General features: G+C 36.8%; 1 protein-coding gene across 1 annotated transcript; it reads right to left on the bottom strand.

The window, feature by feature from the left end:
• Positions 1-20,436: 20,436 nt before the first annotated feature.
• Positions 20,437-64,808, bottom strand: ube2e3 (ubiquitin-conjugating enzyme E2E 3 (UBC4/5 homolog, yeast)). The gene is made up of 6 exons (XM_039683651.2): positions 64,670-64,808; positions 62,944-63,150; positions 61,897-61,947; positions 27,382-27,514; positions 22,265-22,412; positions 20,437-20,979 (listed from the first exon to the last, which is right to left on the bottom strand). The coding sequence occupies exons 2-6, from the start codon at positions 63,141-63,143 to the stop codon at positions 20,882-20,884; spliced, it is 630 nt and encodes a 209-aa protein (XP_039539585.1). The 5' UTR covers positions 63,144-63,150; positions 64,670-64,808; the 3' UTR covers positions 20,437-20,881.
• Positions 64,809-72,089: the final 7,281 nt, after the last annotated feature.

Raw genomic sequence — 72,089 nt, 5'->3', positions numbered from 1 at the left:
CATTTGTATTTGTATTTTATTAAAAGCCTACTTTTTTGTCCTCTTCATAAAAGCCTCTCTGAGGGGTGTTACCCCAATCCCACTGAGTCTGTTTTCCCTTCTGTTCATGCTATTGTGTGCAAAACGCCTGTGGAAACAGGGCCACCGGAGCATTATTTATGGGGCTGTTGAAATATTCAATACCTCAGAGGCTGCGGTCTGTACAAACATACCGAAATCAAATTGTGTTTTTACATCTGAGGAACAGAAATATTACATTCAAAGCATCTGACTGCAAGCATACAAAGAAATCAATAAGTGCAATATAGCACATATCATCAACACGAGTATTGCACTTATTCATTTTGTTTATATATTTAGATAATATATTTATGTTATGTATACTTTTATTTTAAAGTCATAATAAAAAAAAAGAATTATATATATATATATATATATATATATATATATATATATATATATATATATATATATATATATATATATATATAGTACGTATTGGGACACCCCTCCAAATGATTGAATTCAGGTGTCATTCCCAAGAATGGGTCACTCTCTGGAGCTCAGTGGATTCAAGCGTGGGACCGTGATAGGTTGCCACCTGTGCAATAAGTCCATTTGTGAAATTTCCTCAATATTCCACGGTCAAATGTTGGTGGGAATTGGGAACAACAGCAACTCAGCCACAAAGAGGTCGGCCACTTAAAATCACAGAGCGGGGTTAGCGGAGGCTGAGGCGCACAGTGCACAGAAGTCACCAACTTTCTGCAGAGACAATAGCAGAACTTTAAAAAATAATCCTGTAAAAAAACGGTAAAATCCTGGCAGCTGTGGTTTCCAGCATCATACCGTATTTTTACTCACTCACTCACCCTCATGTCATTCCTACACTGTAAAAAAAAATAAAATAAAAAACTGTAAAAAAAAAACGGTAAACTACTGGCAGCTGTGGTTGCCAACATCATACTGTAAAAAAACGGTGTGTTACTGTTTTTGAAATTGTCAGCTAAATACTGTATTGTCAGCTACAGTATACAACTTTAATTTAACAGCTATATGCTCTAACACAAAAACAGTAACACACCGTATAGTAACGGTATGATGCTGGCAACCACAGCTGCCAGTAGTTTACAGTTTTATTTACAGGATTTTTTTCACAGTGAGCGTAGAAAGCTTCATGGAATGGGTTTCCATGGCCGAGCAGCTGCATCCAAGCCTTACATCACCAAGTGCAATGCAAAGCATCGGATGCAGTGTTGTAAAGCACAACGGCACTGGACCAGAGTAGTGGAGACGTGTTCTCTGGTGTGATGAGTCACACTTCTCTGTCTGGCAATCCGATGGACAAGTCTGGATTTGGCGGTTGCCAGGAGAACTGTACTTTTCTGACTGCATTGTGCCAAGTGTAAAGTTTGTGGAGGGGGGGTTATGGTGAGGGGTTGTTTTTCAGGGCATGGGCTTGTCCCCTCAGTTACAGTGAAAGGAACTCTTAAGGAGTGAGCCAGGCCTTCTTGTCCAACATCAATGTCTGACGTCACAAATGATCTTTTAGAAGTATGGTCAAAAATACCCATACTCCTAAAACACACTATGTGGAAAGCCTTCCCAGAAGAGTTGAAGCTGTTATAGAAGGGAAGGGTGGGCCAACTCAATATTAAACCCTACAGATTAAGAATGGGATGTCATTAAAGTTCATGTAAAGGCAGATGTCCCAAAACTTTTGGCAATATAGTGTATATGAAGAGTTCAGATGCAAAAGCCTCTAAATGCCATTTGAAATTTTCTTCTTTAATGATGATTTTTATCAAACTTGTATATTTAAGTTCAGCAATTTCACTTTATATAACAATTAATTGGTAATTATCATTGCCATTTAAGTGAAATTACTGAACTTAAATATACAAGTTTGATAAAAATCATCATTTAAGAAGAAAATTTCAATTGGCATTTAGAGGCTTTTGCATCTGAACTCTTCATATATATATATATATATATATATATATATATATATATATATATATATATATATATATATATATATTTATAGGTCATATTGTAAGTAAAAAAAATCATAAATTGGTGAAAAATTAAAAATCTGAAACAGGCTATGAAGTGACAGAAACAGAGAGAGAGAGTAGAAGTCTGAGACATCTGTGTCCAGTTCTCACACAACTGGACGGCTGGTACATGAAGCCTGTCTTCAAATGGCAGCAGTAAAGGGAGTGAGCACGTGTTCAAGTGAGAGTTGAAGGATATGGGCCGTGCTCACTCAGGGTCAGCAAGCTTTTGTGAACCTCGTCTCAAATGGCACTTCCTGTTTGATGAAGAATGCAGGGATATAGGACATGCCTGTTTGGACGACTTCAGAAATACCATACAAGACTCGTTCGCAAAAAAACAAGTTATGTCAACCAAAGCTACTCTATGTTAAATATGCGTGTTTACACATACTCACGCAGCATTAGGGAGGATGATGAACCCTCACAAGATAAGGGTGCAGGGATCTGGTGCAGAGGTCCGAAGTCTGATATCAACACTTGCAACATTATAAATACTTCAAATTTGAAGACAAATTTGTTGCAACTCGAGGACTACGAATGATACAGTAGATATAATAATCTTATTTTAAATGATATATATAATAGATTTGAGAAGTAAAAATAAAATTAAAGTTAAAATTGAAATTAAATTCAAAAACATTCTAAACAACTGATTCAGTTTTACAGTAATATTCTATTTTGATAAAGAGTAAGTTAACTGCTAATCAGATGACAGATGTGCAAAAATTGAAGTGATTTCTGAGACAGGTGTCTGTGTGCAGCAGGACTTGATCGGAAGGGGGGGCGTGGATCGAGGACAAGTGGTATGATGACAGATTCATGACAACATGTCTAGCCCCCCATCTTCCACCCACCCACACGCCCAGAAAGGTGCCAAGGTTTGCACCTCATCTCATCTCTTCTCTTTTTTTCAGAGCACTTTGGCACTTCTTTGCCACAGCCTCTGATAGCGGATAGCTCGCTGTTCTCATCACTTTATTCTCACAGGAAGGTGTCAAGGTTCCCACTGACGCTTTGACAGGCTTTGCCATTAGATGGGAGTGTGATCAGGGCGAGATCCAGTCGGAGGTGGTAATTAATGTACCAGTGCAGTTATTTATACCGTAATGTGCGGAGCTGTTCCATCAGTCATTTGCAGGACTCGGTTAGCTCCAGACTTGTGCAAGAGGGAGAAACAGCACGCTTCGACTTTGGAAAATGGATTCCGATGGAAGAGAGCATTTTCTTGTTAATTACCCACAGAATGTATTAAGCTTTCTAGTGTGCATTAGCAAGCAGCAAGCTTTCTTCAGCTTAATGTGAAGTTTCTTCTTCATCAAGAAAAGTTGTAAATGACAAAGGAGGAAGTCTATTACACCTGAAGAACATCCCCTATTCCTGTACATCTCAATGGCAGTTACTCGGCCGGTGCGGGACCATCCTGGAAGCACATGACTGGCTTGCTGCCATCTTTGCAGAATTATAGGAACGGAAGTACCAATCACATCCAATCACCCATAGATGTCATGTGATTATTAATGAGGGTGAAGTGCAATTGACGTTGATGAAAACTAAAACTAAAAATGAAATGACATTTTCGAAGAAAAATAATTAAACATTGTTTTACATACAGTATATTATTATATTCAATATAATATATCATAACAAACGATATAATATCATATAGTATAATTCGACAACATAACAAACATAACGTAATAAACATAATATAATATAAACTAGGATTACAATAAACAATATCAATGATTTCAGCAAAAATAAATACAAAAGTTTTAGAGAAATTTATGTAAAAAAACTTCTAAAATACTATAATTACAATAATTATGTAAAAAAAATGAAAACTATTATTTGACTGAATTTAGATGTTTGACATCAATGGCATGTTCTTATAACATTAGTAAAAGTTAAGTAAAAATGTGTTTAAAATCAATTCTAGGGCACAAATATTGCCCCTCAATAAAAAGAAAATCAATTAAAAAAAAAAATAACTTGGATAAACTGAGACTAAAATATACTTTCATGACTTCCTGCACTTTTACATTTTTCCAAAAACATAGAAAACTTAGTATGATTTATTAGCTGTTTTCCTCATGGGGACCAAAAAATGTCCACAAATCCATTTCGTAAACACACAAACACACACACATAAACTTCCACAGTACATATAAACAATATAATATAATATAATATAATATAATGAAATATTTGTGAGTAATATTTTGCATGCAAAGCTTTATGTTAAATGCTACAGTCTCCAAAAAAAAGTTCAAAGTGTACAGCTTTGTGCCTTATTTAACCCAAATGGTATATTAGTAAACATATTAACTGCAGCCCATGCAGTGACAGTTTTTGTATGTCATCTATAAGGCGCTGCAGTAACTTGTTCATGCTAACCAGCCAAACTTTGAGCTCTTAACAAATCAGATAATAAGTTGTCAATCCTTTCAGCGAGGCCTCACTGTTGAAGTGCGTCTAAAACCTCTCGATGAGGGAGAGGTCTGATGGAATGTGAAAATTCTGTGAAATCCCACCTCGGTGGCTTCTGTTGAGTGTCTACCTGACTTATCAGATATCTCAGAGCGAGTATTTGAGGCTGGACGTTACACAGTGCTGCTTTCCTGTCACGGTCAATTACAGAGTCGGAGAGCAGTTTTACAGGCTTCTGCCCTTATAAGCATGTCAAGATGAAAGCCGGGGCATATTAGCCCAAGCCTAACCTTTGGTTTAACCTCAAACGACATCTCTAATCCAGAGAGTTAATGAGGACAACATCAAACAGAACAACAGCGCAACGGTGCTTTAAGTTATCCACAATGCATAACTAGATTATTTAGAGCTTTTCAGAGCAAAATCACGTACACAAATGTAAACTTGAATAATAATCCAAAGGACTGCAAGTACACTGTAAAAATTAATATTCTTTATCTAATCAATAGAATTGTGGCAACAGATTACAAGCAATATTATTAATTGAATAAAAAAATAGAACTGAGTAATAATTAATCAAATTATTCCTTAAAAGTTAACCATTTAAAAATGAGTAAAGTTTACACCAAATTTTTTTTACAAAAACATCTCACTAACAGACAGACCTCAAAGATTAATTAAGAACTCTTTATTTTATATTGTCAACATTGAAGACACCTGATGTTAACAAGCAGAATCACCAACGCATTCTCACCCCAAGGCGTCACCTTTTGACCTTGCTTCAATATTTGACACTTTAGGCGCCCTTTAGCGTCAGTTACATGACGCGATCCTACGGCGTCATCTAACTGACGCTAAAGGGCGCCTAAAGCGTCAGATATTGAAGCATGGTCAAATGAGAATGGGAGAAAACCGAAATTTTAAAACCTAAAGCAAACACCGATCACCGTAATGGTGACTTCAATTTATGTTTTTTTTTTTTTTGATTGTTGTAAGTTTTACTCATTTTAATTGGTTAACTTTTAAGGAATTAATTTGATTAATTATTACTCTTTTCTAATTTTTTTAATTTAATTAATAATATTGCTTGTGATCTGTTGCCACATTTTTTTATTAGATAAAGCATATTCATTTTTACAGTGTAGTGGTAAAAAAAAAATAATTTCATTGTAAACTTACTCATGGCCAGTGTTATTTTTGTAGATTAAATACGTGGTCAGAGATGAATAGGGGTGTGGGATTAAAAATCGCAATGTGAGAAAATTTCACCAACATTTCAAATGTTAGGAGCCAAAAATACCTCCCATTTAATAAGTTAACTAGTATGTTTTACATTTCATAATACTTGATTTTGTGCTTCTGCGGACATATATGTATGCGTGATCTCTCTCACTGAGCCGAGTGGTTAATATAATAATATAGTGTATAATAATATAATATAATTGATTTTCAATAAAAAAAGCAAAAATATATTATTTGAGAAATAATATAATATAGTTGATTATTTAGTAAAAAAAAAAGTACAAGTATATTATTTGAGAAATTATAATGCAAAAAAAAACTGTTTATTTAATCTTATTTATAAATTTCTCAGAGAAAAAAACACTTGCCTTGATATTGATTTAAATGATTTGACTGAATTTAATATGCCATGGATTACACTGTTTTTACATAATTAGAAAAAAGCTTGTAAAATCGATTCTAGGGAGTAAATGTTTCCCCTTAAGAGAAGAAGTTAATTTCTGACACTGCTTGACAATGTTTTTCTAACCATTTTTGCACTAATTCTATTACACCGTAATGTTCGTTGGGAATACAGTCGTTCTATAGTAATATGCTGTTGTTTACTAAACAGGCTGTGCTTTGCTTTATCTCCCCAGTGATCTGCATTAACTTTAAGGCTCGTACCCTCTGCTGCCAGCCTGCCGTTGGCATTCATCGCAAGAGTAGGCATGGGACTCGTGTGCAGCACATAAAGATTGGCAATCTGAGTCTAAAACTCCAGGCTCCAGACGTCCCGACTCGCATCCTCCTCTCTCAAAGTCATCAGCGCTGCTGGATTCAGTCGGCTGCTGGGATAGAAAGTGAAAAGTCTCTGCTAGACATCAGACCGTGTTTTCCCTGATAGTTTTAATGTCTTCTCGCTGAAAATGAGCTTCCTTTTAATTGCCCCTGCAATAATTTGGGGCTCTGCAATTAGGCTAAATCAATCCAGGGAGCAGAAGGGGGAAAATATGATGGATTCGTGGTGTCTACAGCATTTCCTCCAAGCTCCTCTTTGACATGTCTTGTTTTTCAAGATGATTCACTCTTAGTGATTCATATGAGTTGATCTCAAGAGATGCATGGTGTAAAGTGTGTCAGGAACATTCAGAAAACTCTTCGTAATCAACAGTTCTCTTCTCATTTACCCAAGGCATCCTAAACAAATGACTTTACTCATAAAACAAATATTAATAAATGAGTAATATAATAAAATAGAAAATAGTGAATAATGTACTGGCTGCTCCTTTACAATGAATCAGCGTGCAGCGGTTGAGGGTCAGTGAATAACATCTCAATTTCAGTGTTCCTCACACAAACCCAAATTACTTGCAAAAGTGACCGTATATCACTTTTACAGTTCACAAGACATATAAAACATTTTTATAATATACTTATATGGCGCATTTTATCCTTTTTGAAACTGGAAAGCATCAGTCTTCATTAAATGTAAATTGACAGAAAAGTTTAACCAGCATAGTATTTATTTGAAATAATGTGAAGGAAAATAAATAATTCGTTAGAATTATTGTAGAATAATATAATATAATATAATATAATATAAATTTTTAAGGTAACACTTTACAATAAGGTTCATTAGTTAACATTATTAATGTATTAACTAACACAAACTATGCATGTGCAATACATTTGCTACAGTATTTATTAATCTTTGATAACATTAGTTTTAACATTAAAAATAAAGCTGTTTATTGTTCATATTAGTTCACGGTGCATTAACTAATTAACCTGATTTCAATTAAGCATTAGTAAATGTTGAAATTAACATTAACAAATATTAATAAATGCTGTATAAGTGCAGTCCATTATTAGTTCATGCTAACTAATGTAGTTAATTAATGTTACCTAACAAACCTAAAGCGTTACCATTTTTAATTATACATTACAATTATACATAAAAAATTCTCTTTTTGTGTTTGACAGAAGAACTGTAAAAAATAATCCTGTAAAAAAAACGGTAAACTACTGGCAGCTGTGGTTGCCAGCATCATACCGTAATTATACGGTGTGTTACTGTTTTTGTGTTAGAGCATATAACTGTTAAATTAAAGTTTATACTGTAGCTGACAATACAGTATTTAGCTGACAATTTCAAAAACAGTAACACACCGTTTTTTTACAGTATGATGTTGGCAACCACAGCTGCCAGTAGTTTACCGTTTTTTTTACCGTTTTTTTTTAAATTATTTTTTACAGTGTAGGAATGACATGAGGGTGAGTGAGTGAGTGTGTTTTCATTTTTGGGTGAACTATCCCTTTAAAAACCTGGTCATAAACGCCTGAGCCTGACAGCATCTGGAAAGCTGGTCTCGCTGATGGATCCTGCACATGGCTGAGGTAATCCATGAAAACCTGTTCTCTGTAATTGGCAGGATAGTGAGCTTCTCTCTGAGCTGAGCTGTGTGCTGTGGGTTTATTTATCTTCATGTGATTATTTTTATAATCCAAGCTATTCTGGGGCAAAGTGGCTCATCCAACGTTAAGTACAGCGTGAGTCACCTGAGAGCGGACCGCACTGATTTAAAACACAAGCTCCAGGCGACCTGAGGCTGCTTCGGATACTTCCTCTGAAGTTTTTATGAGGTGAGGTCATGAAGAGGCCAGAGCATCTCTTCTGTTTACTCCCTATGGGTCTGTATCATTCATAGTGCTGGTCATACTTTAGTAGTCCAACACAACCTTTCCCCCAAAAAATGGCCCAGTGGTGTCATTCCTTTTGATGAAAGCCATCTGCTTTGCTCGGTTTGATGGGGCCATGGTGGTTTAGTGTGCTAATAGTGCTGACTTATTTGGCAATAAGCATTTATAGGGGAGGGGGAAACCCTTCCGTAAGAACAAAAGCAGGCAGGGAACAGCCAGACAACGTTTCTATCCTTATTTGGACAACAGGCGATTCCTCTTCCTGCAGGCCAGATTCCTGTGTGATCTCTGCTCGGCTCACACGCTCCCAGCTCTGGATTACAAGACACTCAGGATCATTCAAATCAACTGTGTAAAGAGCGTAATCTTTCACAAGACGATGGACTGCAGTTTCTGAGGGAAACCTTACTTTGTCTCATTTCTCATCCTGTTGTCAAATTTTCCCCAAATTTTGACTGTCGACTCTTAAAAAAAAATAAAGTTTTCTAATTTTCACAACAATGCCGCAGAGAAACCCATTTTGGGTTGGGTTCCTTTAAGAAACTTAAAAAGAACATTTGAATAATCTAAATAACCCTTTTACACTATAAAGAAGGTTCAGTACAATTAAAGGATACACAAGTGTTAAATAACTTTTGCAATGTTATAAAGAATCTTTATCTTTAAGAGTGTGATAAAAAAAGAAAAAAAATAGAGTGAATAATTTATCAAGTGGTTTTAAACACATCTTTTTGCTTAAAGTTCACCCAAAAATTTAAATCATGTTATCATTTACTCACCCTTATGTCGTTATGATTATGACAATTCCATATGATTTTTTGTTTTAATTCTGTGGAACAATAAATTGATGGTTTATATATATAAATAAAAAAATAAAATATAAATATGAATAAAAAAAATAAAAATAAAAAATAAAAAAATAAAAAATATAAATAAATACATATTATACAGACATACACTTTAAAACAATGGTTCCAAACAAGGGGTTTTGAGTCTGAAAAACATTTTTAAAATCTAAAGAATATTTTGAGAATTTGAACGGTTTCATAGCCATTAATCGGAACCATTAATGCCAATAAAGAACTTTAATTTTAAAGAGTGTTCCTTGAACTTTAACATTTATATTTAAATAAATGTTGAGTAAAAAACAGTCATTCTGAACCCAGCTTTTAAACCCTGCAACATTTCACACTTAATATTTAGTTTAGCTCCGCTTTTTATGAACCCTGCTCCGCTTTTATAGCAGCGACATGAATATAACAGCTTATGAATACTCATTAAAAACAATACCCCAGGTAAATTATAAACAGAGTAAAACATAACCTTTAGAATGACCCAGGGTTAACCATTTCAAGTGTGAAAGCCCTAATGTGCTGTTCAAATTGACCATAATATATTCAGATTGTACTGAAGGAAAATGCGTATGAAACGTAAACTAGGTGAAAGAATCCAGAGTGAGCTCAATAATCATCCTGCATGACACTTCGACTTTTCCACTTTATGATGGATGTCATAAACACACAGGCTTGGAAACTCTCACCATGAGACACAAAGACAGAAAGAGAGTGAGAGACGGTGTTGTTGCCTTGTTTTGAATGCCAATTAGGGGCTAAAATAATTAGGAGGCGACTGTCTGCCGACTGGTTCCTCACCACCAGCAATCTGTGTTGTTTGAAGCCCAGATGAGCCTTTTTCTCACAAGTTCTCACAAACACCCATTGTTAGGGACATTCTGGACAACTGTGCCCTGACTAATTTGAAACACACTCTTTTAGGAATAAGATGCATCGGCTTTGAGTCAACAACAATGGGATCTGACCACATGAAGTCACTTTGGTGTCAGAGATGATCCGTGTCATCAACACAGATACTTTCTGACGGATGCATTTTGGAGTCTAAATTCCCCAAAGCCCGAGGATCAGAGTGGGACGTGAGGCTATGCAGTTCTGTGTGAGAGCAGAAGTGAGAGGGGAAGGGTGTTCACTCTCACAATAACTATCTCACAGAAGGTGACATGCACACCATTAAGCAATGGATATGTTTTTAGAATAAGCTAATCTGAATCTATTTAAATATCACAATACATCAAAAAACATGTCCAGGTCATATTTCACCCTAAAAGCAAACTAAAGAAATGTGAATGTATTTGTAGATCAAATAAATAAATCATATATAGTATACTTATAAATGAAATTTTATTACTATATATATGTTTGTGTGTGTGTACCCTTATTTCCTAGCCTTATATATATATATTAGTGCTTTAATCGTATATATTTAAGAAATATGTGCATGTATATATATATATATATATATATATATATATATATATATATATATATATATATATATATATTTATACAAAATGTATATTATTTATAAATATTTTTATTTATAAATAAATTTTTTTTCTTAAATATATACATGCATGTGTGTGTATTTATATATACAAAATAATTACATGCAGAACACACACATGTATTATGTCAACACAAACTTTTATTTTGGGTTCGATTAATCGCGATTAATCGTTGCCCGGCACTAATATATATATATATATATATATATATATATACACACACACACACACAGTATATATATATGTACAGTATATATACGTATATATATATATACGTTCAGATGTGTCAGATGTCAGAGTTATCTAAGTGCCATTTGAAATTTTCTTTTGAATGATAATTTTTATCAAGCTTGTATATTTAAGTTCAGTGATTTCACTTAAATGGCAATGATAATTACCTATTAATTGTTATTTAAGTGAAATTACTGAACTTAAAAATACAAGTTTGATAAAAAATCATCATTAAAGAAGAAAATTTCAAATGGCATTTAGAGGCTTTTGCATCTGAACTCTTCATATATATATAATTTATATATATATATATATATATATATATATATTATTTATATATATACTATATATATATATATATATATATATAAAAGCAAAGCAATATGTATATATATATATATATATATATATATATATATATATATATTGCTTTTATTTAGTTTAGAAAATAAATAAATTCAATTAAAAGGAAATAAGGCTACACACACACTCAAATATATAATATAATTTTATATTTAAGCACCTAAGTATACTATATAAGTATACTTTAAATATTTTTTTTTAATTTCTTAATTTTTTTAAATTGTATTACAGTTTTTGTCATCTGAATCTAATAATATGAATTAAGCTTTTTACTGTTATGAAAATTTGAGTGCAAAAAAAAAATTCTTTAAGCTGAACACATTCTTGATGGTTTTTGTGTGTTTCGCCCAATCTCTCTTTGCAGTAGGCCTACTAAACATGTCATAAATAGATTCATGTTGTTCAGTCAAGACCTTCAATGATAAACATCTCTGGCGTCGAGCGTTTTGCCAAGAAACTGAAGAAGGATTTCTAATAGTTGCGCTGATGATTTTTCCCTGGCATCTTTCCTGCAGATAGAGAAAGGGGATCGCAGGCACTTCTTAAAGTTGACAGGTTAACAGTGCAGTAATCCCAGCAGCAGCTGCGATCTGTGGAAGCATCTAGTGTTGGTGTGTGACTGCTAAAAACTGCCATTACAATAACCTCCCCGAGGAGCTACTTAGCGAGCTATCCGAGCATCATCATGAAGACAAAGGCTCTCCGGTTTGTGGGCCAGAAGCCTCACGCATGTGGAATCAGTGCCATCTGTTGGCTGCGACAGCTTTACGCGTAAAGCTCGCCCTGTCGGCCAGGGGGAAGAGAGGAACAAAAGCATTAACGGTCTTAAGACTAAACTGCATTTTTGGAATTTTATTAAAGATAGGCTATAAGGAATTTGGTCCGGATTTCCAGGTATTTTTACATAGCTGCACCATTAAGAGACCCAGCAACATGCACACATTTACCAAGCTATCTACATAGAAGAAAAGATACAAAATCTGTCACTGGGACGGTCCCCTTTCAAAAGGTTGTAATATGTACTATTTATATGTACACTTTTGGTACCAAAATGTACTTTTGTGGTACTAATATGCACTCTTTAGGTACAAAGATGGAAGGGTACCACCCCATTTTGACATACATACGTAATACATATAATTACTACATGCTCACTCTAACCCAAACCCCAAAAGGGGTTTCGCAGTAATGCCATAAAATAACCATTTTTGGTTCCCTTAAAGTACCCTTTAGTCAACAGTTCTAAAAAGAACCATTTTTTTTAAATCTAAAGAGCCCTTTTCAACTAAAGAACCTTTTGTGGAATGTTAATATGAACATCCATGTCCATAAGGACACTGCACACCTGAAAGAAAAGTTTGAACAATTTTTATGAACCTCTTTTCTTTTGCGGATGTGGTTTAGGTCTGATTTAGCTATAGCTTTTAAGAACATTTTCAGAGAAACAATTTTCGAGAATTTAACGCTCTATGCGATCAGCTGTCTCAAAACACACGGTTGGTCTAAATATTATGATTCTGGAACATACTGGGTTGAGTGGGAGAGTTTCACACCTCTCAGTGCCTAAAATCAGAACACTTGTTAATGAAAGAATGTGCTGAGACTTAATTGGGGTCTTCAGGGATTGTGCTTCATCTCAAATTCCTCGAAATGCTTGTGTCGTGTATAAAAATAGAGTGAGAAGTATAACTGATGCTGGAACACACAACTTTTAAATGTATTAATACAATATTATGTAAAAGCTGTATAGTTAACTAACCTAAAAAGCAAAGGAGATTTGGGCTTGCCACAATTTATAGGGGCATTTTAAAGAGATGGTTCACCCAAAAATAAAAATTCTGTCATTATTGCTCAGCCTCATGTCATTCCAAACCCATAAGACTTTCATTCATCTTCAGAACACAACTGAAAATATTTTTAATTAAATCTGAGAGCTTTTTGTCCATCCATTGATAGCAACGCAGCTACCACTTTGACGCTTTAAGAAGTTCATAATAAGAGATCGCAAAACTAATCCATATGAGTAGAGCGGTTTAGTCCACATTTTCTGAACAGACTCGATCGCTTTATATGATGAACAGATTGAATTTTGGCTTTTGTTCACATACAGTGCTTAATGCGTGTTCGGGAAATGTCCCGCCCCTCCATATCTACGAGTTCTTGTGTAATTATGAATAAGGAAAGTGTCAATTTCATAGCAATTGGAACCCGATTCAGACCCTGACAATTACAAATATTTTGTAACGTTATTTCTTTCTGTACTATTTCAAATAAACGATGCATGCCTTTTCAACTTTCAATTTCACCAAAGAATCCTGAAAAGAATGTATCCGGATCTGGATCTGGATCCTGTAAAATATAACATTGCTCTTACTTAGAATTTTTTTTTGTTAACTTTACTTAATGTCCAATAATTTGTTGAACTTACTTAAAATTTCTTAGTAATCTGTAGTGTTTGCATGCTATGCCTTCGTTACTCAGGAAAAACCTTGTAAACGTTACTTGACTGGTTTGAGTACCATTTATATATATATATATATATATATATATATATATATATATATATATATATATATATACACTGTAAAAAAATATTGTTGGTTTAACTTAAAAAAAAGTAAGTAACCTGGGTTGGCTTAAAATTTTAAGTTGTAAGAACTGGAAAAAGTAAGTTAATGCAATGAAGGAGATTAATTTAATCATCAGAAACTCAAAATAATAAGTTATCTCAACTAAATAAATTATTATAAAGTTGATTTGACAAAAGAAAATATGTTGTGATAACAAATGTTGAAAATATTCTTTACAGTGTATATATATATATATAATTTTTTTTAAATTATTTAATTAATTGACTGTTACAATTTTTTTGCGGTCTCTTGTAAGTATAACCCCCATAACGATAGCAAATAAAATTGTAATGGTAAAATAAAGCCAAAAATAGAAAAAAACAAAGCAATTAATTTACTCATGCCGCAATGCACTCAGGGAGAACACTTCCTCAGATCGCAGTCAGAATTAAGTTGACAAAACTCAAATGGATTAAGTAAGAATAACTTGATGCAATTAAGGTATGTTTAATGAAATTTTGCCAATGAGTTTGCATAATAAAATTAAATAAACTGAACTAATTGGTTTTTACAATGTGAAGACTGGAGTATTGGCAGTTTTTACTGTATTTCTATCAAATAAAAGCAGCCTTTCAGGTCAAAATAAACTTCAATCAAAAACAATTGAACAATGCTTTAAAACTGCCACACAAAGCACAACAACTGGACTTTTGACTCTGAAATATGATTTTCTGTGTGAGAACCAGCCCTGGGCTACCGTATACGAATTATGATGCCAACTATAAACATTCATCTTCCTCTCGTGATATTGCATTTATCTAAACAAAATTCGATTTCATATCTTTAGGAGCGTTGAGTTTTCCGCCCTATTTGCTTAATAACAACCCAACACAATCTGATTAACACGCTCATTCACATACAGCCTAATTTAGAGCCGGTTAAAACACTTAAGAATGTTCTGCTGGGCAAATGCTGTGTGGTTTGGAGGAGGCAAGCACACAGGTCCTTGAAAAACAAAAGAGGAGGCTGGGTAGAGGAAGGCGACGGGCCCCTGTCAGAGCGCCTCTATTGTCAGTCAGGATGAGGGCAGTCATACTAATCCACGGCTCACTTCATCTCAATTAAGCCTTTGTGCTCTCCACTTGTTCCCGCACACAAGAGGCCTGTGACGCCCCTATCGCTGCGGCTCGCGTTCATAGGCCTATACACACTTGAACTCACAGACGGAACGCCTCCACCCCCCTTCCTTTGTCTCAAAGGTATTAACTAGCACAGGAAAAGAGGGGTTAATAGCCAGAACACTGCTTATGAGAATGTAATGATAGCTTAAGGAAATCAGCTTAAAGGACGTTAACCCTTATTATAAAACAGAGAGTTCTCTGATTGGATGAGGCATCATAAAATAGGGATAAAGGCACACTTGTAACTGGAAGTGAATGTTCATCCATTTTCATCATCAATCCATTTTTTTAAACCAGTATTCAGTAATATCAATAATAATAACAACAATATTAACAATAACTCTTAATGAATAATCATTAGTACTTTTAATAATAAACTAATTCAACTAATATAGTTTTTAAATAATAATATATGAACAATCAATGGTATAACAACAATAAACAATCATTAATAATATTATTTATAATAAATTGTTTGAATAAACTGTTTAAACCAGTTGTAATCATTAATACTACTACTACTACTACTACCACTAATAATAATAATAAATATAGCTGCAAACAGCTACAAGAACAAGGGAAAGGTACACTTTCATGACCAGAGAGGATGAGATTTGTTTGCATAGCATTCTGCAATACATTTGATGGAAATAATTGAATAACTGAAAATATTACACACAATTTTATAAAGTTTTACCGCACAGGACTTGAACCCACAGTCTCTGTCTGTCAGTCATCTCATTGCACCACTGGGGAGACATGCTTTCACACAGATGCCAAAGCTCTATAGTTCAAGTGAGATTGTATCAACTGTATGATTCTCAGAAAGACACCATGACTGGAACAGAAGCAACTTTTGCACCACTGTAGGTCTTGCAGGCAATGTGGAATTACAGATTGAGCATGAGAATGAGCACACAAAAACATTACTTAGCAAGTTAACCAGATTAGCATGGTAAGCTAACTTAATACTAATTATGGTTTAGGCTACTGATAGCTGAAGAGCCACATTAGAAAGATTGGTAAATGGTTAGCATGATAACCAATTAGCATGCCAAGCTAACTAACATAAGACCAAAAAACAAACAAACAAAGGCAAAATCAACTTTGGAAATATCATTCACGAACTGTAGCAAACATCAAAAATCCATTCAGTCATATCTGTGCGGCTTGGTCCAAAAATCATCCATACATTTTGGACAAAACTGAACAAAATTTGTAGGAGTAGCAGCAAAAAAGCAGTTTTTTAGTTAAAATATGACGGAAATGCACATTGATTGAAAATGACAAATGACACATTGTCAGAATTGGCATAAGCCAGGGAACGAAACGACAGACAACTAAATTTGGACAATGTTTTTGCAAAAATCATCATATCTCTTGAACACTAAGTGGCGCTGTGTTCAAACTTCAAATTGTTTAAAAGATATTGCAATTTATGACAATTCAAGCAGACTGATGGTTCGTCTTATACTGGCAAAATCGGTATCCTCGGATTCGGAATGACACAAGGAATACGTGGATCGTGATTTCTGACAAAAGTAATCAAGCGTTATGAGCAAAAATAGCAATTTTTCATACCAACAACTTGTGGAAAATGCAACCGATGACTCCTTTAACGAATGAGACCTTATTGTAAATTGCTTCAGTATATAAGTTAATGTATCATGAACATGAATTAACATCAAGTATAGGCCTTTATCTCAAATCAGTGCTGTAGAAAGTGGTTCATTCATTGTTAGTTTATGGTAGATAATGCATTAATGTTAACAAACTGAACATTACCGTGAAGTGTTGCCAATAAGTTTTAAACTATTATTATCCTTCTTTCTATTACTGCCTTTTTAAAACGCAATAATCATCTTGTGACTGTCTGTTACAATGATTTTAGCAAGGAGGAGTTTTCTTTCACAATAACGCAGTCTTGGTTATTGCTTTGGTAAACTATAGGACACATCTGAGCACAAATGGATCCTCGTGCAAGCCATCCCACATACAGAGTAACATCCATAATAGGCTATAGCGCATAGAAATCAGATGATAAAGAAAGCACATTCATTCATAACACCTCAAGGCAAGGGGATTTGTGCAGGGATGAAGCGAGGTTAGAGTGAGATCTCCTATTGTACTCTAACAGACATTAATCATAACGGAGGTCATGTCTGTCCTCTCCGCCCTGATCACAGCAGAGCGTCCCGTCTCATTATTCACTGAATCTGAGGCTGTTTGACACGCCACTGGTTTTGTAGTAGGTGTGTGTGCTTCATCAGTATTCCACCCCTCTCATCAACCATGGACATGAAACTAATCTTTTCCTTAATGCACTATTTCACGTTCTACCTGCCGCATGTCGTTTAATGAGAACGGTCCCTGATGGGATCAATGAAATGAATAAATTATCAAAAGGCAAACTCAAATAAAAGCCACAATAAATCTATAGGCTATAAACGGAACATCGTCAGGACGTCATGGTTTGTCTCCCTCGTGTGGTCATGTGATGAAGACCCAGTCTCCAACAGGTTCTTCATTAACAATTAATTACCATTTTTCATATTTGAGAAAAATAGTCATCAAAATCAAAAAAGGAATTCCCTGCTGCACACTTCTGCATCCAAACCAACTGATCTACTAAAAATGTATAAATATGATTAAATATAAGGCAAAAAGTATAAATGTACAAAGTTAAATAAATGTTACAATACAAATAATAAAAACAAATGTATGAATATAATTTTATTTCTTTACATTTAGCTTGTTTGTTTATTTAAATTTGAAGATTTTTAGATCAAAAGAAACATGAATACATTCCAAACGTTTGTGTGTGTGTGTGTGTGTGTAAACAATTATGCTATACAATGGGTTTTAAAGAATATCATTTATTTAAAAAAAAAATACGACTAACAGCTACACTTTCTCCTATTTGTACCACATAAAATGCACCTAAAAATGGAGTGCATGCGTTGCAAGCATTTATTGTTGCGTTTGCATATAATGCATAATACACTCTAAACAATTCTGGGTTGTTTTAACCCAAATTTGGTTAGAATATGGACAAACCCAAATGCTGGGTTAAAAATTTAATTTCAAATTTGAACCCAACTTCAACTTTCACTTTCAACTGTACATTTTTATAACTGCATTTTTAACCCAACATTTGGGCTTGTCCATATTTGACCCAAATTTGGGTTGAAACAACCCAGCATTTTTTAGAGTGTATATTATACTGTGTAGTTTTCAGATAAGAAAGCTAGTACTCCAACACAGCCTCAGAGATTCCATTGAGACAAAAAAGTAATAATAATAAAACATCACCACACATCATAAAACGGATAATCAACCGATAACTGACAACAACCAATAAAATAATCAATCTCCATCACCTCCCAGCTAAGTGTGATTTAGAAAGGTGCCACTAGGGGGCTGCAAACATTCAAGTTGGGACAGGCTGTAGTTCGCATTCCCCTGCCCTCCTGGGTGTAAATCTGACACTATCAACACAGGTCAGAATGAATCTCAGTTCACTCACAGCCAAAGAGAAAGTGAGTCGAGACCAATGTTCTTTTAGGAGCGACCCTAAAAAAATATCTCATCTCACTCTGACTACAGAAACACCCGGAAGGCAGAGCCAATATGAATGTGAGATGTACACAAGAGACCAAGTGACCCCTTCATGGATGCCAAAAATGACATAACAGTGCTAATTAATGTCATACCCACGTGTGTTGTGGAGTGAGCGACTCCACAAGTCAGCTGTGGACTAATATGACCCTAAATGAACAGGAAGTATTCCCCAAAATGGTAGTTTTTTTCTTTGTGTCAGTCATACATGAGTGGAAACTAAAGAGTTCAGCACTGTCAGAAAAAAAGGTACGAAAGCTGTCACTGGGGCGGTACCTTTTCAAAAAGTACACTTTTGTACCTAAAGGGTGCACATTGGTACAATATGCACCCTTTTGGTACAAAAGTGTACCTTTTTGAAAAGGTACCACCCCAGTGACAGCTTTCATACCTTTTTTTCTGACAGACATCATGTAAGCTGGTTTCTCCATTGATGGCCATTGAAAAAAAAAACCCAAAAAACAACAACATTCTGATGAAATGTTTTGCAAGCAATATACAAACTGTATGCAAGTACTTCATTGTTACAGTAGGTTGCCAGTATCATGATTTTTTTTTACAAACCATGACCAGAACTAGATAGAGGTCATATAATAGAGGTCTATGGTCACCACCTCAAAGAGCATGCACAGAGAAGTCCAAATGAAACATGATTTAATGACTCGTACATGCAAGTACACACTGATGGCCTAAGACACGAAACGAGCGGTTTGTGTGAGAAAACGAACAGTATTTATATCGTTTTTACCTCTTGTAACCACAGTCAAAGTCATCTGAGGGCACGGGCACTTTGTGGCTGTTTTAACAAGAGGTAAAAACGATATAAATACTGTTCGTTTTCTCACACAAACTGCTCGTTTCGTGTCTTAGGCCATCAATGTGTACTTACATTTACGAGTCATTAAAACACGTTTAATTTGGACTTCTCTGTGCATGTTCTTTGAGGTGGTGACCATAGACCTCTATTATATGACTGACAGACAAGAACGGTCTGACCTAAAAATATCAAAGTTGAAAATACTGCAGAAATAAAGACACCTACATATTGCAGGAAAATGCACATTTACACTTCTAAACTTTATAATTTGTTATCATTTGTATATATATTAAGTTATGGCCCTGGAGGTATACCTGATGCTCTCTTGAAGTAAGCTAAAACATACCAAAAATTAATTTCAAAGTGAACTATCCCTTTAATTAACGTGTGCTTTTTTCTTTAATATAATTTAAGGATTTGTAGGGTCACGCCGTTTAAAAACTGTGTAAACAACTCTTTTTTAATTTAAATTGTGATGATTTTATATATTTTAAAGCTGTGGGATAACATCCCCATAACAAACCAAAAAAAGAGCCTTTAAAATTTTAATAAAGTAAATATAACCGTTCAAAAGCCCATGCATCACTTTTGAGCTGATCGGGTCTTAATACAAACAAAACACACACCAACACGTGACCCGGGGGACAGTTTTTTTTTTATTGTGTTTGAGGGGATGTTACAGTGGTTGCTCATTTCAGCTGAGCTACAAAACGTTCAATGAGATCGCTCCATTACAAACTGACAAAGGTATAACAGATTCACAACAGCATGTACCACAGAACTGGAAATGAGTGTGGGTCTCATATAAATGACATCATTTCTAATAATCTACAGCTTGTTTTTTTTTTTTCTTTTTTTGTCGTTTTTCTTTGACTTCATACAGATAATGAATTAGGCTAAAATGCACCATAATATTTGGTTGACTTTAGGAACATTTTCCTTATTACATCACAAAATACATTTTTTTTTTTTATATCCCAAAGAAGCAAGACTTGCAAGTAGGCTTTTAAACAGAACTAAATCTACAGCTACAAAATTCTACTCCGGCAGCCTTTACACCTTGGCGGGTCCTGTCTGCGCTCCCAGTCCGTATCGGGTAAAAACACGGGGTAGAATCAGTATGACATTTACACAGAAGTCCGTATTGTAAAGGCTATAAAGATTTGTTGCACGTTGTAAAGTTGCCTCTCCTGGATCTTTACACTCCTGCGGGTGATGGAAACTGGGGCGGCGGAGGAGAAGAGTGTGGAAAGGAGGGATGGACAAAGGGGATTTGGGAAGAGGGGGGAGGGATGGGGGTGAGCGGGGTCTAGGTGTCAGCGGCCCGCCGTCTATGTGGCGTATCTCTTGGTCCACTGTCGAGCTATCCTGTCATGCTCTGCTCTGTTGGTCAGGTACTGAGTAGCTATGCTTCCCACCAGAGGATCCGCTGAGAGAAGAACAGAGAGGGGGGGAAAAAAAAAGTGAGACATTCTTATACCCAGGAGTCAACGAGAACACAGTCTTCTGAAAGATGCAGACAGGCGCTGGGAAGGACACAGAGAGAGAGAGTAGTGGGAAGAGAGTAAATGAAAGAGCTGTGTGGGTTTCAACAGTCACATCTGTCATGCGCTGACTCAGCTGACACAATGTCGGAGATGTTTGAGACAAACATGGTGACGTCTTTACAGAGGATTCCAAACTGTACTGAAAGGTCGGTGTTCCCTTAACCCTAAGACCTTAAACGAACATGACTAGACACGTAACGTTTAGTCATCAGCTTTAAATTCATTCGTAGAGAAATGTGATAACGCATGGTCAGAAGCGTCAGTTAGATGACGCCTTGGGATGCTATTAAAGGAGTAGTTCACTTTAAAAAAAACTTTTGCTGATAATTTACTCACCCCCATGTCATCCAAGATATCCATGTCATTCTTTCTTCAGTCGAAAAGAAGTTAAAGTTTTTGATGAAAATATTCCAGGATTTTTCTCCATATAATGGACTTCAATGGGAACCAAACGGTTCAAGGTCCAAAAGACAGTTTCAGTGCAAACTGCAAACTGTTCGAAGGGCTTTAAACGATTCCAGACGATGACTAAGGGTCTTATCAAGCGAAACGTTCGCTCATTTAAAAAAAAAAAAAAAAAAAAAAGTTTAAGTTTTATAAGCTCAAATGGTCACCTTGGTCACGTAAATCGTGTAAATCTCCAGTTCGAACTCGTTCATCAAAATGAAGAACCTTTTTTTGTGTCATTTGGTTCATTCAATGAATGAAATGAATGAGCTGACTCTGGAAAAGATTCATTCATTTTGATAAACGAGTTCGAACAGGAGAGTCACAAACGCACATCACAGAACAGAGCAAGGCGAAGATTTGAGCTTATAAAACTTAAACTTTGTTATTTATTTTTTATATGAGCGATCGTTTCGCTTGATAAGACCCTTATTCATCGTCTGGATTCGTTTAAAGCCCTTTGAACAGTTTGCAGTTTGCACTGAAACTGTCTTTTAGACCTTGAACTGTTTGGTTCCCATTGAAGTCCATTATATGGAGAAAAATCCTGGAATGTTTTCATCAAAAACCTTAATTTCTTTTCGACTGAAGAAAGAAAGACATGGATATCTTAGATGACATGGGGGTGAGTAAATTATCAGCAAAAGTTTTTTTAAAAGTGAACTACTCCTTTAACCAATTAGAACATTTTTCTGCTCAGCCTTGAGTTGCGGTACTCACCTGGATTGCAGTCTGTCAGCAGAGAACAGATGGAGAGCAGGACCTTCGAGATGGTCAGAGCTGGGCTCCAGTTATCCTTCAGTATGTCCAGGCAGATCACACCCTGACTGTTGATGTTGCAATGATAGATCCTCGTACGGAACGTGACCTGCGCAGGAGGAAACCGACACGGTCACAAAACAAGTCTAAAAAGGGATTATGTTAGCTCACCAGTCCAGAACCACGCTTTAATGCTCTGGATGCTTGTTATATAGGGGGGATCACAGCTTTCACTCTCATTAACGGCACTCTCAGAACCAGGGCTGAATCCTGAAAGCTATTGATCCATTGAGACAAGAGAGCCAAGCAAGCTTAACCTGACCCAGCTTCCCAACTGTGTCAGTAGCCCTTATCTAGAGTATTGACGACTTCTACAGGACCAGCGGGACACCGCTGACCGCAGTATTGTGGGACGGCCCGGATACGGGTCAAAGGGATATTCTGGGTCGCGCATTAGTCTGTTCCCTTAGCACATAAAGAGTGCTTCTTGTTTGTTGACTGCGTCTCACTCTGGCCCCCTGCAGCAAATACTAAGACGTCCGTCACATGATGCAGCATAAACAGAGCGACCAAAATAACCATGCCAGCCTTGCACAATGTGGGTATTGTATGAACACGGTGGTCTAGGAGTCCGACTCGGTCGAAAACACAGCCAGCGTGACACGGGCAGCCAGTGTCAGGCCTCACGGACAACGCTGGGAAACAAAACGAGAGAGAGTTCATGACGCTCCCCTATGAAGAGAACAACCTAGTGTTTTAACTTGTGTGCAGCTGTCTTTTTAGCCAAAGGTCTCATTTAGGCAGAGAAATACCTCGCACGCCTGAAAAAAATACTGATAGAATATTTTTTTCCCCCTAAACTAACATCATAAAGAGACAATAAAAAAAAAAAATCCCACACCAACATAGCTTGAAATAACATAATATTGACTGTTTTGGCCACTACTTCTTAGTGAGCCGCATTTAGGCAGAAATATAACACAACAGAAATGTTGAATGTAAATATACTTAGTATTTATATAAAAATAAATGTATATTGTTTTACATAAAATATTTACTATAGTTAGTGGAACACAGCCATGCACTTAATACATATACTTGTATATTCCTTTAAATATTAAGAAATTTACTTCATCCAATATTGTATTTGCTGAGTAATTCATCAATTAAGTTTTAAGAGGGCTAAATTTTTTAATTGTAGATTCAGTTTTAGAGTCAGTTCAGTGTAAATTGTTTAATTTTAATAATTCAGTGATTCCCAAACACAAGTTACTTCCTTTTTTTACTTTTAATTAAAAAACATCTATTTATAAACATATATTTACTGTTAATACATAGAGTTTGACGGTAACAGAATTGACAATTTAAAACTCTTTATCCAAAAACTCTGGCACTAATGAAATCATGATTAAAAGAATCACTGATAAATTCTGTTTTTTCTTTTAATATTGTGGTAACAATTTTGACGTTTTAGAAAATAACTCTTGGTGTAAGAACTTTTTAGATTTAAATATTTTCTCAGAGAGAGCACACACACACTTTTCAGTGCTTCAGATCTTATCAGTGAGGGAAAGTAACATCATTTCCAGTATTTACATAGTTGTGGGAGATAATTTCACCAATTTAAAGGAAAAGTATGGTACGGTAACAAATGACAAGATTTATGGACACATTATTATATGATAAAAGTTATTTTTAAACAATTTAAATGTTGTAGAATTAGGAAATTGACTATTTGGGGCTTTTATAAATAAAATATATGAAATATTACCAAAAGAAAAGTTAAATACAATATTTATTACACAATGATACATGATGGGAAAAAATACACAACTAATTTGGACAACAAGAAATCATGATTTTCATGATTTTTTTTTATTCAGCCATTTAAGACACTATTTACAGGAAATATATTGTTATGGCCTGTAACATCTTGTGATTCATGACAATGACTAAAAAAAGTTAACTTTTTTTTTCAAATTTAAAAAAAAAAAATTCAAAAAAAAAATTCAAAATATTCAAATAATTAAAAACATAACCATTTTTTAAAAAGCTGAAAGAAATAACTTGGACACCAAATGTTAATATATACGCTCTAAACAATGCTGAGTTGTTTTAACCCAAATTTGGGTAAAATATAGACAAACCCAAAGGATGGGTTAAAAATGTAATTTCACATTTTAACCCAACTTCAACTTTCAACTGTAAATTTTTTAATTGCATTTTGGGTTTTTCCATATTTGACTCAAATTTGGGTTGAAACAACCCAGCAATTTTTACAGTGTATATTATGCACACACACCACTGTTTTTTGTCATCTGATCAGTCAGATAATTTTATTTAAATGTTGAATCCATTTAAAAGTTAGGCATGATCAGATTTTTATTGAATGATCATTGATCACCCTTTTATGCTTATTCTATAATTAGCTAAGCGACAAAGTCAGCTATTTGTGTAAAGTAGACAGTCAGGTGGGGTTTTAGTAGACATTCTAACAGATAGAGAGAAATTAAATAAAAAAAGCTCTTTTTAAAAACACAACCAAACTACTCTGTAAACAACCCAATGCACAAGAGCCTTTATCCTACAGATCGAGTTTATCCATACTCTTATTTCTAGATAGACTTTTAGGAAGATACGTCGGTCTCTCTGTCTCCCAAACACAGACAGACATTCACAAAAGCACAGATTAGTGGACCATTAACCAAGCCACACCGTTCAGCGAGCGAGAGCAGGCAGCGATTTCACAGAGCACAGACCCTAAACCAACGTAGGCGAGATCGGCTCCCCCAAGTTACCCAGCGATTCATCTGCTGACAAAAGAATGAGGGCCAGTATCCACCGCAGAGGATGAGTCCTGTTTATAATTAGTGGATTAGAGCTTTTCATTGACTTGATCTGAACAAAGAGCCCACATCAGCCCATGAGCTTTATATAAACTTGTTGTTTACAGATGCCACTGACAGTTGAGATGAGGGCCAGACTGAGGCGAAGAAGAGCCACTCAAATTTTCACAAACATGCGTTTATAGCCCGAGCAGGAGTTAACCAGCTTCCCTGAACCACATTCACAACATTGCGGCATCGCGCTAGTTACCTTACGCTGGAAATAGCCGATGCTAGCCGATGCCGAAGGAGTATGTACAGCCACCCAGCACACAAAATAACAGACAAACACAATCGTTCGGCATCACATTATTCTTGAGGCATTTTTAACAGAGGTCAAACCTGTTCTGAATGATCTGTTACAGAGTGTCCTTGGTAGGCCTAATACATCTTAATTAAAGGCCACTGCTCTTTTGTGACCGACTATAGGCTAATAATAGCACACACAGATGGGTGTCGACTTGTGAAAAATGCATCTATTTTGTATTTTACTATAATAGTTGAATTGCTTTTTCCATTGCATATTACACTACTGGTCCAAAGTTTGGAATAATTCCATTATTTTTGTTGTTGAAATCATTCATTCATTCATTCAGCAAGGACACAATATTTCCATTTCAAATTCAAATAAATGCTGTTCATTTAACTTTCTATTTCTATTAAACTAAAAAATGTAATACAGTTTCCATAAAAACATCAAGCACAAAAAAGGGTTTTCAACATTGTTAATAACTGAGCACCAATAATAATCGAAGGACCACATCGAATATGATTAAATTATATAATGCTTAACACATCATTTACATTCATATAATGTTAGAAATGTCATGGGATTTAACTTTGATTTATGAATTTATAAGCTCAAGAACAGTATCAAATGGCTGATACAGCCGTTTTAAGCTCTGCCCCATATTCAAGAACAAATCTGAAGTATTAGTGCTTCTAAATACATTCAATCCATTTGATTTTGCATTTAGATTGAGAGCCTGTTGTGAACCCTAATGAGCTGCCTATGCAGGTTCTCAAACCATGATTATGCAGCCTTCTACGCCTTCTTTTGGCAAGTATTTCACGTGTCATACACTTATGAAGATCCATTTCAGTCAGGATTCTCCCTTAGAAAGCAACAGCCATATGTAGGCACTACACGCTAGACAGCATGATGGCTGCTCACTAGCTTTTGAAACCTGTACACGTGCCTGTACTTCTCAAGTGAGCTCAAAAACGTTGATTAGAGTTGTAAGAAAACTTTAGAGGAAGGTAGACCTATTAGAGCAGGATTGAGAATCCCCTGTTTTAAAGGTGCAGTAAGTGATTTCTGATAAACGCTGATGAAAGTGGATCAGACCGAGCACAACACACTTCTAGCCAATCAGCAGTAGGGGGCGTATACACAGGAGGCGGCAGGAGGGAGGTTTATGAGCGGGAGGGAGATATGAAGGCTGAGAGACATTACAATATATATCAGCCCATTCTCACCCCCAAGGCGTCACTTAACTGACGCCTTGGGAAGCATTTGGACATGCTTCAATATCTGACGCTTTAGGCGCCCTTTAGCGTCAGTAAGATGACGCCCTAGGATCGCGTGTACCCTACCCCCACCCCACACCTAAACCTAACCGCGTCCTCTAACAGACGCTTTCCTTTAGCGTCAGTTAGATGAGGCCGTAGGATCGCGTCATGTAAGTGACGCTAAAGGGCGCCTAAAACGTCAAATATTGAAGCATGGTCAAAGGTGACGCCTTGGGGTGAGAATGCGTATATATATATATATATATATATATATATAAGCTGACGTGTGGAAATATTTTGGCTTCGATGAAGTTGAAGGGGGAGAGGAGCTGGACAAGACCCACACCATTTGTAAGCTTTGTAGAATAAAACTATTTATATATTTGTATACATTTTTGACATTTGTGAATCGATTCAGAATCGTCCATGTCCGCATTGCGATGTATCCAAGAATCGATTTTTCCCCCAGCCCTACTTGTGTACTGTATGTTCATTTTTTGTTCTTTCTTGATGTTCGTTTGTCATCTTTGCTTTATTTTTCACAAAACTTTATTTTGCTTTATAAAGCTTGTTGCTTTCAAATATTAACAGTGTTCAAAAATGATTCTCAGAAATCACTTAATGCACCTTTAAATACCTAAAAATAATGAATAAAAAGGAAGAGAAGCTTCCATACTGTACCTTTGGTGGCTTGAAGGGGTAATCGGAAGAGAAGGTGATATCCAGAAAGAACACGCCCCCCTCATAGACTGAACCTGGAGGGCCCAAGATGGTGGATCTCCATTCATAGATATTGTCGCCCTTGGGTCCCGCACTGAAAAAACACAAACAAAGACCAATGTGATTTAGTATCATACATACAAGACTAAAATATCATCCGATATTTGGCCATTTTGAGAATACAGCACTGGTGATTGACAGAATCATCCCTTATGTCAGTTTCCATGTCTACCAACATACAAACGGATAATAATAAATGATAACATGTTATTAATCTAGTATTGACACCACAACAGGTGCAGCACAAAGGTGGCATGAATATATTTACACATGGACAACAATCGCAGGACACATTGAAAGGTGATCGTTCTTGGACACAGACAAAGAAAACGAGACGTGCACTGATTGAGAATGACACATTTAGGGTCACTCACATGTGGCATTGAACAATATTAATGAAATAAAATGGCGGGTTAATTCAATTTTTAAAAACAGCTATTAAAACAGTCATGAAACTGAAGTGGAGTTAGTATTTTCTGCCCTATTGTGACGTATTTCTGAGTAAAATAGTAGGGTTGGACTTGATTTTATCAATGGGGAATCTATTGGATGTTTGTGGAATGCTTTTGCAGTGATCTCATCTCATGTGAATGACAGATTCACGCCCTCACAAGATTTCTCAATTTTGATTCCACGGTGCTTTTGATTATATACTATTTGTATTGACAGGTCAGAGCAGAACTATGTTAGTACGACACAATCTTTAGACTGAAAACGCATCAGGGATTGTTATGAAATGCCCTAAAATCGGAGCAAATTATGTGGTGCCTAAAGAACAAGCCAAATGTCTGCAACCCATGTCATGGAGGTAAAGGGACAACCACACAAATATGGCTAATGGAGGAAAATACAGGCAATAAAGGAAAAAATAAAGGCCCACTCAGAGAGATGGTCTGCTGGAGAGACCTGCCTCTAATGGAGGAGACAGGTGAATGTATCAGGCACTTATCCCCGGCATCTATTGCTCAATTAGCATGTGATGAAACGCTCGTTTCTGCCAGCAAGTCACCAGCCTACACACACACTGGATATCCACTCATGCTTCAGAGCGAGAGAAGACGGCTGTCAAACCCAACTCGGCATAAAGCGGAGGGCCGAGAATAAGCGGGATTATAGCAAAGCGGAAAGATAATAGGAACGGACGGCGTGAAGAGTAAGAGAACAATTCGTTGGCACCATGTAGCTTACTTAATTCTTTGAGCCTGATAAATTATTCGGGACTCTCTCGCACCGCAGCAAGGGCGAAAAAATGCATTGAATGCAGCAGAGAGCAATAAATGGCAGATTAAGCAAAAACAACTTGCTACATAGATCATTTAACTGCACAAACACATGCGGGTTTGTCTTTGGCCATCGCTTATAGCCATAAAATCAACACATGACATTTAGAGAGGATTTAGATCACGTCAAAGTGAATCATATAACCGTAAAAAAAATGAGGGAGAGATGGAAAAATCTTTTTAACGCCTCTAAACATCAATCTGACAAGCCTTCAGTAAGGTGTTTGGTAAAAGCGAGGTGAGCTTCATGCCGGCGCGACGCTTTGCCCCGGTCCTGTCAGGGGTTTTCAGCATTACCGCAGAGCAACTAAATTCAGATGAAAGGAAATGTGCAATCTCACCATAAGGATGTGGAAAAACTACTTCATTTCATAATCGATTAGTCAATGGGTTGTCTGAAGCCTATAGTTGAAAAGCTGTCTTAAAAAACTGTTTTAAGTCCATCCAACCATAAACAGAAGCATTTCTTAAGCAGAGAGTAAAACTGCCTATAGTATACCATACAGCATTTTCCTGCAGGTTAGTCCTATATTCATTATAAGATATTAATATTAATATTGTTAATTCTGTTTTAAATTAAATGTTGTTGTTTTGAACTTTCTATTAATCCAAGAAACCTGAAAAAACTATCACTGTTTCCACAAAAAACATCAAGGGCATGTAATAGATAAGTTATTTTAAAATGCTATAATATTTCATATTATTACTGTTTTTTCATATTATTACTGTTGTCTTAGTGAGCATGAGACTTTTTTCAAAAACATTGGTAAAAATCATACCAACACAAACTTTTGAACAGTAGTGCATAGATTTTGTTGAAATAGAAAGTGAATCATGCAAATGAATTATTGAAACCTTCTTATGATTTACTGTATATAAGTGAGATAGGTGGGCCTGTTAAGATTTGAAGTCCCCCCTGAACACACAGCATCATTTCCCAATTGTAAAACTCATATTAACACATTTTGTGTTTTCCTATTTGATATGCAAAATTGTCTGACGACCAAATCTGGTGAAAATCTTGGGAAAGCTGCCGCATCTGTCAATTAATTTTTATCTGTTAACAAGCTGATCATGACCTCTTCAATATGGTGGATGCACAGACGTATCGCAGTAATGAGCATCTGCCGCTAATGTGGCTCTATATATTAACGTCTATGGTAAAGTGTCTGCCTGCCCTCTTGTTGCTGGACTGTGAAGATTTGAAGCAATTATGCTGACGTTGAAGAGCCACTCGTAACAGATTTAGCAAACTCTTAACAAGAACATAACAGTGGCAAATGATTGAAAAAAAGCCACTGTTAATAGCAGAACGAGTCCTCTAGACTCTAATGAATTCTTGGCAATCAAGTGGACAATCCTGTTTGTTGAGGCCAAGGCTGACACATGCTTCTCGGAAACACAATCACCTCCACATGGTTTCCAGAAAATACAAGAGATTCACATAGGAGATGACAAGTTAAAAGGCTCAAAACTACACAAATTATACAGAGTAAAATTAATGATATGGGATTTTTTCACAAAGCAGCAGAATATATCATAAATTCTATTTTAGAGTGCTAAATATGGCTAAGTTTAGTTATTAATGAAGATGGTAAATGCATTCTGAACTCTTTGTCTTCAATACAAAATTAAAACACTACATGAAAACAACTGTTTTTCCCCCCCAATTACACTGGTTTGTTTCAAATTAAACTAAAATACAGTTTAATGACTACAAATAACTAAAATATAAAGGCAACATATGTGTTACATAATATGTTATAAATCTACACTAATAAACCAAAAATAGAAAAAAACTAAAACTCACAATGACAGTGAAACATAATGCATTACCTAAAATAAAGGTCAAACTATTAAAAAATAAAATAAATAAATAAATAACTGGTCTGGGTGCAACCCTACAGAGCCCTTAATGGGACATGTAAAAAAAAAAAAGAGATCTAAGAAAAATATTCCCGCAAGAAACTTTTGCATTCACTCAACTTTTGGGTTCTCAGAAAAACTTTGTGCTTGCTCGAAAAACTCTTTTGTGGGAGTGCTTCTGGAAGTGAACGCAAAGATTTGAGGAAACGCAATTCTTCTGTGAGAGAACACAAAAGCATTGAATCATTCCCATCATTCCCCATGTCCCCAGAGGCTCAATAAAAACCCAAATACTCAAGCTAATTGCGTCAATCTCAAATTCATTGTGGAAATGTCTCTCTTCAACAGATTGCCACTGTCTCAAAAGATTTTTGTAGGGGTTTCAGGTAAACCTGAAGCAGGTACAAGGAGCTGTAAACACATTTATGATGCAATTACAACAAATACCCAGTGTCGATGTTACATAACCTGGAAAGTATGTTAGTGCTGATTTTCAGGCAGTAATCCTGCTCAAAAACAGGGGCGACCTCGATAATCCAGCGACCCTATGGAAGGCAGCTCTGCCACTGCTGCGATTGGCTCTGGGCTCGGGTATTGTGTAATCCAGCACTCCCTCGAGGCGCACACACACTATAATCACCTCAAATGTGTTTGCAGTTCGCCCACTTCCTGTAGCACACATTTCTCTCTGCAGAGACTGCTTTAATGACCAAGCAAGGACTTGTTATCCTTTAACGCTTCAGAGCAAACTTCAACCATTTAACAAAACAAGCTACCGTTCAGATTCTTACACACTCTTGAAAGGAGCAAGCCTTTATGATATTAAGCTACCGCTGTGGCTGGGGAAATCGAAGCCTGCTGGCTCACCAATCCATCAGCTAGTCTATGAAGAGCTCCGGGTGTAGCGGATTACACAGAAGATAGTCCTGAGAAACTAATCAAGTAAACCTAAGTGCAAACATAAAACATTTATCAATCCCCATCTATAATTTCAGATTACCCAGAGAGAAGGTGAGGGCAGGCGAAGCACTGGAGAATGAGTCTTATTCTGCATTGTGGTCTTGTATTAATATTTACATCAAACTCCTGCCTCTGTACACACAAGGAAACCAAAGGTTCCACTAATAGTGAAATATGTATTACTGTTCGAGTTCGCCTCACACAGTTTGGCACGTCTGTACCACGGTGCATCTCCTATCCACCAGTGCCTCTGAAAATACATTACAGGTAATGGTTTATGAACCGTAGAGTGTCAATTGTAAAAGGTAATTATGGTAATTTCCTGTACAAAAAAAGCCTTCCTGTAGACTAGAGTATGGGGCTAACAACGCTAACCCGGTCATGGGTAAGATTCCTGGGGGGAAAGCGAGGACTGACAAAATGTGTACCTTGAATGCAATGTAAGTCGATTTGGATAGCCAAATGCACACAGGTACTAAAATGTAAATTGAATTGGAGGAGAATTGTAAGGAATTGCACGGTTTCAATTCCTTACAGGTTCCATTAAAATAATGGAAAAGCAGTGCAATGAAATGAGCTCATACTGTGCGAACAACCTATTACAGTCTTTTACCAATTTACAGCATAACAACACTAAAAAAAATATGATAAGGTTTTATTGATTTATTTTATAAATACTATTGTCAAAACTTAAAGTGTATCTTTAGAAGCCTAAATACACAGATCTTCACAGACATTCATCCGGGTTTGGAATAATCTGGCTTGAAAAAATGGCTTAGAATAAAGCTTGATTCCCAAATCTGTTGATTTGGAGCGAGGAAAAATACACTGAAAAGCGATTTAATACGTAATTTAAACAAATATCTGAACAAATATTTAAGTAAGATGTGACAAGAGTGCTAAAAGTCAGAAACAGTATGTCCACACCAGAGGTTGCGTTAGAATTTCTCATTGTCTGTCATTTTCCTAATGCAGTCATAATCTATTTTTTCCCATCATTTTAATTTTAATAAGTTAAAGATGAGACATTTAATAGCCTTTGTTTTCATTCACATTTTTAATTTTTAAACATGGACTTACAGGACAAGAATGTAGGCTAGAAGAGAACAGGGGCCGTATTCACAAAGAATTTTATCTTACCACTATGAGTACTTTCAGACCTACTCTTAGTAAGGAAAAATGACAACTTCTAAACTAAGAGTGCGTCTTCGTTAGCCTGACTTCGTCATACTCATATTCAAGAGAGAATATGAGTCTGAAACTCCTCCGTTGGGCTTTGATTATGAGGCGTGTCGTAACCAAACCAGGAAGAAGAAAAAACCTCCAGCACTCAATTGGATAGTCGGTAGACCTACAGTACAACCAATGTGAGCAACGCAGTAAGTCAACTCCTTTGCATAGCACAGTTTTCAAATACAGAACGGAGCCTAACATTATTTATTTTAGAAGTTAAATAACGAGTGTTGCTTCTTTTACTTGGTTCTCCATGAGTGCCACCAAAGGAGAAACCAAAACGACCACAGGCTTTTCATTACGTCCCATCATCTTAACGACCGTCAGAGCCAGCTGATAAGTTAAACTTTTCCCGAATCATGTAGGAAGGACACCAAAAATATCTTTTCGATCGACAAATGCCTTGATTGCAGTTCTCTGTTTGTCTATTAAAATGAATACGCTGTCGATTTTTTTTACAAAAGACGCGACAGCGGAATCTATACATCTCAATTCTCCAGCTGCAGTCATCTTTGAAAAGCGCACTTTGATGACGTGATGATTACGTCCCTGCAGATCATCTGTCCATCATCGTATAAAGCCCGCCCTGGCAATTTGATTGGCCCGATCATTTTTTGACTGATCATAATTACTCCTCAATGGATCAAGTCCAGACCCAACTTCCCGACCAAAAAATGTTGTGGGCGGAGTTCGGGCTGGCATCCAGGCTAAGTCTTCGTTGCTATGGATGACGTCTATTCTCATGCACGAGCTTCCTTGCAATGATCACGGTGATTGGTTTGTTAGATGACAGGGCCATCATGTGGAACATAACACAGACGCAACAAATCATGGAATTATGACATCTAAATATGTCTGTCCTACACAAAATAATAATAGTAATGTCATCGAAATGCATATATAATGACATGTTTGTGCAGGCCCCAGTGAAGTGTAATTCTAAAAAAGCAGAGAGAGAGAAAAGTCGTCAATTAAATTAAATTAAATCAAGGTAGCCTAATACCCCAATGAAAACCGTAACTTGCCTAATAATGAAAAACGACACTTTCATTAACACTTGCTTGGTTAATTGACATCCTATTAGCCTAAATAGACTACTTAAAGCAAGGAAATGTTGCTTCTATTGAAGCAATGTCATAGTTGAATGACGGTGGATAATGAACTCGCCAAAACGGAAAAGAAAGCCCAACTGGATACAGGATCAGTTACTGCTGCTGGCCCAGTTGTGCTAGAAAAAACAACAACAAAAAAAACATAATGAAAGTGAAATTCGGCACTGGGATATCAAGCTAAACTAAGCATGAGACATGGGAGAGGATATGTTTGCAGATCAATGCAGCATTCCCGCTTGTTTCGCGGACCCCGGGCGACTGCGAGAGGCGATGGTATGCGCTACAATCGTTTGTGAATAGGTCTTAAAAGAAGACCTTAAAAGAAGTCGAGAGGATTTCTAACTCGCTGTCCCAGACTTAGGTGCTACTTTTAGTGCTAAAATGCTTCCTGAATTACTCTTAGTGGAAAAAAATTAGGAGTCCTAAAGTTAAGAGTGACACGCCCATTATTTTTACGAGTTTCTCCTAAATTCGCCAGTTAGGAGCTACATTTAGCCTTAAAATTCTTTGTGAATACGGCCCCTGATGAACAGAGACTCTGCGTCACTTTTCATGTTCAACACCAAACAAAGCAGATGAATGTTTGTTTCTGATTTTGATCTTTGCCTCGGATAAACCACGGGTGAATCTGAAATCGCCCCTATACGCCTTATTCACGGCAGCGCCATCTTTGATTTTTAATGAGAATGAAAGCGAGGCTGTGAGGGATAGACTTGCATCTCTTCAATGGGCTGTACTGTTATTTAATGTGTTTTCGGATTGTTCTGCTCATGAAACACTGGAAAAATATCTTTCCAAGATATTACAGTTGACAAAAAACTCCCGACAATGTAAGTTGTGGAAAATTGTAAGTAATCTAGGAGCTTTATTCAGCTTTTTACAGCGGATGCCATTGGAAACACGGTAAGACTATCCCTCACAGCCTCACTTTCATACCTGTCATGGCGCTGCTCTGAATAAGGTCTATACCTTAAAATAGGGCATTATTTTAGGGGACAACCATTTGTAGTAGTGTCCGAAACTATAGTGGACGCTATTGAGTGCACTCATTCAATCACACATTGCACCACAATAACGAATGTACAACCGCTGTATGATCAACAGCTGTCCGGATTCGCTCACTTGTTTTTAAGTGGACTGTATTAGTGGACTAACATAGGGAATATTGATTGAGGGGTGTAGGGTGTGATTTCAAATTCAGCCCACTTCTCATGGCAGTTGTTCAATTTTTGGAGGGAACCTGAACCTGTGCTCTGCTGCCACACTGGAGCGCACTCAATAGCCACCAACTGGACAGAGTGGGATTGGGAATTACAAGTTACAATAGATCGCACTCAGTGTAATCTGTCAAAATGACAGATGGCCTTCAGATTATTTCATCACTGCTAATAAAAATTCAGTCAATAATGGGAAATATTTGGTTAACGCAATCTCTGGAGTCAAGTCAAGTCAAATATATTTATATAGCGCTTTTCACAATACAGATAGTATCAAAGCTGCTTCACAGTATCAAACAAGACAACTTAACAGTGTTTGTTTATTCATGGAAAAAAGACAATCGAGTCCGCACATCCTCCCAATCACTTCTCACAGTGCTAGTATACAACAGAACCTGTTATAAGAGCTCACCGGATATATCTGTTCATTAGGGGTGTAACAGTACACAAAAATCACGGTTCGGTACGTACCTCGGTTTTAAAGTCACGGTTCGGTACGTTTTCGATACAGCAAAAAGAAAGAAATGCCAGAGAAATTTCCTATTTGTTTAAAGAAAATATATTTTTAAATAAGTGTGAGTTTTCCTAGATCTTGAAACTTTCAGGTTTATAAATGGGGTTCATCTTTGAAGGATGAACAAATAATGTTTTGGTCATCACATTAAAATTAACATTTAAATATATATTTATTTATATAATATTTGAATTTTGAAGTGCTGGAAAAAGATGTGTGAAGTACTTGAAAGCATTTCACCATTCCAGCCAAACTGGTTCCAGTTAGTGTTACTATATTAAATCCATGGTGAATGTTGCTGGTCTGTGGACGAAAGTTGGCCTATTACTAGTTCATTCACGGCACAATGTTTCTCCTGGTTTCCATGACAGCGCTGTTTGATCTAATAGAGATCTGCGGTTAATAACGGAGAAATGTGAATGCTTCTCACTAGATCTCGCAGCGATGTTATTACCTCAGTGGCGAATTCAAATGTTTTCTTTACCGGATCTCTTTAGCGCGGTGTGGTAACAGTGTTGCTTGATCGAGATCGGCTCGCGCTGCACAGATCTGTTGCTGGTCCGAACTGATAAACGATCCATGAAGCACATAACGAGTAGCGCAGTTTCGTTCTGCTTTCATTACGCTTGCCATTTGATGTTGCGCAACGTTGTGTTGGCCGCGTCAGCGCGAATTTTGCCGGCATGAAAAATGGTCCAAGCAATCGTTCGGTTTGTATCCGTACCGAACCGGAAGCCTCGAACCGAAACGGTTCAATACGAATACATGTACCGTTACACCCCTACTGTTCATCATGATTATTACTTAGTAATATCAACAATTGACAAAATAGGCAAGCTGTATGGCAAGTCACCCGTATCAGCATCACAGTCCAATACATCCATGCATGTGTGAACCACTAAGCCATAGCTCCAATATCAATCAATTCCATAAAACAGCAACATCAAAAATCCTCATACATTTACATAGATCCATTATAAATTTGGAAGCAACCATTCAAATATATGTTCTCACACTTCACAGCAGGGCACAGGGGAATATGTCAGCAATTAAAACATAACATTAATAAAACCATTCTCGCTTTATGCTGCAATAATTCACACGCCACTCAACATTACATTTCCCAGCGAACACACACAGAAATGTCAGGTAATATTCGGCGGCGGAGTCAATGACCTGATGCTGATTTTAAAATTGGCCACAATTAATGCACTAACCTCTGGGGCTGGGCTTTATACTTTCTCTTTCAGCTATCAACCCCCCGTTCCTCTTCTCCTGCTGGCAAACACAACTATAATCAACTGCCTGCCAGTGTCCCCCTCGGTTATTTATCTGACAATTGGAATAAAGTCATAGTCAGACCTGTAATTATGATGACATTGCATGAATAACTATAATTTCAGCTTTTAAAATGTCAAATTCAGGGCAATTTATTACCATACAAAGAGCAAAGGAGAAGAATAAAACAGAACATCATCATTTGTCAACATCAGTAACCTCTGACGAAAACAAAAGAGAGAGAGAAAAAAAATTCACTATCAGGGAAACACCATTTTATATCACTTGTTAATATATTTCCAGCAAGCTGGCGAAGGGCATATCGACATTTCAGGCTTTTGTTTGCATTACAGCCATGAACTATACTTTGCTACTTGAAATTGTTAGTTAGATGCTATTAGTAGGTATTATTAGGGGGAGGGCCTTTCTCATTCTAGGACAAATTTTTATTTAGTTTGGATGCCATTTAAATGTCTGACATTATTACTTGTATTAATACTACAGTTTTACTGACAGATTTCCTGACAGACTTCTTTCAAAAACATTTAAAAAATCGTACCGAGCCCAAACTTTTGAGTGGCCTCAAAGCTATCCTCCTCAAAAGCTGTCACTGGGGCGGTAACTTTCCAAAAAAGGCACACATTTTGTATCTAAATGGTACATATTAGAACCTTTTTAAAGGGTACCATCCCAGTGAAAGCTTTTTTACCATTTTTTTCTGAGAGTGCAATGGAGAAAAAGTCAAAAAAGTTAATAAAAATAAAAATATTTAGTGACAAGCAATAACAATGAGGCCTTGTCCCAAATAATATACTTGACACGCAGGCTACTTGCGGTCTTTGCTCATGAAGTTTACGAAACCACAGTGTTTACCATTTGTCATAGTATGATTCAAACGGCTTCAAACAAGCGTTCTCTTTGTGGTCGCGTGACCTCTTTTGCTACCTGATGATCTATGGGACATTACGTTACCAAAGCAAGGACACAATGTACTGAGCAACACAAGAGCAGCATTTGGTACAGACCGTGACAACTACTTCTTTGCCAAACATAAACATAATCTCAAGAAAAAACATAAGGAAGTCCACAGACATTAATAATGTTTTCACCAACGCCTTCCTAAGAATCTTAGTGTCATTGCACATCCAGTTTATATTCATGGTGTTATAAACACAAACCTCTTTGCAGGATAAGTGCTTGTTCATGTGCTAATTCACTGCTGAGGATCTGAGTGGGATGTTTCTTAAAGCTTTTGCTTTCCTCTGAATATATAAAAGGGAGAATTGTGAGGAACAGACTATAATTTAAGTCTTTATTTGAAATTTAAGTCTTTTAAATCGCATTCGCATATATTCAAACTTGCCAGGGGAAGATGCTAAGCATCATGACATCAGTGATACCATAAATCATTAGTTCTTGTGTTGCAAGTTTAAATGTGCACACATGAAAATGAGATTCCAGAGGGCACAAGTTTTTAGGTAATAACGGTTTAAATTTTGGTTACCTCAGAAGAATAAAGCTTTTCATTTTGCCTTTTTTTTTAAAGATTTGGAAAGATGATTGAAGCATATTTTTTCTCTTAGTGTGGGTAACATTACATTTGCCTCATTTCAAAACTGCACGAAGCAAAGACAGCATTAAAAATGTAACACCAGAGACTTCAATTCACTGGAAAAGCACCTTAAAGTAATACTATTATTCTGCTACAGCAGAACGACATATTCGACAAAAGCAACTCAAAGATAAAAGATGGAGCTTATCTGACTGATGCTTTCCAAAAGCATGACACAATCGCATAAACCCATCACAAACATCCTGTGACATCAAATATATGCAGAATCACTCACACACCCTGTACACACACACACACGTTAGATCAATCTGGTCCATTTATCAAGCAGAAAGCAAGAGATCTTGCTCTCTTTCAACACTATTCCTGCAGACATTGATTTAGAGCAGGTTATTGAAATGCAGCACTGTACTTGCTAAACTGTTCAGTAGGAATTAATGAGATACCCTCAGCGTTTCACGAAGACGGAACGCACACTGATGGTTGTGCTGTAATCTAATCAGCTGTGAATGCTTTTCAGATGCGCTTGGTATTTTTCATTCAGACCATGACCGAGTTTATATTCTCTTTTTATCGCCGTACATTATTTATCGGTATACGCATTGTTTTACATCAATGAGCAAATGAAAGACTGTTCAGAGAAAATGAATGTAGGCAAAAGAACATAATAAACATGAATGGAGAAAATATTACCGGCTGATAATAATAACCGGCCTTTTATAATCTGTCCACTTTAGCGAGAGCAATCCAAGTACGCAGATATTTGTATCATCTATATTTAACGTTATTTTAATGTTAATAAGATGAACCTATGATATATGAATAATAAAATATATTAGTAAAATATTCAAAAGATAAAATTTTACATACGTTAAATGTATATGCATATATAAAATGTAAATACAATGTTATCTTTTAAAAAATTATTAGACAAACCTAATTTTATATGGAAATAAAATTTTAAGTAAAATGTTGTATATACACTGAACAAAATTATAAACGCAACACTTTTGTTTTTGCACCCATTTTTCATGAGCTGAACTTTTTCTATGTACACAAAAGGCCTATTTCTCTAAAATATTGTTCACAAATCTGTTTAAATCTGGCCCCATTTACACGAAGGGAAAACGCAGATATTTCCCTGCGGATTGGCCTCTTGTTTACACGAAAACCCCGTTTTTATCACAGAAAACGATTATTTCTAAAATCTCCGGCCAAAGTGGAGATTTCTGAAAACGCTGGTTATGTGTTGTCGTGTGAACTGGGAGAAACGGCGTTTTAGGTTCTCGCTTGTCGATCTGAGGATTCTGATTGGCTTGTATGTAGGGCTGGGTAATAAATATCGATTTCTCAATATTAATCGATTCTCATTTTTACAAACCGATATCGATTCTTAAATCTCAAGAATCGATTAGTCATCCTGTTTCATTTGAATGAATGAGACATTGTATCGCGGCTGCGCACATCCAACAAATCGCACTAATCTTTGTCCTGCTTTGTTACTATTGATATGAAACAAAGTCTCAATTTTCAAATTACGTCCATTTTCTTTAGAAATTCAAAAACATAAATAGCGTTTTGGCGCTGTGGCGTGAGATCGCTCTGGCGCAGCTCCAGAGAAGCAGCCGAGCTGATCTCTCTTCCGGGTTAATAATACCAGTCACAGCGCGAAATAAACATGAATGAGCATCTGAAAGTGTGTTAAAAGATCGAGTACAACTTATCGAAATCCGTATCATGTCACATTGATTCACTCAATCTGCGCTTATTATAAAAATAAATAAAAGTGTAATTTAAGTGTTTGTATAGCTACAAAACAGTTAATTATTACCTTCATATTAGGTTAATGAAGCCTAGTAGGCTACAACTAGACTATATATATATAGACCATAGTTTACAGCATTTAAGAGATTTGATTTCCTTGAGAAAAATTGCCATTTATTGTAACTGATATCCAAAATAATCGATATTGAATCGAATCGAAATCGAATCGAATTGCAAGCTTGTGAATCGAAATCGAATCGAATAGCCCTACTTGTATGGCTTTATACTTAACCCCTACACTGCCGCCAATAGGTTTGGCAAAGTTATGACGGCGCTCAACGGCGTATTTATGCGGGTGTGTGAATGATGTTATTTTTAAAAACGGAAAGGGGGAAATATTCGTTTTGCTAAATACCCGGCTTTGTGTAAACGTGGCCTCTGTTAGTGAGCACTTCTCCTTTGCCGAGGTAATCCATCCACCTAACAGGTGTGGCATATCAAGATGCTGATTAGACTGCATGATTACTGCACAGGTGTGCCTTAGGCTGGCCACAATAAAATGCTACTCTAAAATGTGCAGTTTTATCACACAGCACAATGCCACAGATGTTGCATGGGAGCATCAATGGGCTTTATGCCCAGCTGCAGTACTTCCTGAACTTCAGCCAGCTCCTTGTTTCCTGTCTGCCATTATTGGCCAAATTGATTAATTTCAGGTGTGTCTGATTATTGTTGCCATGACTACTGAGGTCAGGTAACCTGAATTAATCAATTTGGCCAATAATGGCAGACAGGAAACAAGGAGCTGGCTGAAGTTCAGGAAGTAGTGCAGCTGGGCATAAAGCCCATTGTCAATGTCTACCAGAGCTGTTGCCTGTGAATTGAATGTTCATTTCTCTACCATAAGCCATCTCAAAAGGCGTTCAAGTTGGCAGTACATCCAACCGGCCTCACAACCGCAGGTCACGTGTAACCACACCAGCCCAGGACCTCCAAGATCGTTTGCGACCAGCCACCCAGACAGCTGCTGCAACCATCGGTTTGCATAACCAAACAATTTCTGCACAAACTTTCAGAAACTGTCTCAGGGAAGCTCATCTGCATGCTCGTCGTCCTCATCGGGGTCTCGACCTGACTGCAGATTGTCGTCGCAACCGACTTGAGTGGGCAAATGCTCACATTAGATGGGAGTTTGCCACTCCATTGATCTCTTCACGGATGAATCACAATTTTCACTGTGTCAGGACTAAAATGATTGGTCCAGATAATATTGTACATAAAACAAAAACATAATTAATCAGCAACATTCAGGTCTCCAATAAAGAGGTTGTTTGGTTGATACCAATACCAATGCTGTGTGCCCTGGAATCCTTGCTATTGGTGGAGAAGGGCTATTGATTTCAGTGGTCTGAAGTGCATTGATACAGGACCCCTGGACGAACGCTGCCTCTCTCTGCTCAGCATGAAAAGCCACTAAGGCAAAAATAAGCCCTGAGTCAATATGGCCAGTGTGTATAAATAAACCTGTGCTGAGACATCAGTAGCGTTTACTCGCCGCATCTGCCTGTGATGATGATGATGTAGAGCAGATTGATGAAGGCTGACAGCTCAGATAAGCAGCGCGAGCAGTCGGGCTGCCCTCTGCCATGTAGAGGAACAGGAAGTGGGATAAGTTGAGCAATGCCCACTCTTCTTGATGTCCAGAGAAAGGAGCTGGCATTTTTAAAAATGGCTTAAGAAAGATGCCTTAGGGACCGTGAATACTTGGCAAATGTGGATGTCTGACAGTTTCATCACTATGGAACTGTGTCAAATCACTATAAAATGTGTCAAAATTCCTTTCTATATATCTTTGTAACTTAAGGTTTTGCAGCAATTCCTAGTTAATTTCTTTCCCTATTAAGGGTGAAGTTCACCCACCCGTGCCGGTTAAGAACTAGTGTGTGATTTGATGAAGTTGCTCTGTCTGGGCTGAACGCTGACAGTGATTCATTACACTGAGCGTGAGTTTGCGATGCTGATTGTGAGGTCTGGGAGCGCATGATGACAGGACTGTAGGCAGTGATTCAGAGACAACAGAGAATAAGAGAGCATAATAACACACTCAACAAAGAGATCAAACTGATATTTATGTTATAGGAATAGTTGTTTTTAAGCCATTTCATAGCAATCAAAACTCTTTATTCTAGTTAAAAATCCACAACAATATTAACCAAATTAACAAAAACAAACAAAAAAATGGATAGTACTGAATCATTTTTATTTATATGCATCAATAAACCAATAAATTGTATAATTTTGCACAATGTTTATTTCAAAAAGATCACGGATTATGAACAGACAAGAATAAAATAACGTAATTTACTAAAGGTTCTGACTAAAGCAATAAGCCCCCGAAGTCGTGTTTTACAGTGAATTTAGAACAGCTAAGGGGCGTTGTTAGGCAAACAACATAAAACCCCCTTAGCTGCAATGTAGTTCCAAAAGAGGTTGCCATGCCATACATGCAGCAACAAAGAGTCACAAACGGCAGTTGCACAGTAATACGCTGATTTCGCGCAGCCGTCATTTTGAAATCGAAAGCGCGGCTCCGGTGGGAAGTAAACCGGAAGTGCCGCCTTTAATCATAGGAGAGTCGCGAATGCGATGGCGTATTGTATGTGTTTAATGAAGAAATGAATTATTCTAAAACTGTCATATTTCAATATATAATTCAGAACGTAAAAAAATAAGCAAGAACAAACTATATAAATATCCTATATTGGATATTAACATCCAATAGTGTAAATCACGGCAGTAGCTTCAGGTTGGTAGTCCAAGGCATTGTTGTTTATCTGTACTTCTGGGGTTCTTCCCACCTGAGCCTCACTTTCGATTTCAAAATGGCAGCGGTGTGAAATCAGCTTATACAATTGTAATGCGGTCACAGGTGTATGTTTGTTGAGTAATTTACAACGGCTTCGAATGCAACTCGACCAATCAGAATCAAGGACCGGAATTATCCGTTTTATAAAAAAAATTTTAATTGCTGTACTCTACTTAAAATGTTTAATAAATCTGAATTATTAATAATAAAAAATAAAAAAATAAAAACTGTTTGAATGAAAGATTCAATGACTCACAGATTTCAATGTTTCGTTGTGATTGTCAAAGGTTTAATAGAATCAAATTAGATTGTGTGTTTTAAAACCGAGATTGCGATCTTAATTATTAATCGTGCAACTAAATAGTAAAAAACAACATTTTACTTTTCTTTTTTTTTTTTTACTAATAGTTTTGAAGCTTGGCAAATGCCATGCAGACACATGCAAGATACTAGTCCACAGCCAAGTCACCATGTCAAATTGACAATTCTTTTTTTTATTTTTATTTTTTATAGAATATTGCAGTGTTTAATATAAATAATTTTTTTCTAAGCAAATATTTTTATATTGTTGTGCCCTCGTCATTTTAAATCAAAAACAATCTCTTATCCTCCCACTCCCAAAGACTTGGCCTACATTATTCTCATTCACAACGTCATTTTACACAGATCACAATTTCTGTTTCATGCCAAATGTAACTTTATACTGGAAGAAAAAAAATGTTGAATATAAATACTGAATAAACTGTAATGTCCCTGATAGTCCCAATGTCAATGAGCAAAAGTCAAAAGAAATTCAACAGATCAGTTTGGATGCAACGCACTAGACATCCCAAAAAATCATACTGAAATTGAGAAAAGTTTATGAGTGAGTTAATATAAAACAATAACAGTAATCATAATCTGTTCGGAGAAATTTAAACATTCCTCTGCCATCATCCTAATACACCAAACCCCAGCAATTCAGTCAATGTTTTAGGAGGATTGAGGATAGAGGACAAATAGAAGGATTTTCATTTCATGCTGGCATTACTCAAACACTTATGAATTAAGAGATTTCCATTGTTAGGCTAAAATGAGCTACAATTACTCCAATCACAATAACTGTACTAGTTCTATGCTGTATTGAAGATAAACAAACATTATTATGAAATTCTCCAGCGTGCCGGTCTGATTCTTGATAACATTTGTAAAAAATGAGAACCCTGATTGAGAGGTGTGTGTGTCACCTCTATTAAAATACACTTGCTAAGTGGTTTTCTCTACTCCTTGCAATATTTAGAGCAGCTTTTAAGCGCTAACCACATAGAGTCCATGTTCAGAGTACACGCCACATAACTGTGAGAGAGTCATTGCTGCAAATGGCCTACACGTATTAGTGCTTATTGTTAAGTCATCTGTTAGCATAATCTCCAGTATTACCAGTCCTATATTACAGTATGAGTCATATTAGAAATCACAGTAATGATTTATCACAATATGATTAGGTTTCCTCAAAATTCAAATGAAAAAGTGTTTATAAGTTAAATAATGTGCTAATGACTATTATTGAATAGTAGAGTCAATTGTTGAGGAATATGTATGTACATTTACAGCCAATATCCTAGAAATATGCAAGCTAAGCAACTAGTTAATATGAGAATAAAATGAAAATTGTACCCTAAACTAAAGAGTTACTGATTTAAAAAATAATAATAATACTTGTGACATCAAAAGACTTTTACATTGTTTAAAAAATATATCTATTTCAAAAGATATTTATATATAATATAGATTATGTATGTATATATAATCTATATTATATATGAATATTTTATATATGAACAACACATTTTCTTAAATATTTTTATGCATGTGTATGTATTTATATATACAAAATAATTATACACAGCACACACACATATTATGTAAACAAAAAACTTTTAATTTGAATGTGATTAATCTTTGTACAGCCGTAATTTTTACTAAAATAAATGCAGCCTTGGTGAGCATAAGAGACTTCTTTCAAAAACATTAAAACTCTTATCAATCCCCCCACGCACTTAAATAGCTACAAATATATAAACAATACAAAATATACAAAAATCTCTAGTGGTTGCATATCCCGCTCGCTCAGCCCTCACTTGTAAGATGCAAAACCTCCACATGCTTCATGAGTGAGAACCTAATCCCATCTGCGGCATGACACCTTAGCGGGTTATGGCATGGCAGGACCTACTGTATGCGTTTTCCTGGGATTAAAGGACACATCCTGCTCCAGCGGAGCGTTTTTTTAAGGCAGCTTCACCCCGCTAAACACGTCAAGCCCACCATCAGGCAGCCTAAGATCTCACAATCATGAAATCATCAGAGCACTAAACAAGCAGACCACACTTCCATCAAAGAAAGAAGAATAGAGAAGAGAGAAAGATCTTTGAGCTCCCTCAGCTGAGACCTGTTGCCATGGGATCTGTCAGGATTTTTAAAGGATTAGTTCACCCAAAACTGAAAATTCTGTCATTAATTAATTACTGACCCTGATGTCGTTGCAAACCTGTAAGACTTTCGTTCATCTTCGGAACACAAATGAAGATCTTTTTAATGAAATCTGAGAGCTTCATTTACAGTTGCAACTTCCATTTTCAAGCCCCAGTAAAGTAGTAAAGGCATAATAAAAGTAATCCATGTGAACAGAGTAGTTTAAACTAAATTTTATGAAGCAACGCGAGTGCTTTGTTTGCGCAAAAACAAAACAAAAAAAACAACAACATAATTTACCGCTTTATAAAAAATATGATTCTATATTTTTTGTGTTAATGAACTCTTTAATAGTGGATTGTGAGAGATCTGATGGCCATTAAGAGCATCAAGACCAGGGTTTCCCAAACTGGGGTTGTACAATTGAAATTATTACAATTGAAATGAAATAATATAAATTAAAAATATTCCTAAATACAAAAGTACACACATCATGCTAAAATAACACTGATCTAAAAATGCAGTTTGATGATCCATTGTACTGAAAAATATGACACAATAGAAGAGAGAAATTGAGTTTTCATGTTTGAAATCTACTCAGTACAAATCCACACAAACAAATTCTTTAAATTAACATGAACTTAAAATATAATAAGCAAAGAAACGGCCTTGATCTGGTCACACACCAGTAGGTTGAACATGTGCTATTGACTGAAGTATAGAAACCTGTCTGAAAACCAGTGGCGTTTTGAAGGACATCTCCTTGACAAGCCACTTTGAGCTAAAAAAAAGGACCTTTGTGAAGTTCAAAGGGGAGAACTGTGATAATGCCTAATCAATTTGAGCTGACATGCTTTGAAGGCGATCCTCCCTTTGTGTGTGTGTGTGTTGGAAAGAGACTGCGCTCGGCCTAAGGGCCTGCCTGCCTTTGTCCCAGCCGTGCAGAGCAGCGAGGCTCTCTTTAGGACCCGTGGCTCTCCTTTGTCCTACATACACACAAGCATGCTCGGTGTTAATGGTGGGTGAGCATGTGTGACACTCAGTCAAGTGAGCAAAACATTTGCTTATATGACAGGAGGATTTGTTTTGTTAACAGTACTGACATGAAACTCGAATCCAATGGAATGTTCCTACACAACTACACCATTCTCAAAACTATAACTGCATTTAAATCAAATGCATTTTGGACAAGAGCAATGAAATCATCCTTAAATAGAATAGCTCACGCCCCAAAAATGAAAACTGTCAACATTTACTCACTCTCATGTTGTTGTAAACCTTTACCCATTTCCTGAGAGATTAAAATGAAAGAAGCAATACAAATTTTACTTGTTGTGACTCCATATCAAGATATCTGATAACAATTTGGCTAAATATTTCTCCCATTACATAAGGACTTACTGCAGCTGTCTAGTTCTTACTGAATCTGAGACCGCTTAATGTCACAAGACAGCATTAGAAACACACACACAATAAAACTGTCATGATTTGTTTCTCCATTAGAGCAACAGGTAAAACCTGAAAATCACTGGAAGATGAAGGTGCCCAATTAAAGAAATGAGGCGAAAATTGATTTCTGGCACAGTGACTTTACACTACAACACCTCATATCTATTCATTGCTACTCTGAACTGTCATTAACAGTTACATGCATTTAAAGTACCTACAGTCAAGTTAACCTTTTGGAAAACGTAGCTAATCTATTCAAAACCCCCCAAAAAAGTATCTAACAAAATTAAAGCTGAATAGTAGCATCATGTCATTAAAATGAACCATAGGGATGGACGGATTCGATAAAATAAATCAGATTTCTCTCTGGTATGTGAGGGAGAGAAGAAAATAAAAGAGTGCAATTAATTGTCTAACCTCGCTATCCTGTAAAGCTGCGTGACAAAAGACACCAACATTGAAAAGTTGTTTCTTTTTAAGAAATGAATAGTTTTGTTCAGCAATCAAATTACTGTTCTTATGAAAACTGATAACAACAAAAATCAGTTTCCACAAATAAACAGCACAACTGTTTTCAAAATTAAATTCTGCCATGAAGAAAAAATTATATTTTAAATATATTTTAAAATAGAAAAGTTATTTAAAACTTTAATATTTCACAATATTACTGTCTGATCAAATAAGAGACTTTTCAAAAGCATAAGGACCCTAATCCTTTGAGAAGGATTAGTTCACTTTAAAAAAAACTTTTTCTGATAATTTACTCGCCCCCATGTCATCCAAGATGTCCATGTCTTTCTTTCTTCAGTCAAAAAGAAATTAAGGTTTTTGATGAAAACATAGGATTTTTCTCCATATAATGCACTTCAGTGGGAACCAAATGGTTCAAGGTCCAAAAGACAGTTTCAGTGCAAACTGCAAACTGTTCAAAGGGCTTTAAACGATTCCAGACGATGAATAAGAGTCTTATCAAGAGAAACGATCGCTCATTAAAAAAAACCCCAAAAAAACAAAGTTTAAGTTTTATAAGCTCAAATGCTCGCCTTGCTCTGTTCTGACTCTCCTGTTCGAACTTGTTCATCAAAATGAATGAATCTTTTTTCGAGTCATTTGGTTCATTCAATGAACGAATTGACTAATTAGAAATTGACTCAGAAAAAGATGGCGAGCATTTGAGCTAATAAAACTTAAACTTTGTTTTGTTTTTGTTTTTATGTTTTTTAAATGAGCGATTGTTTCGCTTGATAAAACCCTTATTCATCATCTGGAATCATTTAAAGCCCTTTGAACAGTTTGCAGTTTGCACTGAAACGTCTTTTGGACCTTGAACTGTTTGGTTACCAGTAAAGTTCATTATATGGAGAAAAATCCTGGAATGTTTTCATCAAAAACCTTAATTTCTTTTCGACTGAAGAAAGAATGACATGAACATCTTGGATGACATGGGGGTGAGAAAATTATCTGCAGTTTTTCTTTAAAAGTGAACTACTCCTTTAAGGCAAAGCTACACTTAACACTTTACTACATTAGTTACTTCCCAAATCTGCTCATTATTCATCAGCTTTCAACTAATACACAAGCCAAAGGAAATGAACAGTACAGCTCTGAAGAATGAAGAAATCACAGAGCTTTATTGAGCATTTAAGTCTACACTTGTGAAATCCATTGAATAGGAGCTAATTTCATGTCAAAACAATGCAAATACCCCAGCAGCGAGCGGCAGGAATCATAATATGCGGCCCCTGAGAGCCCAAGTGTCATGGGGGCTATAGTGCCAGCAGTAATGGCCTAACGAGGTTACGTCTCCATAGGAGACACAGCAAATGGGGGGTTGGTCTGAGAGCATACAACACAGAGGGGCTGACACCCCATATTAAACAATGTGTTTAAGTATCGGTGGTGTCATAAATAAATAATAAACGACTTTAACGAGCCTGAACAGGAATGATTCTTGCTTTATAAGCCTTTTAATGATCTGCAGCCCTTAAATAGAGATCTATGATTTCTGGGATGTAGAAAATCACGGACTCCAGGCCCGAAACCCAAGACCAAAACTAATTTAAAGCATTCTAAAATAAACCAAAATAAGATACAAAGTGACAGCAAATCTTTAGGTTTTAGCTCTAAGAGCTTATTGAAACGATATTTTAATGTAGTTAAAAAAAATAAAAAATAAAACTACATAGTAATTAATTTACTGTATTATTTTGAAATAATTTACATAGAAAATATGGTACTTTTTGAAGTAAATATAAATTCCAAAATACCCCCAAAATAAAAATAAAAAATACCATAAATGGATAGACAAAACTTTATCAAAGACAGTGATATAACATTTATAATAATTAGGATCACACCTGAGTCCTCTGTGCCCACATTTGTCCACAATTACAGGATTAAGGGCTATAAAGTGAATATGGTTTGAGGGCTACAGTGCAAGACTGCTATTTAAATATGAAGTCTGCATGCATGTTATTAATTATTGCATGCAATATTAATTATTAATATTAACATCTGCATATTGTATATTTATAGTTGTCATAGCCTTTATTTTTTTTATATATATATATTTATTAACCTTTACAAATAAAATGTTCATAGCATGTACATAGCTTGTAATATATTCTTGCTAAAGCACTTCTGGGTAGATGCAATTGCATTTCGTTGCTTGTACTCGTGACATGCAATGACAATAAATTGAATTCTATTCTATGTCTCTATGTGAATTAATGCCATGGTTTTCGTCTACTACACACACTCAAGCACATGACAATTGTTGGTTTCAGCATCTGCTATATCACTATATGAGGGCACTCCACATGAACATGATCTCCAGAGCTGGATTCAAGAAAAATTCTAATGTAAAAACAGAATTTGGGAAAAAATAAAACTCATACAGTAGGCCCACAAAACCATACAGATGATACAACATGCCTTTACACATCCCGACCTATCTGCAAAACATAACCAAGAGATGTATAGGGCAGCACAGTTGATGTAATGGCACCAGAGAACAAGCTGTGTGTGTGTGGGTGAGAGAAAAGGTTCTGGTTATCACAGTCACAGTGTGAGGTGCAATGGGGTGGTTATCTAAAGACCAGGCCAAACGGTCGAGCCACGACATGATTTTCCTGTCTTATCAGCAGTGGGTGATGGAGCGATGGCCCTCGGCGGCGTGGGGGTGGGGGAGGATCATGCACCATTAACAGGCAGGGCGGACACAAGAATACAACAGACATGTACTGCTTATGTACACATACATGCTTTGGACGTCCTCCAATGTCAGAATAGTGCTGCATTTCCAGAGAGAAACAATGAGACAGTTCTTGACAGGGATGCACAAAACTACACATTTTAAAAACCAGCTATTCAGTGGGTTGTGTGAATGAATTGGACAAGGAAACGGAAACCCTGTGCAATTAGCCTGGTTTCAGGTTCAACTGACACAAATCTGAAAATGCTTTCTAGGGTTAATTGACACTAGACAAGAAGGGGGTCCAAACTCGTTTAAATTTGGCTTTTTTTGCCTTAAGAATATGTTTTCTTTTCCATTACAATGCACAAGGACATTTATTTTAGCCACCAAATTATATGAAGGTATTTTTAATGACACAACAATGTTTGTGGAGAACAGCTCAAAACTGATTGTGATGATCTCATTTGCAAGTCAATTTGCATAAGTGTATCTGTTAAATGAATAAATGCAAATGTTAAAAAAAAAAAACTTGAGATGTGATGCAATGGTTATCTAAATGTGAATGGCTTTAGCAGGATTGAATTTAAAAAGATGCAATTTTTCCTAGAATAATTTTGTTCAGCATGCTATATATTTACTTAATTCTATCTAAAAATACAAAAACAAACCAATATAAAAAAGAGAGAAAGAAAAGAGAGATTGTTTTAACCCAATTTTGGGTAAAATATGGACAATCCCAGCCATTGGGTTACATTTTTAAATTACATTTTTAACCCAATGGCTGGGTTTGTCCATATTTTACCCAGAATTGGGTTAAAACCCAACATTTTTTAGAGTGTAACAAACAATAAACTAGTTCTAAAAGCAAAATATGTTTGGATTAAGTCACATTTAAAATCATTAATAACAGACTTGCGATTGCATATAAAACTGTATCAAGGTTTTATACTAAAAAGGAAAAAATTAACAATATATTTCCAAGACATACAAAGGTCTGGTAAGCATTTTTTTTAAAACTCCCATGACTATGGAAATTCTGTGCACAGTAAATACAAACACTCATCTAATATTTTTCAAGAAATTGACTCAATTTTAGGAAATCAGATGACAAGCACATGGTTTGATGCGTAATTTCTTGGTGCGTAGTACATTTTACTTCAAGAAAATGAAGTACAATACCAGCAAACCAAGGCTTCAAGCACTCTGATAAGTGATTATCACAGTGAGGGCAGAACGTTCAACAACACAAAAAAATAACAGCTTCAACAAAGCGCAGTCAAAGCACTAACACAGATCTGTAGAAATAAACATGCCAGCTTCCTCAGGCAGACACACAGGGGCAAGGGATATCGCTGACTATTGATAGACCCGGCTCAGACCATTTCGCTTTTGTGAGTGCTGACACAATAGACGTAATGTCTGCAGTTCCAGTCAAAGGAAATGGCCCTACCATTCCCTTATCAAGCACAAAAGCAACAAACAAGTAAAAAAAAAAAATTGGAAGTCATCACCATTCTAGACACTTATTTTAATAAAACAAATGTTGAGAAAGCTATATATTGTCGGAGCTCTGGACTATCAGCATGTCTGCAGGGGCCTCATGTATAAAACTTTGCATAGATTTCATGCTTAAAGTGTGCGTACGCACATAAGGCAGAATTTGAGTACACACAAGTTTTCAGATTTATAAAACCGTACGTACGCCAGAACTTGCGCAAAATTCACTTTATAAATCCCAGTCAGCGGAAGAATGCGCGCACATGCGTCTCTTCCCCGAAATAACCATATATGGAGATTACAACGACTAGTTTTACTATGCATATCCTCATCTGCATATCATTTGCATAAGATTATTCATCCACGTGATAACTTGTTTAACGGTACAAGACGTTAGTAAAATATGAAATGCAGATGTGCCGTCACATTTTTACAAACATAATTTTTTTTTAGTAGCCTATCCTTGCCTTGTTTTTGAATAAATAAATCAAATAGTGTTAAATACATTTCAGAGAAAGTTTTTCTCAATCTATTCCACTGGCCAAATAGTATTTTTAATTGATGTATATTTTAATGGAAACAGACAGACCTTGTTGTGCATAAAAATTTTCTCAGACAATCTGCTATTAGCTATACATTAGAACAGCATGCCAGAGGAAAAGTGTTCAAAAGCATTGCATCCACAACAAATAGGTCTATTTCTATTTATTGAATATACTTTTTTGTAACTTCTCTGATTTCATGTAGTTAAGTCTTTAACTCCATTAATGAGAATGGCATATTTAATCTAAATGTTTATTTCAGAAGTAAACCATAGTTTAAATCATTCTTTTATTTATTTAAACTGTTATTGTGAGCATGCTCTGTATTTATGATTAGGACTCATAATGAAGATTTACGGATTTACTTCATCTGCCGTTAGATAGGCTATGCGTCAGTTTCACTAAAAAAAAAAAACTCAGTCACACTTCTCGTCCTCGGTCGAAATTTCATTTTGTAACATTAGGCGTTTTTGATTTACATGCCATTTAATGTTGATGATCACCTTATTTTACATATGCGTCTGCTTATATGCTATCGCTTGTTTCTGCTTCTTCTCCACATGTCTTTTGATCTGGAGATTCAGTACTCATTCAGAAGATGCCTAATAGCGCCCCCTACACAGAAAGTGGAAAAATTACGTCAATGGCGGGGAAGCGTGCATGGGATCACAATTTGATTAAAGATTACAAAGAGAGAAATTTTTATTGAATAAAATAATTCCACCCATGATTCACTCACAATAAGACCAGATCCGTGCGTTAAGTAAATCGGATCAATTTTCATGTTGACAACCACCACTCTGAGCATTATACTGTTCTGTTTCGTGTGAAAGACGGGTGTCTTGTGGCGGCCGTGAGGCTGTCCGCAGGACATTCTCTGACACAACACTAATAAAAAAAAAGAAAAAGCCCCACAGTGAATCTGACAGCTGGAGCAGAGCCAGGGCATGATAAACGCTGTCACTGTCACAAGCCTGTAATAAATGTGAGCTTCACAGAGGGAAAGAGAAAAAAAGAGAGAACGGAGAGAGAGACAGAGGAAAGAAAGCGGGTTAAGGAAGACCCCCTGAGAAAACAAGGCGTTGCTGAAGGGCTACCTTTCAATTTAGACAAAGGGTTGCTGAGCATTGAATACATTTGCAGGATTTTTCAGTGTACAAACTGCCTGCGAAGAGTCTGACCCGCGTGTAATAGCGCTGAGAGCACCATCAGCACGGGCTACGGGAGAACCCGGGCCATAATTGGCGACGTGATTGCCTTCTGTGATTCATGAGTATGCATCAGATCTCAATTACACAATCTTGCCAAGAGTCCTCTTTAAATATTTACTCAGAGCGTCTCAGCACGCAGGCTTGCAGCGCGTGCTGCTTCCATCCATTGTCCTTGCACTTCTTTATTCAGGCATAATGAAGGGGAGTCTGCGGCAGTCTGCAATAATAACCATGATGATGATGGTATGTTATGCCGTTCAGGCTGCAAAGTTCCTGAACCTTACATTTGTAATGAGTCTCTTCATTAGTCTAAACACCGTAGCTGTGGACTCAATTTCCTTAAACTGCGTCTCTGTGTTGCAGAGTATGGGAAAGATGTAAAAAATAACATTGCTTTCTGTTTTAATCTAAGGTCTAGTTTTTCAGTCCATAAATTTTATATTATTGTTCCAATATTTGCAGAGCAGGACAAAAAAAAGACAGTGTGTGAAATCTACAGCAGTGACCTGAATTACAAATCAATAAAGAAAACAACTCGAACACTTCCAGGTCAATAGATGAATCCACAGTGGAACACTCGTGCAAAAATATATATGTATTATATATATATATATATATATACATATGATATGGCAGAAAGTGTTTTTACAGAAGAGGAAATACTCTCAGAAGAGGAAAGAGGAAGTATTTTTACATCACGTCACATTTTTTACATCATGGTAATCGTATAAATAAAGATAACTTGAGATATATTTGAAATGAATGGTTGATATATTGAACAATTCAATAAATATTATTTAATAAGGCATATTTTGGGAATTAAATATCTTACAAATACAAGGTAGTCCATCTCATATAATAATTTTTATTTGGAACTTAATAAATTAACCAAAAGATTATTCATAAACAAAATATCAATGAAATTCAAAAAATGAAGATTTTCATTTTTTGAAGAGATTTCAATCATATTTCAAGAAATTCAAAAACATAAACAGTTCTCAACAAGTGTCTCAGCTGAAGGGAATAATACAGTATTTATCGGTTTTAATATATCGGCCACATTTTCTTACCAGGCCGATAACGATAACATTAAAAATGAACATATATCGACAGTATCCCTCTTACAGCAAACGTGTCGCTGTCAGATTGGTCTCTGAGATCGGCAAATTGAGAGATCTTTGATCGAGTCATTAGAAGCGATTAATCGAAGGATAACGATCGGTAGCCGATTAATCAAAGCATCCTGGTTACACCAGGATACCTGGTTCACACACACTGGTGAGACTGGACACCAATGATGCAGAGCGTTTGAGTAAAACAATGTTGAGATTAAATTAAGACAGCATAGTAAATGATAAACTTTACACCAATGACATAATAAGGAGAGTGCCAAGTAACAAGAACAAAAAGAAACATAGAAATCCTGGAGGGGATTGTCTACAGCGGGCATTTCAAACTGTTGCATCAGCACTGTGGTTAAACACCTTCATCCAGAGCTGCTGACATGTTCAACAAGTCGAATACTGTCACTGTAGCTACAGGTCAACTTCTAGACGCAATAAAAAACCCACCGTCCACAACAGAGGCATGAAAGCTCAATTCTCAACTGAGACAGCATTGATAATGAGGGCCAACATGGCAACTCATTACTCAGAGGAATTCTATCAAAGAAAAACAAAAATCCCAGAAAATTCCATGTATAATGCTCACTAGGGCTGGTCGATACACAATATTTACGGTACATGCAATACTAATTTGTTGGCAATGTATAAATCAACAATCGTTGAGATTATTATTTATTTATTTTTATTTGCCCACTCAGTTTCTGAAAAACCACATCATCAAGCTAGATTCACAGCTGCTTCTTACTATAGCAAGTGTTAGAATTAAAACGTTTAAATATTGTCTCTGATTGAAACCTCAACAGCAAAAATGCAGAGTACAACAAATTTTATTTTTAATTTTTTTATCGGCCCCTACTCATACGTTTTTTTTTTTTTTTTTTTGCTTCTTTGGGAGACCCATTTCACTGTAACCAATCTACTCTGTACCTTTAAAACTGTATTATTGTAATGTTTAAACTAAAGAGGTATTGTGAATAAACAAAACGAAACGAAACTAAACTAAAGGTTTCTTCGATTAATCGGTTCCATGAGTCATCATACAAGTTCACAGAAGCTTTTAATTATTTAAAGATACCTGTCTTGATTATTTTCAATCATTTACTCTTTACTACAAAAACTAAAATAAGATGAAATAAATCAACCTTCTACAGGATAAGCTATATAATTGATATTAAAAAGTTATTAAGATATTTTCAAAGCTATAAAGCCTAGTCCTAACACACACTCACACACTTCAGGGATAAACACGGCTGAACAGATGTACTGTAACACACCAAGCAAGCTCATATCAAAGCTGCTTACTTCCTCAAACATACACACTGTGGATATTAAGAGCCTTAGGGGAATTATTTACAACTCATACATGTTATATTCTCATAAATGTGACAATTCAAACAGTAAACCACTGCTGAAGTTACAGAGCGGTCGTTGAGTATATAAACAAATGCACTTTCATCCGCAAGTAGCTTCAATGGGACTATGGTGCAAAGATCCTATTTGCTTCCTTTTTGTACGTCTTCCTCTTTCTGTTCAGCATAGACACAAAGCTTCAACAGCACTCATCATTCATCTTTAGAGGCGATTTGAGTTTTACTGTTTATTTTTATGAAGACATGCAAATTCGTGCTGGAAAGCAGTCGGTCTCCCGCTCCACGGCATGAATTTTAATAGATTGCTTAAAAACTCAGAGCGCTCTCCACATCACTATTAAAAATCTGCTTCTTAGGAAGAATCTAGTTGTAAATTACAGTGACAGGGCAAGTAGCTGGACAGAAAATGCAGAAAGTCAGGCAGCACCTGAAGCATTTGAATTTGTCTCTGGATAAGTGAATCACCATAACCATTTTCCCCTTTAGTCATGCTAGAACGCATCATTTCAAACATGTTAGCATAACTCTGCCTGCCTAAACACTTTACAACAGCAGCGTGAAACCAGGGACAAAAGTGCAGTTTACCCTTTCAATCTCTGATGGTGAGCTGATTAAAAGAATATCTCACCCCAAAAAAGTCTCTTGAGACGGCTGTCTGGCGGTTTTTGAACATCCATTTGGCTATAATAAATAGGGGTGGAAATTTTGTAGGCACCTCAGTCAAATCAAATTTATTTGTGCAAAATGAAGTAATTGTAATGATTATTACAGACGATAGTCTAATAAGTTTAAAAGGCTGCATTCACACACCAAGGCTATCTATTTTAACATATTAGACCTTTTGTCCTGTAACTGACTGTTTACAATAAATTCACACCATAAAAGCATTTTAAGATGCAAGTGTGTTTAACCATTTTGGGTTTTACCTTTCATGTAATGTGTAATAGAGCAGTTTGTGAATGTAAAAGGTCTGCAAAGTTTCAAAAATCAAAGTGCATGAAAAAGGAAGTTATTGTCTCCCAAAAGAATGAACCGATTCTGAACTGCCTGAAACGAGTCGTCAGTAATCAGTCAGTAAACAAACAAATTTGCATAATGTCAGTCTATGGTTTTCATTGGCTGCCTGTGAACAATGTTTGACTCGCCCTCAAACACTGTAGTTGTAGCCGAGGCCTGGAAGAGTGTGTTTCGTATTATCAACATGTTAAGAAGATGAGGATGAGGACTCTGTCTCAAACTGATATGGTAAAATTGTTTGTATCAAAGCTGCGTTTACATGGACCCTTATAATCGGACCGACAGCTCAATCGGACTAAAAAAACTCCATGTAAACGCATAAATCGATCCGATTGAGCTCGATCCGACTGTAATTGCGATCGGATTGAAAGGAGTGGTTTACTCTTTACGTATGACGCACGGAACGGGCTGTTCTTCCTGTTGAATAAAGTGTAATTTAAATGAGTATTCTCATTTCACTCAGTGTCTGAGAAGTGAAGCAGGACAACGTCCCACCAGTGCTTGTTTTAGATTCTCATCCACACACGACTTTTGGGCGCAGGGTTTTACTGCGTGATAAATATAAGCGGCACGGCAAAACGGTTCATGCTCATCGTCCCAAATCATGACCAGTGGAAACCATGAAACCATTAAAAACGTCCTTGTTAGTCCAATAAAAGCTTTTATTGACACCAAGCTCAGCAAACGTCTCGTTTTTCAAAGTGGGGAACTATGACGTCAAAGAGGATAAAACACCACCCCCGCCGGCTATCAACACGGCCGGTTTAGCCCCACCCACTGATTCGTGCATTACATGCATAGCTAAATAACATAGATGCCTACCTCGTGATGACAAACCGGGTCGAGAGTGAAACTCATTATAATATGCAAAACTGTTATCCACTCACAGCAGTGGGCGTTTACTTCCAAGTCTTCAATGCGAGACGCCCATAAAAACAGAACGTTTTTGAGCTAGGCTCAAAACTAGGGTAGAAAATAGCCTATTACTTATTCATTTTGATGTTTTTTAATGTAAAAACGAAGCGAACGTCATAAGTTGACCTCAGACAACAATATAATAAAATTAAAAAGCCAGTTCATGACCCCTTTAAGTCTGTTTTTTAAAACAAATAAAGAACCAATTGAGGAGAAGAGTTATGCGCGAACAGTGGCATATTCATGAAGTGTGCACATGTCAAAAAGTCAATTGAGATTTGAATATTGTGACATATAAACGCGCACATCAACCCGATTACTTTATTTATCATTCATATAAACACCTTGATCGGATTCATCAATCGTAATGATTTGATTCCGACTGTGTCCATCCATGTAGCTACTGTGTATCAAGTGCTAAGGAAGATCCAGAACTGAAATTCAGTTGTGGAAATGGGCGTTTCATTTCCAACATGTGCTGTAAGTGGTAGACCAATCGCAACAGACTGGGCAATCTGACCAATCAGAGTAGAGTAGGAGGGGTTTAGAGAGAACGGATCCTTATCAAATCATTTCAGACACTGTGAGAAAATAGATGATGCCGCAGTGTATATTATTAGAAAATTTCAAAAGTTTTTTTTACACTTGGATGCATTTAGGGGACCGCCAAAACTAAAATAGAAACTTTCAAAATAGCATTGCATGGGCACCGCCGAGCACAGCTGCATGCCGTGAGCATCCTTCAGACATCGATCAATATAAGTGAGTTTCGCATATATACTGCATTTCAAACGGCATAAATTATGCCTTCATGGAGCATTTAGAAGAGAAGACAATGAAATATCAGCTGGTGAAAGTGCACACTCTATCAAGCAAAGAGCACATCCTGTGCAAATCTGAAGTTTCATAATCATTGAAGATAGAATCACAATGCAACGGAAAGTCATTTTTTCCCCACCCCCAATAATAAATGCGTCATTTGAGGAGTTGAAATACAGTGCATGAGTCATTTGGACAACTTCATAAAATTTTTTGGTGTTTTTAATCATTCATGTCATGGCACTTGACAGCATCCGGTCACTGTAAGCTTCACGGTATGGAAAGAGCTGTGAAATAAAATGCATAAAAAATCTCTACTTTTGTTTTGCCCATAACAAATAACAGCATACGCACAGGTTTGGAATGACATGAGGGTGAGTAACAGATAGAGAAATTTCATTTCATTCAAGTAATGAAGCCCAGACCTACCATAAGAAATAAACCCAAAGCCACCCTAGACTGATATGTGATATGTTCCCAGAGATACTACTATGTGATGTGGCACATTACCAACAAATCAGTATAATATGTCAGCCTCCAGGTAAACTGTGCTCAAGGGAAATGCTGTCTGAGAAAAGAGCCAGTGAGGGAGCTAATGATGAACGTTACTGGATAAACATCGCAGTGTGCTGAACTGTGTGGCTGCACAGATCCGACCATGAAAAGCCACCAAATCCCTGCATTGTCAATTACCATTATCAGCATCTCTGGCTCACGGCTCCAAGCTGCTGAACTGATCTCACGGCTGGCAGAGCGCACGCTGTGTTGTGCCCTCTCCGAAAAAGCATGGCATATCCGTTTCTCAACATTTTGCGCTTAGGAACAGTTCACCCAAAAACGGAATTAACGTTGTATTCTTTTACTATACCCCAAGTAGTTTCAGTTTCTTTCTTCAGTGAAACATAAAATGGGAACGAATTCTGATCATGGCTGCTATTTTTATAGCAATTACAAACAACTCTACTTTGTTAAACATCAAATCTGGATTTAATTTCTATTTCAATTAAAGAATGACAGTCAAAATGTAATGAATCTCATGCTCTGAATAGCTGCACACTGTCATCTGGGTCAGGTACTGAAAATTTGTAAAAAGATAATCACATCATGGTACATTTTTTGAACCCTAGTGTGCAGTATCAGTAGTGCATGACCCGTCAAGCGAGCTGAGACCAGTTGCTGGAGGTGTTTTTGACATGACGTTGGATCAAATGTATGTGCTCTATTCAATGCCTGCTTTTGGACATTGGACTTGCACTCTGCTTTATCTGATGTTGGGTAACTGAGACACTCTAGCGCTCTCCTTGACTGCTAAATTAACAAAAAGCAACAAGGCCAAATGCATTTGTTGCACAGCCGGTATAAGGTTTTTTGGATGGTTCAGATTCTTCTACCCAAACTCTACTTATTAACTCTATTAACAGCTTCACTTACAACAAACATAAAACTTGTCAACCAATGGGGATTTGTCAGGACCAAAAATTGTGGCCTTCAAAATAGTGTGGGGTCGGTAAGATGTGTTTACTGTTTTTAAAGAAAGTCTATTATGCTCACCAAGGCTTAATATGGCAATAATATAATTAGGCAATATGAAATAAAATGTATTCCTGTGATGTTAAAACTGAATTTTCAGCACCATTTCTCCAGTCTACAGTGTCACATGATTAGGGTTGGGTATCGAGAATCGAGTATCGATTGGAACCGAGACTAAGTTTTCGTTTTTCCCGGAATCGTTCAAAAGTTAAAATTTAGATTCCCAGTTTCGATATTCACAGTCCGCCGAGCGGAAGAAGAAACTGCTGAACAACACCAACGAAGAAGCGTCTACCGGAAGTGTTGGCATAACCACGCGAGTCGAACATGATACCTTACGTCGGCGATCCAAAGTGTGGCTTCACTTTTCTAAAAATAAGGAAATCTCGGCAAAATGCAAAATTTGTGACAAAAGGAGTATTTTTACAGAAGGAGTATTTCCTTCAGAAAGGATTATTTCCTTCAGAAAGGCCGTTGGTTAGCAAGGTTAGCTAAACTTTTTTGACCCTGCCTCTTAAAAGAATCGGAATCGAGAATCGTTAGGAACCGGAATCGAAACAAGGAATCGCAATCGGAATCAGAATCGTTCAAATTCAAACGATACCCAACCCTACACATGTTCCTTCATGAATCATGCTCAGGGAACATTTCTTGATTTTTCAAGATGCATTGATAAATAGAAAGTGTAAAAGAACAGCATTTCTATGAAACCATGAAGACATTTATAATGTTACAAAAGACTTCTGTCCATTACATCCTTGCTTAATAAAAGTATATTTTTTACTAACCCCAATCCTTTGAACAGTAGGGTTTAAATGTTAAGCAATTGAGATGTAGACATGCATATAAAAGCCAAGTTCTGTGCCATCACACTGCAAAAAAATGTATAACGTCCAAACGTGCAGTTTACAACCAATACTGATAATCTCAAAATGATCAGTATATCAGTCTGTTACGGAAATATGATCTCAATAAATGCAATCTCATACTATCAAACCAAGCCAATCGTCATGACACAACATCTATAAAATCTTGTTTGAGAGCCATAAATCAATATTATAGAAAGCCAAAACACATATCCATTATGGACTTTTAAAATTATAACCAACCAGAGGAGACTCTTCCAATAAAAGCCCAATGAATGAAAGCACTTTAAAACGCCAAGAAACGATCAAATCAGAAATTTGCCATCCTTCAAAGAAAAGAAGCGGGAGGAAAAAACGAGAGCAACAGAGCAGATTTTAAAAGCTCCCTCGTCTTGTTCTGGCATCTCTAGGTCAGCTCATTAAAACAGATGGGGGTTCAGCAGTAAGTTCAGCATGAGGATGTGAAATCAAAGCCATATGCTTCGGAGCAGCATCTGCCATATTATTACAAACACAACAGCACCAAGACCACAGGAACATCAGTAACAATAATGCTTTGAGAAAAAAAGAAGAAAAAAACTCAATCCCCTCTAACCCTTTGAAGCCGAGGAGCAAAATGCCACATCCGTCCTGAGCGAATCCATCAGTTTAAAAGCAGTCAAAAAACTCCAACAGTCAGTGCTGAAAGTCAATACTTTCCTACAGCGATTCTTTTTCAAACCAGCCCGTAAAGAAATCAAATGACAGCGTGCATTAAATAACATACCTGCAGTTGGGTGGAGGATCCAGAGTGATTTCTGCGAGCTCTTTCTGGATTCTGCGAGGGAGAGAAAAGAGAAAGGGAGAGATGGTGAGAAAGCTGTGAGAATTGCAAGCAGCCGGGGAATTACACTGCCCTCTACCTCTGCCGCGTTTACTGCACGGCTGGCTCTCCCTTCAGCACAGCTAACATGGCTGCTTCCTCTTTGTTCTCGGAGGCATAACCCGAATCCCATAACAGGAAAACTTTGCCGTGCTCGTTTCTGCCTTTCTCTCCATCGCACGCCGTTGATTTTCACCTCGGCTCAAAGCCCTCGGCCCTTAGTTCCCGCCCCACCCCTCGTCTGAGCGTTTAAGTCACTTTAAGCACAAAAGATTTTCTTTTAAAGCTTATATGCAAATGAGGTAGAAGGAGGGAGGGGGGTGTGCTTCGGCATATTTGACAAGAGCTTTAATGCACAGCTCGGGTGCTGTTACTAAAGCATTATCAACAGCCTGTGAGGGAGCCAGGGCAGGATTTTTGACATTTTCGAAGAATAACTGTTTGATCTTTCATTTCTCCCACATTGAGAAAGTCTATGGCGTTTTAATGAGCGCTGATATGGATTGATTGGTTAACAGCGCCAAATCCCCCTCGCTATGAAATATATGGGTGTATTTGCAAAAAAAAAAAAAGCATCTCGGTTAAAACAGAGGCCATGAGGCAGAGCGATTTGACTCACTTCTCTTGCTCCTCACAATGACTTTATGTAGGAGTTTCTGGAGTCTCGGGAGAACTTCTGATTAGTGCGCTTCATTGAAATTAAATATAAGCTGATGACACATCATACGGTTTCTTTGCTCAGGCAGTTAAGTCATCGTCTAAGCTTAGTGCTTTTGTTCTCAAGTACGGCACACAAACGCCAAAACCGTTAATTGGCACATTGCAAAAATAACTTGAAACAATTATTCACAAAAAGTGATGATGAAAAGGGGGTGTTGGCAGAATACATGCCTGGCTTTACAAAATGACATTTAATCCTCAAAACAGCTAGAGAGTGAATGGCATCTTTACCTCTTCGCACTGGAGGATAATTTGGCTGTTGTTTTGCTGGACAGTTTGGTGGATTTCTTCTGCTGTTGTGGAGGCGTGGGTTGTTTTCGCTCCTCTTGTTCCTCTGGTTCTGGCACCGGAGGATCTCTCTGATCCGCATCGGAACTACCGCTGCTGGTGCTGGGACTTTCATCATCTGACCGTTGTCTTTCACTGGACATTTTCCACCTTTGTAAAGGACAACAATGAATGCGATCACAGAATAGCCCAAAGTTCTTCTGGGGTTTAAGAACATTTGCTCAGTAACTCAACGTTGCCTGGAACCCTAACCCTTAAGTTTCTAAATACAAACAGAAGCAAGTCATATTTGATGAGCTTGCCAGGAAAATAAGCAAACACTCAAGTGACGAATCACAGGAACTTCTTGAAGAATATTTCTACAGACAATCAGTTGTAAGCTCTTTAAACATGTATTTCTGTATTTTTACTAGTACTTTGTAATTAAAAATACTGGTTTCCATACCAATTTCTTCAAGTAACACTTTCCTTGTTAAAAGTCGTAAGTGTGCACAAGTCAGAATGGCTAAAGTTCAATTGAAAAATTACTATTATGATGTCAGTAACAACTAGAATACACACAAGAATTTTAAAAATTAGGCCTATCAGGGAAACTAAAATAGATAAGCAAATATTTGAATAATTATAAGAAACAAAAACATAATAATCACTGGTATCTGAACAGGTAAAAGTAAAACTTGAAAAGGTATCAGCAACAGCTGGAAGTGAATAGCTAATATCTGAATCACAGATTATCATAGAATTAATTGAATAAACATGCAACACAGAAAAAGAGTCACTTGTCACTATTGGAATGAATAGTAATGAATAAACACTATAGTAACTTGATACTACTAGTAATAAACGTTAAAAAAATAGGTATTCGTTTAGGGAATGAACGCTAAAACTGCTTGCAATAACAGCAACAATCAAAAGGACTCCAATATTTGGACTCTGACAACACAAGCAAACCTATAGCCGATCCAATTACATCAAACTGTTGTCATTCTGAAGGACAAAACGTCAACGTTTTCACACGTTAAGCCACATACACACCAACTTAATCCATTAGCGACTGAGCTGATAGTATTTGTAAATAGCGCAGCGGCAACATTGTTGCAACCATTATGACGTTTCACATGGATCCGCGATAACATTGTATCAGTTTTGCGCTTAATGTTACAAGCTGCAGAGCGACCATCACACGTCCACAAAACCCTCCTCTGCAAAAACAGCCTCGAGTTTTTTTCGCTTTCCATCTGCTGAATAGGTGCAAGTGGCTGAGCTTGTGAGACTAAACGAGAAAAACACACGGTTCTGTTCCAGCAGAATCTATCGCTGAGAAGAAGAAGGAGATTTCAAGAGCTGCAAAGGAAAGCAATAATTGCACCTATTCGCAGCATGTCCACCCCCTTCACTTTAGGAGAACAAGGCGATATCGCGAGCGGATTGCGAGAAAAATTCGAGTCGTTTAACGCACGCCGGGGCGAAAAGATCCAGATTGGATCTTTTAAAATCCTTTGTAAGAGGTTTGTTATGGTAGGAGGCACTCCAGTATCAGCATGGTGTACCAACTGATGCGTGAAGTCAGTTTCGAGCTCCCCTCTCTTCAGAGCTGAAAACACTAAGAAAGGACGATATTACCCCACCTAATGTGGACTCTACGACACCCTTAGAGGTTCTCCTTTACCTTAGACGCGGTCCTGTCCTGATCTGGGGTGGTAAGGAGTGTTAAAAATCCAGTTGAAATGGAGCCGGGAAGACGACGGGCTCCGGCCGAGCTGTGAACATTGGAGAGTAGGAAGGAGAGGAGGCGCTGCACTTTTACTCGGAACCGACGGGTGGCGCTGTACAGCGCGTGGACATAAGCGTCTACCGCGTTGGATGGTCCCACATAACCTTTAGTTAAACCGACGTGAAACTGTATCACTTCTCGATATGCTCCGCCTGAGATGGATTTAAATGTGTGACACCGTGCGTGATGTGGAGAAGACAAGAAGACATCACCGGCGACCGTCGTGTCTCGTCTCGTCGAGAATGAGGGGATGTTGTTGTGGCGTCAGGAGGAAGTTTTGACATGTTGTTATTGTGAGGGCTCCATGGTGAGAGCAATCAGCTCACGGAAACTTTGAGCGTGGGTGAGAAGTTTGGCTGGAATTCCAGTGCAGGTGGGAGTCCCTGTGCAGCACTGCATGACTTCTCTATTGTCTGCTTCACTAGAGTCTGTACGACTTCTCTATAGAGTGTATTTCTCTAAGAGTCTGTATTTTAGTTTCTGATCAGTGGTATAGTCTGCTTTTTTTTAATATAGTCTACAATACATTTTGCTATGGAAAATGTCTGTAGTGCCATAAAAATAGTCTACTGCTGGGACTTCTAGTCTATAGCATTGTGCTCTATATAATATGACTTTTAGTCAATATAGTACATTGTGCTTTATAATAATACACTACTTAGTAGTCTATTCTGCTCTTGTGTAGTGTGACTCTATGGTCTGTTGTCTGTAAAGTATATTGTATGATTTCTCTGTAGTGTTAATAGGCTTCTGCTGAACTTTTCTAAAATAACATTAGACTTACTGATCTTACTGCTCTCTATAGCCTATTAAATTGTGCTCACTCAGTATATTCTTATTGACCTCTAATACTTGCATTCTGCTTAATATGAGTAGTCCACACTTTGTACTATATGGCTTCTCATTTGTCTGCTGTAGTATGTACTGTTATAGTATATAATTTGGGCTTTTATAGTCAGTATCTGTGTCGCTGCATCCTAATTTGCCTATGCCCTGAAAGAATGTACTGTTTTTGTGAAGAAAAACTAGCCTACATCATTTTTAGTGCTTCGTTATAAGCTCTGTGGCTTAGTCACATGCATCCTGTCACCGTTTAAACTGCCCTGTCAATCATCTTGTCACTGTAAAAATCCTCTGCATTCAATTTAATTTAATGTCCTACCATTTCAGAGAGATATGTAGTAGCACATTGATATGCCAGTCGTGGGTCTTTCATGCGGAGAATTCCCCTAATGTTGTTGTATTGCATAATAATTCGAAAAGTTAACGACCAAACATATCTTTACTAAAGTTCAGAATGCTGTAGTGTTGCAGATTGATTATTATATGGATAGTCTGCAGGATGGTCGCTCTCCAAGATCCCTGCTCTGTATGCTTCTTGACTTCTGAAATCAGCGTGGCTTTATTTAGAAGAAGTACATACTTATTCTAATATGTGATGTCTCTAAAGTATATAGTACATACTGCATTCTAATTACTGTAGTTTTACATTACTTATCTGTAGTTTAAAGTAGGCCAACATGTTGATGTAATATATTGACTTTTCTACACTGTAAAAAAAAATATATATATATATATTCATGATTTACAATCACAACATTTTTTTTTTTGTCAAATCAACTTAGATAATTTATGAAATTCAGATAACATAATATTTTGAGTTTCTGGTGATTAAATTAATCTCCTTCATTGTATTAGCTCAATTTTTTTTTCCATTTCAATGAACTTAAAATTTTAAGGCAACCAGGTTACTTTTTTTTTAAGTTAAACCAACAATGTTTGTTTACAGTATATTGCTTTATATTCTATAGCATACTATAATATAAATGCTCTTTATATTAAAGCATATTCCTACTGTTTGAGTTCTGTTACAGGCATTTGTATTGCTCTAGTTCTTAACTGGTTGGTCTGGATGGACTTGTTCGAACAGCATGTTCTGCATTTTTAATAGTCTGTATTGTATATAGTACTTATAGTAGATTTACTACAAGTCATAGTATGTGAGTTATGACATATAGAATTCTTCAGTACATTCTGTTTCCCCTCAATGTAATGAACTGAGTATGCACTGTAGACAAGTCTTGGAGTTTAGCCAACACAATTTTAAAAAGCTCATTGTTATTGAATTAAATCTGAATGGATATTTTCAGACACTCCACTATGAAATTGTCTGTTTTTTGTAATAAATATTTTGACATGTTAAGGAACACTGCCTAATTATTTCCCTTTCTGGATTGTTACACATCCCTCCTCTGACAGCTTTTAAAAATAGCTCTGAGGTTGCATGTGTATTTTGGTAGGCCACTCAGGTATCTCAAAAATGCACAATTTATTCTGTATTACTAGTGGCCACCCATCTAGCTTTAGATAGCATTCTTTCTTTTCTTTTTTTTAGTTTTCAGTCCAAAAGTAAGATCTTTACCTTTATTTTGCTGACTTGATTCAAGTTCTTTGAGCTGTTGATGCATGCATTGATGATCATCTTGACACAAACTGGTTAAAACGGCTCAGAAAAGGTCTAGCACAATTTGTTTGCAGGTAGTAAGTATGACTTCAAGATACTTTTTCAGAGCCCTTATCTGTGATAAACTGTGATTGTTCTCTGTCAGTGGACTGAGATGTTAATCTCTGTATCATTTGTATGCCTCGTAGGAACTCGGTTTCAGTTTCGCCTGCTTTGAAATGTTAGATTAAAGAACACTTTTGAAGCAAATGATGTCACGCTTCAGTAAACTAGAGCTGTAACACTTTTTTTTTTCCCCCGTCTGCTACGAGGCCGTCACTCTAAGCATATTCTAAGTGATAATCTCCAGGTGAGATGGGAGCAGGGCAGGTTTAGGAGGTTGTATTAGTTTTTTCTATTTTTTCAGAGCCTCGGCAGCGTGATGTGTGCGGGTGTCTCGCTTCTTGTGCTTATCGTGTGTGACAGCGCATTGACAGCAGGGGGAAGGAAAAGAAAACAGAACCGTGTGGGTTTGTGCTTGCCACTGGATGTCAAAAAAAATGACACGGGAGCTTAGAGTGAAATACAAAAGCCATGATATGAATCAAATATAAGAGGAAAGATAAAACGCTTTAAATGGCTTTTGAGGACAGGAATGTTGAAAATTAAGAAACGGCAGAATAGAAGCGACTACCTGTGAACAATGTCTACTTTGACTCGTTTTATCCGAGGCCTGGCGAAGTTTGTTTTGTTTTGTTGAATCCTCAAAAAGATGCTGTTTACTGTGACGCGAAAGTAAATTCACTTTGCATGCCCTTCCAAAGGATGAGGACTCTCACTCAAATTGATGCGGCATCGTAACTGTTTATCTCACTGCGTGTAAAAGTGCTGTGGAAGCTTCTAATCCTGAAATTCAGATATGGCAATAGGCATCTAGTTTCCGACAGGCACGCACGCAATGTCCAATCCTGATTCCTGTTGAGGGCCACTGTCCTGCAAAGTTTAACTCCAACCCCAATTAAACACACTTGAACCAGGTCTTTAGGCATAGAAACTTACAGGCTGGTGTGTAGTTGGAGCTACTGTAAAATCTGCAGGACAGTGGGACTCCAGGACCGACTTTGGACACCCCTGCCGTGCAGTCACAACCAATCACAACAGATTGGGTCAATCAGATCAGAGTACAGTAAGAGGGGTTTAGAAAGATTAAATCGTTTACAGACACTGAGAAAAGCAGTAATGCTGCACTGTATATTATGAGAAAATTAAAGTGTTTATTGACCTAGGATGCATGCAAACTGTATATTGTAGAAGACCTTAAATAGAATAATAGGGGCACTTTAAATCTCTTTAGTGCGATTGCTCGACAAAACAATTCCATAATCCTTTCTCTCTAAATGATGGATTTATATTAATAATGTTTTAAAAACCCTTACATGCAATAGCAGAGGCTTGAATACTTTTTCTCATGCTATTCAATGCATTTGCCAATCAGAACAGTTGCCGTTTACTGACGAGCCTTAAAGCACACATCCCCTAAGACTGATCATTTGGGCCTTAAAGCACACATCCCCTAAAACTGATCATTTGGGCCTTAAAGCACACATCCCCTAAAACTGATCATTTGGGCCAGATTGAGTGTTGAAAATAATTATTTTTGAGAATATATGACACTTTTAAAGGCACTCTATGCAAGATCTGTACCTTAATATAACAGCTTCAAAGTCGTTTTGGTGGTTAACAAAGTCATAGTAGGGCGAATCATCCTGGTAGGAAAGCTTGGGGGGGACGCCGCCGGAAAAACCAGCCATGCAAGTTTGAGAGTGGCGCCCCTGACACAGCGCGTGAGAATCACAAAATGGTTTACGGCAACGACGTCACACGCATCAACAACATCATACTGTATGAAGCTACTTTCGAAACAGGGAAAGAGAATCGGACCGTGCTAGAAACCGGACAAGAGTCCACTCGGTCGGGCTTTCACTCGTTGGCGCGAGCTTAAAAGCTGCACTGGATTGTAACTGCGATGCTGACCTGGCGATCTTGTTGATGGACTTGTAAGTAAATCTCTTATTTATAAACTTGTTTGTATTTGTATACTAGTTGTTTCTATATTGTATGTTGCTGCACTGGCTTGTGGTATGTAATTTTTTACGGTGCTGTTCATTCATCCGTTGTTGATAATAAGACCAGTTCAATAATTCTCACATGTCTATAGCTTTCGATTACCAGAGCTTTAAGCAGACTTCCTAAAAACAGTCGTTTCTCTTAGTCTTGTTGTTTTTTCCGTTATGTTTTATTGCCGAGCTTGCCACAAGAGCTAGTTTGCCAGCTGAACTCAGGTGTTGTGATGTGTATTTATCACGTATCTTTAGTCCTGTGTCTGGTTCGGATTTCTTATGACGTGTGTAAGTTACTGTTATATCAAGTTTATCTGACTAACAGTACACTTCCCGACTGTAACTTCAAATTGTGTTGATTATGAATCAATCAAATCTTGACGCTGTTGATGTTGATTCTTGCGATTACCATGAGGACATAGTCAATATCTCACATAATTATTAGGACATATATAAGCCTAGAGGTTGTAAATAATTGAACACAATTTGCTATTATGATAAATTGTAATCATGTCTAAATCATAACGTCCAATGTTATGAAATAATGCGACGTACATTTAACTTGATTGATGTCATCTGACATTTTGTAATTTTAACATTACAATCAAAAAACATGAATGAAATTATACAGTAGCCTATACACTATAGGCTATTTACTTCTGATTTTGCAGAAATCATGTAAAAACGCTATAAGCCAGCAAACGCGATAGGCAACTTTATTATTAAAAAGCAGTCTAGCACTTGACAGTATATGCAGTAACAGGGGAATAACGGTTATTTACGACAGTGCAAGTACACCACAGCGGCTCTAGAGGTCACTGTTTTACAAAAAAACCAGAGAGTGCATAGTGTGCCTTTAATACAACCAAGGAAAAAATCTATTTGACGCCTTTAAAGTCGAAATACTGTTTGCAACCCATTTTACTTTCATAATGTTTCAGTGTGACGCAAGAAAAAATGTAGGACGAGACTTGATTTTATCCATTGTGAATTGCTTGAATTGTGAAGAGTGTACACAACCGATGAATTAGGGCGTGTCCACCAAAGCGTTTTTCCACACGCCTGGCGTATATGTTTTAAATTGTTTTCAATTGGAGCGTTAAGCATTTTTTTTCACGCTGAAGCGCCAACCACCCAGCATTTTTTACTGGTCGCAGAGAGTTGAAAAATGTTCAACTTTGGATAAAACGCAGCGCTCCTCAACATTCTTTCTGAACAACGACATCAGCTGGCTATGGAAGCTTGTTTCCACCACTGAATTAAAAAAAAATAATAATATTTGCGACTTTTTATCTCACAATTGCAATATGAAGTCAGAATTGCGAGAAATAAAGTCGCAATTGCGAGATATAAAGTCGCAATTCTGAGAAATAGTCGTAATTGCGAGATATAAAGTCACAATTGTGAGAAAAGTCGCAATTGTGAGAGAAAAAAAACACAGAATTGCGGCTTTTTATCTCACATTCTGACTTTCTGACAATTGTAAGTTTATATCTCGAAATTCCGACATCTTTTCTCAGAATTTAAACTTTTCTCTTTTCTCAGAATATAAACTAGCAATAGTTATCAGGCCAATTCTAAGGGGAAAAAAGAATAACTTTTTTCCCCTCAGAATAGTTTATATCTCACAATTCTGACTTTACAACATGCAATTTCGACTTTATATCATGCATTTCTGACTTCATAACATGCAATTGTGAATTTATATCAATCAATTCTGACTTTATATCTCGAAATTATGAGAAATAGAGTCAGAATTGCGAGAGCATTAGAGCAACACCAAGGTGAGTAAATGAGACTTAATTTTCATTTTAGGGTGAAGTTGGTGAACTCTCCGCTTAAACACATAAATTATGATCCTTTTATTTCCTTTTCTCTATATATTTATAGCACAAGATGGCCTATAAATGCCATGTTGCATTTAGGGAAGCTGTTTCTGATTGAATATACTCGTGTGTACTGGAAAATGCGCTGAATGACATATACAGGAAGGAAAGAGCATTGGGACAGACAATAATAGTGCCTATAACAAGGGAGCTGTTATGGATATTGTGCTTGCCAAGAGTTTTTTTGGGGGGGTCTATAACAATAAATGATGCTGTATTCTGGAAACTGAAAATCCATGTGGGGTTGTGGTTGACCTACAACAATTTGTGTAAACCGTTTGCATACAAAAAATCTTCTGCAACTCAAAGGCATTTAAAACCTGATATAATGAAAAAAAGAGTCCTGTTGTAAATATCAAGTTTACTTTACCCAGAGCATCGCTAAAAAAACATACAACACTCACTGCCTCCGATAAAAATCCATGTTTCGTGCCTTAAAGGTTAAACGAGTGTAAATTTTGGGATTGCTTTAACCCAAAATGATTGTGCTCTTGAATATTAATGAGCTCCTAATTAGGCTGTCAGCATACAGAGGCGGAAATGGACATTAATATTTAATTGCACAGCTGGTTGCTGTTCCTATTGCATTGAGTTTTACTGATTCATGACAACACTTCTTAATAGCAGTAGAGGACTGGCTTTTGAAAGTCAACTTTACTTTATACCATGTGCATTTTGGCTGACACGCAGTGCGTGAGTAGATGAGATGTGTTTATGCATATTCCGAGAGTCTCTATAACTAATTCAATTAGCATTGTTTAAATACCAGTGTCTTGCAGCAACAGGGCGTTTTGCTCCAACGGCTTTTGTATGCAGATATTACTAAGAGAGCAGCTGTGTGCAATCTGTTCTGCATTTCCTGACCT

The sequence above is a fragment of the Pimephales promelas genome, chromosome 7, assembly GCF_988280905.1.
Source record: "Pimephales promelas chromosome 7, fPimPro1.hap1.1, whole genome shotgun sequence".
Classification (NCBI taxonomy): Eukaryota; Metazoa; Chordata; class Actinopteri; order Cypriniformes; family Leuciscidae; genus Pimephales; species Pimephales promelas.
The sequence above is the reverse complement of the archived record's forward strand: the minus strand, read 5'-3'. Positions and strand labels throughout refer to the sequence as shown.

Excerpts from the sequence above, each read along its gene's own strand:
- ube2e3 (XM_039683651.2), bottom strand. The coding sequence starts at position 63,143 with ATGTCCAGTGAAAGACAACGGTCAGATGATGAAAGTCCCAGCACCAGC. Across the intron at positions 27,515-61,896 it reads GATCCTCCACCCAACTGCAG|TGCGGGACCCAAGGGCGACA; the intron begins GTATGTTATTTA and ends GTGTTTTTTCAG. Across the intron at positions 20,980-22,264 it reads GCTGACAGACTGCAATCCAG|CGGATCCTCTGGTGGGAAGC; the intron begins GTGAGTACCGCA and ends TTCTTCTCTCAG.